A 72,089-nucleotide genomic window follows, 5' to 3' on the forward strand; every position below is an offset into this window, starting at 1 on the left:
TGCACCTAAACCAAATCAAACTGTAAATCACTACAGCTTACCATACAACCACCAACTGCCGTTCTTTTCCGCCAATAAATAGCCAACGATAAAACCAGCCAACAATTCAATGCCAAGGCACTCCGTGCCAGAAACCTTTACCAACAGGGCGGGAGGGCGGGAAGGCAATTTCACCAACAAGAGAGAGACAAGATGTCTGTCCTTCCCTATATATACTAACCCTCCCCTTTTTCCAAAGGGCTGTACTTTCCTTCCAGCTAGGTCCACCCCTCACAAGATGTTTAACTCATTCCTTTCCTATGCTGTCAATTCTCTCTCCAAATGTGCAGTGTGAAAGGGGGTTAGGAACTGTAACCCGGGTTTTTCCCGGTTTCACAAAACCGGGAAAAAAACGGGATTTTGAGATTTTTCTGTCTGAAAGTGCAAATGTGAATTTGCATTCAGGTATAGTACAGAGAGTTTTGTTGCAACCTTCCAATGGTATTTGACCACATATTACATCAGAGAGTCGTGCCTATATATATTAAATTATGTGATTTCTTCAACTGACTCTTATAGTACACAAACTGAAAAGGTGGCTCACCTCCCATAAATTGGTGGAATTTAGATAAAGTTGTCTGCTGATAGATTAACGTTTTTGTAGCTATGCAGGAACTGGAAGTTGCCATCTAAAGTTTTTTTGGATTTGCACAGTGATAACAATTATAGCATGAACACAGGTTAAACTTTAAACCACAATGAAAAAAACAGTCAGTGGAGAGATTGGGGAAGGTAGATGGTTGGAAAGAGAGAGACTCACTATGGCTTTTAATTTATACACAACAGTAGCGGGGGATGGGGAGTGTGTTTGGATGACTGTCTTTACTCACCAGAGCCTGGTAGCAGTAAAATGTCTGACAGGCAACCCAGCAGCGAATCAGACTACCTGTCATTACAGTGTGCTCTCAGCTGCGAGGTGGCTCCCCCTCCTCTGGTTTAGACATCAGCAGGCCCCCCAAAACACTCCATGCCCCACATGTACCCCCCGGCATCCGTTGATGGCAGCCCTACTTGCCATAGAGTTGCAAGTTATTAGCATAATATACACACATATTACATATACACGGAAAACAAACCCTGAACATTTGAAGCAGTGAGGAAAAAGCAAGCAGGGGAGTTTTTTTTATTCTGAATCACCACAATTCTGTTAGTTGGATAGAGGGAGATGTTTGAAGTTTAAGGGCAATATATTGTTCTGTATTGCCAGCCATACAGTATAAATGGCCCTATTCTGTAAGAGTTGCAGTCCCTGCTAAAAAGCAGAATCTGTAACTGCTTGTATAGTTTGCTGGGGCCGCCCAGCACAGAGCAAGGCCCCCCAGCATCCTAATTGGTGGACAGCAATCGTTGAGTTCAGAATTAATGATGACCCCTGGCATACGCAGCTAGGTCCGCCGCCATTTTCTTCATTGGAGTGGCTGCATGTGACGTCACGCAGCCACCCCGAAATTGGTCCTGCCACTCCTGTGTCAGCTGCTGCTGTCAATCAGATGTGATCACACTGTGAATGAGCACGCATGCGCAGTTTGCAGAAAATCACCTGTTTGCGATTTTTTGTCAAACAGCGATCCAAGCTGTATGAGGGCCTAAGCTCTGAGACCCTCACCATATCAGCATGCCTTTACTAGCAGGAGAAGAAATAATCTCAAACACTGAGATATTATTTTTGGATTAGTTCCTCATACTTTTGCACATATATGATAATTAATTTATGCATTCTCGTGCCTGTTTATGAATGGTGGTGCACTTGTGTTTTTCTAGACTTTTTTCTTGTACATATATTTATGTTTTTCCATTTTTCTCTTGTATTTGGACCATGCAGTATCTGCATGACTATAAATTATTATTGCTGTGAGGTCTCTTCTTGCCTGCTTAAGTTAGTAATACTGTATGTATGCATTATATCTCCTTAAGCACCTGATTACTGATAAATTGGTACAAGTTGACAGTATTTTCCACACAAATTAGCTTAGAGGGATTATCCCCTGCTTAGTATTACTTTGCCACAACCCTCACATCGAAATAGTTGGGTGGATTGTATGCACGACTTTGTTCGGAACTGCGTCAGTTCTGCAGAATAAACTAAGACTCCTGATTTGCCACGTAAGCAGAGTATGTTAAGGACAACCAATGGAATAAAAATATTGCTATATCTGGCTAAATGTATCACAAAACATTTCTGCTAGTACACTGCAGCCCCTTAATTAGTTTTTTTCTCTTATGGATCTGTCCCTAAGACTAGGTGGGAGTTTGACTGGATTGGTTCACCTGTCAAAACATAATGCAGGTGTCATCAGGTGAGCTCAGAGAGGACAGAAGCCTCCCATGGAGCAGAAGGGATAGATCCAAAAGTCCTAAAATCTATTTATGCTACATATTGTTATTCTGGCTTTTCACATTGCTTGACTGGACTATTATTTGCTTAGCGTCAATATTTTCAGACAGGCATCAAAATGAATCAGTCTTTTGTCTCTTCCCATGGTGCAACTATCGGCATACATTTCATTGTAGTAGATGAGACTCAGCTGGTGTTATTAGAATTGAATACAGCACCAAAAGTGGATTTTCATTTTGGCCACTTTAATTTAACATGCCCCTTTTGCATCCTGTTTTCCCTTTCACCATCTGAAGGCATAATACATCAATACCTTATCAACAGAGCCCTATTGTACATAGGGGGTAATTCCGAGTTGATCGCAGCAGGAAATTATTAGCAGTTGGGCAAAAATAAGAATTTACTTACCGATAATTCTATTTCTCATAGTCCGTAGTGGATGCTGGGACTCCGTCAGGACCATGGGGAATAGCGGGCTCCGCAGGAGACAGGGCACATCTAAAAAAGCTTTTAGGTCACATGGTGCGTACTGGCTCCTCCCCCTATGACCCTCCTCCAAGCCTCAGTTAGGTACTGTGCCCGGACGAGCGTACACAATAAGGAAGGATCTTGAATCCCGGGTAAGACTCATACCAGCCACACCAATCACACCGTACAACTTGTGATCTGAACCCAGTTAACAGTATGATAACACAAACGAAGTAGCCTCTGAACAGATGGCTCACAACAACAGTAATAACCCGATTTTTGTAACAATAACTATGTACAAGCATTGCAGACAATCCGCACTTGGGATGGGCGCCCAGCATCCACTACGGACTATGAGAAATAGAATTATCGGTAAGTAAATTCTTATTTTCTCTAACGTCCTAGTGGATGCTGGGACTCCGTCAGGACCATGGGGATTATACCAAAGCTCCCAAACGGGCGGGAGAGTGCGGATGACTCTGCAGCACCGAATGAGAGAACTCCAGGTCCTCTTTAGCCAGAGTATCAAATTTGTAAAATTTTACAAACGTGTTCTCCCCTGACCACGTAGCTGCTCGGCAAAGTTGTAATGCCGAGACTCCTCGGGCAGCCGCCCAGGATGAGCCCACTTTCCTTGTGGAATGGGCCTTTACAGATTTAGGCTGTGGCAGGCCTGCCACAGAATGTGCAAGTTGGATTGTACTACATATCCAACGTGCAATCGTCTGTTTAGACGCAGGAGCACCCAACTTGTTGGGTGCATACAATGTAAACAACGAGTCAGATTTTCTGACTCCAGCTGTCCTTGAAATATATATTTTTAATGCTCTGACAACGTCCAGTAACTTGGAGTCCTCCAAGTCGCTAGTAGCCGCAGGCACCACAATAGGCTGGTTCAAGTGAAATGCCGAAACCACCTGTCAAAGTCAGAAAAATGTCTCAATGCACGTTGCCATATTTGCACCGCACACTGGTCCGCGCTGCGCGTGCATGCGCTCTCCCGTGGATTCGCATACCCGCAATAACGTGCACTCACAGGCGCGGTATGCGTGTTTACGGTAGAGTTTATGTAGTCGTAGCGTGCGACTCATTCGTTACAAATGTTCACAATTAATGTAGTTCATAGATCATGGTCCCTTTGATAGATTCTGAAAGTTTGGTTAAAATACAATGTCCCAGAGCTGAGGAATCCCTCTTTATATCGTACGAAGGGTCTAACAGGAATCATACAGCAGTGTTTGGTACCCATCGGAAGAGTATTTAATTAGCAATATTCCGGTGTTGGTTTGGAGCGTATTAATCGCTCGTGCGAATAGTTATGGACATAAGAAGTTTATGTCCATTTCTATTAATTACACATACTCAGGTATGCGGCGGGAAACCCAGTTTCCCACCCACCTGAGCTGTTGGAAATCGTCACAGCCCACCTGTATGAATCACCCTATGACCTTTTGTTATGATGCAGGGCCGAATTCCTTCGGCCAATGGACAATGGGATTGTAGGACCAGGAGATTGCATTGTGTGTGGGGCATAAATAGGCAGGCCGACCACATCCAGCTCTCACTCTCTCATCAACGGTTATCTGCTGATAGCCGGGAGCTGGATATCGAGGCGCAGGCGATCATACCCTTTGTGCGTAAGTTTCCGTTATCATTGTCTTTCTGTGAGCCAATTTCTCTCATCTCATCTCTCTCTCTCTCTCTCTCTCTATCTCTCTCTGTTCTGTTCTCTCATATCTCCCCTAGACTAGGCTAGTATTGTATTGTATTAGATAGTATTGTATTGTATTGCATTTAGGTCAGTGTAGTATTGTCTTTTTGTATTTATTGTTTAGTTCTGTGGTTAGGAAGTCTCTGTTATATTGTAGTGTATCATTTGTACTGTTATCCCCTTTTACAAGTATATTAGATATAATACAGTTAATAGGCCTTGGAACCTAAACCAGCATCTGTGTATTTTCTATAGTGATAAGTGTTCACTTGAGCGTCGGTGACGCTCAAGCAGCTTTGTAGATAGTCAGGTTACACAAGGTTGCACTTACACCCTGTACTCACATTAAGGTATTCTGTGTATTTCATTGGTATAAGGTTTTATCATAAAGGTATAGTGTTGTGAGCGTCTGCATCGCTGGTGACCTCCTCGTGGTCTCGAGCGTAAGCTACGCCATAGCGAATCATTACCCTAGACATAACCAATAACGTGTCCTGTGATCACTGGGCCGTGAGCGAACGTGACGCTTGAGCGTCTCGCCTACGGCTGAGCGATCGTTACGCAACTAGCGTACCATTACGGTACTTCTTAAGTAAACAGCGTACAGTGTTCTTAGCTTCATAAAGGGTTGTTATAAGGCAAAGGAATTTAGCATTGTCAATTGCGGGCTCGTCCTATACTTCTCACATCTGCACTAGGTAGATCAGCAGACATTATCCCTCCAGCAAAGGGTGGGAGGTTGTCTCACAAGTGCTGACGGGATAAGCGTCTGCTTCGCTTAGATAAAGAGTGCTGAAGGAATCCGGGAACCGGAAGTAAGAACAAAACGCTTGTGTCTTTTTAAAACTGTTTATTTTTCTTTTGTCTTGCGTACGCATACATACCTGCATTTCTTTTCACTTGTGTATTTCATTTTTCGTATATCACTATTCCTGTTTGCCAAATTTTATAGTTGATAGAAAGTGCTAAAAAGAGATTTGCTGTTATTTAATAGTAGAGGTGATAGTTAAAGTATAGAACAAACACACGGTTTGTCTGAGATACAAGGCAGTCAGTGTGGATTGCGGTAGATGATCAGGGATCATTTACATTGATAAAAATATATTGTGTTACGGTGGATCCTTTGCATTGCGTACACGTGTCGCTAACAAAGACTAGCGTACGCAATCCAAAAGGCAGACGCACGCAGCGTTCATTACGCAACGTAGCGTCCGGTTACGCCCACGTAGCTCAAGTTGTGATAAAGTGAAGTAACGCAAAGGCGATAATTAACGCACAGCGGTAGATAACGCGAAGCGGTAAATAACGCAAATCTATTTTTGGAAAATCTGAAATTTAGTTTAACAGATCCTGCTCCTAATTGGTAACACTTTTGGCCTAAAGACAATTTCTGCGCAGAAATAGATATAGAAACAAAAGTGTACATGTGTTGAGTGAGTGTGTTTTGTATACAAAAGTTTATATAACTTTAAGGTGGAACCAAAAGGAAAGCCGGGTACTCGTCAAGGGACATACGTGTAAGTGACATATACGGTGGCTAGGGAGGCATCCCTGGTTAAATAATATTTGAGCATTAGAGTATAGCGGATCATAAGGTAACAAGACCAGGAGGTCATAAGGTAACAAGACCAGGAGGTCATAAGGAAAAGGTAACAGACCAGGAGGTCATAAGGTAACAAAGAGGTCCGCTATAAAAGTCCAGTGGCACAACGCCTGGGGTGTTGGTGCAGAACCCATATAGGCCATACAAGCTCTGGCTGAAGGAATCGCAGCCGGAAACATAGATTCCATTGATCTTTCAGTACATGACAAGTAGTGCTCGTATACTGAACGATTGGACCGCACGTTATTGTGTGCAGTAGTTAGTAATCTGACCTAATACCATTAGAGTAAAGTGGTCACAAACGCTATCTGTACATTCTGACGTGATTTGTGTAATTTTTTATTTTTGGAAGGGAAGTTCGCTGGTCACTCAGGAACTATCTAACAACCCCAACTTTACTGGAAAGAGTAAGTGTCCTGCGGGTAACCCTCATATGTTCCAGTAAACTAAAGGTTCACAGGGGCCCTAGGTTGGGTACAGCAGCTCTGGCTACAGTGATTGCAGCACAGGCCAACGTGGGCGAGAAGTAAGTGGGGTACTTGATAAACCACCACCGCCGGCCTGCCCAAGGACATCTTGGTTTGTTTGTAAGGGTTCGCTGAAAGCCTTGATATTCAAGGAGGAATAAGCAACGCCTGCAGATTATGGGGGCCATTTGTTCAGGTAGGGGGCGATCAACCCTGGTTCAGGTTGATTCTGTGAACCGACCAGTTGGGTCGGCACGATATGTAATGTGTGAAAAATATGGAATTCACACCGAATCTTTATGTGATGAATGGGAGAGAATGACTGTACAAGACAGGGACAAGTTCCCAAGAATAGGTAGCTTTAGTCCAGAAGTGTTACAAAATTTAAGGAGGAGGATATGTCTCGTAAAATCAACAAAGAGACGAATTCAACATCATGATTGTTTACAGTTATGGCACCAGGAAGGTGAGATACAGAGAGGTTTGGCTCTGGCGGCAGGATCTGGGGCAGTCAGGAAGTTGATTGCCACAGCTCCTCCTCCACCATACATTGCAGGAGAGAGGTTGATTGCGGAGAGAAACGCACTGGGTTGTAAAACACAAACTCTTAGTAACCCTGTAAATGTTAATGATGTTAACCAAATAACTCATGCAAGTATTAACCCGTGCAAGATGTACCCTGTTTTGAACCTTCCTCAGGAGTGTGATCAAGAAGACGATTCAGCAACAATTTCAGCTCTCTCTCTTGCAGCCACCATAGCAGAGACCACAGTAGGCACAGCGACACCCACGAGATTAGTGAAAGCCCCTAGCGGAGGGATAGGTGAGGTCGTGTCAACGGGTAAGTACGGCACCATGCACTACACTGAAACAATTGTACCACAACAAGCAGTAGAATCTACACAGGAAGAGGCTGTTAGAATTGCTCCTGTAAGGGTAATAGCAGTTCCCAATGGAAAAACAGATGTGTCTGGAGCCACTCCCATAAGGAACATTGCCATGTACACTCCATTTTCCAGAATGGAATTAAGAACAATAGTGTCCGAATTTCCTGACCCCAGGAAGGATTTAGTTGCTAGCCAAAAATACATCAGGGATCTAGGTAACACTGTAGAACCCAACAACAAGGATTGGCAGATACTGCTAAGAGCTTGTTTACCTTCCAATGTTGATGCAACTCAGTTTTTAGCTGATTGTGCATTGGATAAAGATGTACCGCTTACAGACGTGTACAACAAGGATAATGTAAAGAGGATAAATTTACAGCTAAAAGAGTATTTCCCAGCCGTTGTTAAATAAAATAAAATATTTTCCATTAAGCAAAAGGAGTCCGAAACGGCAACAGAATATTTTCACCGGGCACTATTAGAAATGGCAAAGTACACTGGTATAGAAGACATTAAGACCAACCCAAACCATCGGGAAGTAGCAGTATCTGTACTGATGGATGGTTTAAAGGAAACATTAAAGACTAGGGTTCAGACCACGCAACCATGCTGGCGAGGTCTGTCAGTGTCCGGCTTGAGAGAGGCTGCTATTGATCACGACAGAAACATCACTAGGCACAGGGAATCGCAAAGTGATAAGTTGATGTCCGTAAGTATACAGGCGCTGACCACAAGGCAGCCTGCGTATGTACCACCGAATCCTGTGGGTAAGGCAAGTGTAATAACATGTTTTTCTTGTAACAGACCGGGACACTTTGCACGAGAATGTAGAACAAAGAATGTACAAAGATCTTTTCAACCCCCTAGACAACAACACAACACACGACATTGGGAGCAGGGTCCACAGAGGCGGAGTTTTGAGCCACATACAGGGGAAACAAAAAGATATCCCCCAAACAGAGATTGGCATGCCTCTGGTAGTTCCCAGCTAACTCCCTCACAAGTAGTTGCTGCCAGCGGGATTCTGGGAGGTCAGCATACCCAATAGGGGTGTGGCCATACCTGTAATCTGCAGCCAGTTAAGTTGATTGCCAGTCTTGGAAGCGAACCAGAGATTGCAATCAATGTGGCTGGTAAAACTTTAAACTTTCTTGTAGACACAGGGGCGGCCAAGTCAGTGATAAATTCGACAGTGGGCATGAGAACCACTGGTAGGACAATTCCAGCCATGGGAGTAACAGGAGTAGTCCAGCACTACCCTGTTAGCAAACCAGCCGAGATTACAATAGGGCCTTTGCATACCAAGCATTCCTTTTTGCTGGCTGCATCGGCACCAACCAATCTCCTGGGAAGAGACTTACTATGTAAAATGGGTTGCGTCATTTATTGTACCCCTGAAGGTGTATTCTTGGACATTCCTGAGAATCACGCTCAGGAAGTACGAGACATGTTAGACTCCCCATCAAAATTAATGTCACATTCCATTATGACAAATAGGAATCCATCCCAAGTAGAAGAGATGATATCTCAGATACCAGAGTCACTTTGGACAAAAGATGGACAGGACACTGGATTAATGGCAAACGTAGCTCCAGTAGTTGTGCAAGTAAAAGATGGTAGGATAGCTCCAAAAATCCCACAGTATCCTCTGAAGCCAGAGGTGGAGCTAGGAGTTTTTCCCGTAATAGAGCGCTTGCTACAACAGGGCATTCTAGTAAGAACGTCCAGCACCGCAAATAGTCCCATCTTCCCTGTTAAAAAGAGTGGGGGGAGGGGTTACAGGCTAGTGCAGGATCTAAGGGGGATTAACAAAATAGTTGAGAGTCAGTTCCCCGTAGTGCCTAATCCAGCTGTCATCCTAATGCAAATTCCTCCCACTGCCAAATTTTTCACTGTTATTGACCTCTGCTCCGCTTTCTTTTCGGTACCTCTGCACCCTGACAGCCAATATTTGTTTGCATTCACATACAGAGGAGTCCAATACACGTGGACTCGGTTACCCCAAGGTTTCATAGATAGTCCAAGTATATTTTCTCAGGCTTTGCATGATTGTTTACAGTCTTTCCAACCAGACAGTGGATCAGTATTGATACAGTATGTGGACGATTTATTACTGTGTTCAGATTCACTGGAAGCATCTCTGAAGGATACGAAACAGCTCCTGTTTCATCTTTCAGACACAGGTCACAAGGTTTCCAAAGACAAGTTACAATTATGCCAAGCTAAGGTAAAATATTTGGGACACTGTCTAACACAAGGACTGAGACACCTGACCGCTGATAGAATCCAAGCCATTAGAGACATGACACTGCCACAAACCCAGCAACAGATCAGGACGTTTTTAGGAATGTGTGGGTATTGCCGTAATTGGATCCCAGGGTTTTCCATATTGGCGCTACCTTTGCAGGAAATGGTCTCTTCAAACAAACCTGATCGGATTTCGCATACAGACGAATCTGAAACAGCATTTGAGAGACTCAAACAGTGCCTAACGCAGGCACCAGCACTAGGTATGCCAGACTATGGGAAACCCTTTGAACTATACGGAACAGAAAGTGCTGGGTGCGCAGCAGGTGTACTAACACAAAAACACGGTGATGCCAGCAGGCCAATTGCATACTACAGCGCCCAGCTAGATACGGTAGCGCGATCCCTCCCCACATGCTTGCGTAGCGTTGCGGCGATAGCATTGCTAGTGACAAAAAGCGAAGATGTCGTGCTAGGCCACAACCTCACAATCCATACACCGCATGCGGTATCTGCCTTATTGAATTCTGCCCAAACCAGACACGTCTCATCAGCAAGGTTTACAAGATGGGAATTGGCATTAATGGCCCCCGTAAACATCACCATAAGGAGATGCAGCGCATTAAATCCTGCAACATTTCTCCCAGGTGTGCCTGGTCAGACACAAAGGGTGGAAGGTGAGAGTGATGGGGAAGGAGGATTTAATGCAAAGGAAGATACACATGATTGTATGGAATATTTGACCCAAAATTTTACCGCAAGGCCTGACATCAGTGACAATCCACTGGAAGATGCAGAACTCACGTTCTACACGGATGGTAGTTGTCACAGACAGTCAGACTCGGGAGACTTGTGTACTGGATACGCAGTCGTAGATGACCAAGACACCATAGAAGCGGAACCGCTAGGCCCACCTCACTCAGCCCAGGTTGCTGAACTGGTCGCCCTAACCAGAGCATGTGAATTGGCTAAGGGTAAGTCAGCCAATATCTACACCGATTCCAGATACGCGTTCGGGGTAGTCCATGATTTCGGAGCCCTATGGCGGCTCAGAAATTTCATGACGGCAGCTGGTACACCGATAGCGCATGCAGCTCACATAAAAAGGCTTCTAACAGCGATACAGGAACCCGACAGAGTGGCTGTTATCAAATGTAAAGCACATACATATAGCCAAGACCCAGTATCCCTTGGTAACAGCCGAGCAGACGAAGCCGCAAAGCTTGCAGCTGCTACCCCCACACGGACAGACACCACACAGTTGATGGTATTTAATACCATCAACACACAGAAGTTGTGTGAGATGCAGAATCTGTGTTCCACACAGGAAAGAGCAGTCTGGAAGGCAAAGGGATATGGCCAGGAGTCCTCAGGGCTCTGGACGGATGGACATGGTAAACCAGTGGCCCCCAGGGCATACCTTCCATGTCTGGCTGAAGCAGCTCACGGGCTGACTCATCTAGGCAAGGAGGGGATGTGCAAATTGGTAAGAGCATACTGGTGCGCCCCAGGATTCTCCTCTCATGCGAGTAAAAGAGCAATGTCATGCCTTACCTGTCTGAGAAAGAATATTGGAAAAGCAATACCTACAGAACCATCCCATATCCCACCTGCCGGCGGCCCTTTCCAGGTAATACAAATTGACTTCATTCAATTACCCCCATGTCGAAATTTGAAATATGTACTTGTCTGTATAGATGTTTTCTCGAATTGGGTCGAGGCTTTTCCAGCAGCTACAAATACCGCTATGTTTACAGCTAAGAAAATTGTGCAGGAATTTGTATGTAGATATGGTATCCCTAGAATCATTGAAAGTGATAGGGGTACCCATTTTACAGGTGATGTCTTTCAAGGAATGTGTAAGTTGATGGGAATTGATAGTAAGCTGCACACTCCGTACCGTCCACAGGCGAGTGCGAAGGTCGAAAGAGTGAACAGCACTATTAAAAATAAATTGAGTAAAGTAATGGCAGAGACAGGATTGACGTGGCCAGAAGCTTTACCCATTGTTTTGTATAACATCAGAACCACTCCCAGGTCCCCTCTTAATCTGTCTCCTTTTGAAATCTTGTTTGGTCGACAACCGCATGTCATGATTAACCCTCAGGATGATTTGAAATGTAACAATGAAGTAACTGTAAAGTACTTGATTAACATGAGTAAGCAGTTGAGGAATCAAAATGATAATCTGAAGTTGATGATTCCTGATTTACCAGATAGTAATTGTCATGACATTGAACCTGGGGATTATGTAATGATACGAAATTTTCTACGCTCAGGTTGTCTTATTGATAGATGGGAAGGACCATACCAGGTCTTATTGACTAGCACCACAGCATTGAAGGTTGCTGAGAGAGAGACTTGGGTCCATTCATCCCACTGCAAAAAGGTTGCTGATCCAGAGAAGTCCCGCGATAAGGAACAGACGGTAGAGGTTGTATCACTGGAGTGTCTGTTCCAGGAGGATTGAGGCGGCACCTGAGCCTTGAAAATCGAAAGCAGCTGTCGACTCCCCTCTCCCTTTTATTGTTTTTCTCCACTTCCCAGCCCCTCTCCCTTAAAATTTCTTTTTCCCCATTCTCATTCTTCTCTATTTCCTCCTCAAAGATGGACTCGCCCCAAGAGACTGTGATCCGGATTTTGATGTTAACCATGATGTTGACCAGAGCAGTCTGTTCCGGCGAGAGTACCATAGAGGTCGAAAGAGGTTCTGGAATGAGTTCCGATTATGATGATGGAGGCGTAGTTTTCCAAGATCAACCAAACCAACAAGCAAAGGCGAGTATCAGAAAACGATCCGATAGAAGAAATTGTGATGGATTGTTAGCTGAAGAAAATTGTATCTGTAGGCTCTGTGATAATCTGGTTGAAGATGGATGCATAAAGAAATGCCAATCTAGTTTTAATATCCATATAGACCGGCATCCATTGAGTGACTATCACTCCTTAGTGGGTAACGTATTAAACCAAACAGATTGTTGGGTATGCTCTCAAGTACCTCAGGGTCACAGCAAATCAGGGCTAGTACCATTTCCTTTAACGTTAGGGGAGGTACTTGAGCTAAGTGGTGGGAGACCGGTGGACCGGAGGTTTAATATCTCCAGCCCTCCTAGTTTGAAGCTCCACCAATACCATGTGGATAGGTCCCTCTTATGTTTTAACATCTCCAATCCCAGAAAACCGGGAAATTGGGAAGTGTCATGGAGCAACCTTACCATGACCTTTTCACACAGAGCAGATAGAATGCCTACAGATACAGAGCTCGTACGCCACATAGCCAGTAGAGGAAAATCTTTTCGGTATCGATATACCTTAGGAAATAGGATTACTAGAGTTGGAGAGGTATCACCAGGATACTGTGCACATGTCATACAAACTGATACGTGCATTAAGCAGTTGGAAGAATTAGGGTCAGGAGATTTCACCTGGAAGGTTTGTAACATGGTCATGTCCTTCTCCGTCCCTTATGTTCTCCCCGATGATGCATATTTCATATGCGGGAGAAAGGCGTACAAGTGGCTTGCCCCAAACTCTGAAGGATTGTGTTACATTGGAAAAGTATTGCCTGAAGTGATGACTGTTACACATGACAAAATGAAGGACATACACCGTGGTGCCCAAGCTCCTTATACTCACACTCACTACGAGCACCGGGTTAAAAGACAACTGTCAGAAAGGTTAGAGCATCCGGCCTCTGATCTTATCCATGAATCCACCGGGATTCAGGTTCTGGTAGCGTTAGATTTCACTCGTACCGCTCGGGGAGTGATGAATTATAAATACATTTCCGCACTCGCCAATTTGTTAGATAATATCACTGAAATGTATGATGACACGTTTAGATACACTGGAAGAGAACTTCAAGCTTACAAAACAGAACTAGTTCAGCATAGGATGGTTCTTAATTATCTTACAGCAGTAACAGGCGGATATTGTGTTACATTGGCAACACAGTACGGCATAAAGTGTTGCACGTATATCACAAATAGCACCGAGGATCCGGTAGAGGTCATAGACCAAAAGATGGATGATATTCTGCAATTAAAGTGGGAATTTCGTCGAAAACACAATCTCACCCTTGCTGCTGTAGGTAATGAGCTGACTGGTTGGGTGTCATGGTTGAACCCGCGAAATTGGTTCTCCGGTTTAGGAGAGTGGGCTCAAGGAGTCATAATGGATGTTGGAAAGTTTCTACTATGTATCTTGGGTGTCGTTATATCGATTGGATTGATATTTAGATGCGGGCAGGCTTTAATGAGGTGCAAACAAAGTACAAAAGTGATGAGCTTGAGGAGTGAGGAAACTGTAATTAACCTGGATTTGATTTATGACCCAATGATAGAAACCAGAATGTGATGAAAATGCGATTATACGGTCCGTTTCTTTCACCTGTTTTTCTGCTTTTCTCCAAGATACAAAGACCCCCTTGGACGAGGAAGCTGACGAGACGAGATGTATACAGACAACGGATTGACCAAAGAAGAAGATTTGACAACTTTAAATATGGACACTTGATGAACTTTGCCATGGATCCCCAGTTTCCCTAGTATTTTTAAACTCACGCTAGCCCAACATTTTTGTAAATCTGATGGCTCAGACAAAGCTTGTTGCTCATGCCTAAGGAGCAAAACAGCGCAAAGAAGACGACTCTCAACAGATACCGAAAACAACTTCGACGACAGATGTACATTTCCCTGACATAGAATATCATTGCATTTTTCGTAAGTGTTCTTTATCTTCATCTCTACAACCCTCAGGTAACGACACACATAGACGATAGGGAATACAGGCACAGATATCAGCAACCACATACCTCCCCCATTCATGTATCATCAACTAAAATGTGCATCCCCATTTTGTTACAACCACAGCCGAAATGAGCTCGGTAAAGTTTGACAGCCCATCCACAGACCTGTACCACAGGATAAGAAGGAATTCAAATGTATACTTCGCAATACCTCGAAGCTTGATTTACCACACGTACGGCACGATGATACATGACCCTCCAAACATGGACTCATACACACATGCTTCTGCTTTCTCACTAGGTCATACCCTCTTCACACCTTCTCCTCTCTCCTCCCCTACCCAACCATGGAAATCAATTAACCCCTGACTTACATTTTTCTCCTTAAATGTTTTGTGGCAGTTATTATTGACTGCCAAAGGGTGGACTGTCAAAGTCAGAAAAATGTCTCAATGCACGTTGCCATATTTGCACCGCACACTGGTCCGCGCTGCGCGTGCATGCGCTCTCCCGTGGATTCGCATACCCGCAATAACGTGCACTCGCAGGCGCGGTATGCGTGTTTACGGTAGAGTTTATGTAGTCGTAGCGTGCGACTCATTCGTTACAAATGTTCACAATTAATGTAGTTCATAGATCATGGTCCCTTTGATAGATTCTGAAAGTTTGGTTAAAATACAATGTCCCAGAGCTGAGGAATCCCTCTTTATATCGTACGAAGGGTCTAACAGGAATCATACAGCAGTGTTTGGTACCCATCGGAAGAGTATTTAATTAGCAATATTCCGGTGTTGGTTTGGAGCGTATTAATCGCTCGTGCGAATAGTTATGGACATAAGAAGTTTATGTCCATTTCTATTAATTACACATACTCAGGTATGCGGCGGGAAACCCAGTTTCCCACCCACCTGAGCTGTTGGAAATCGTCACAGCCCACCTGTATGAATCACCCTATGACCTTTTGTTATGATGCAGGGCCGAATTCCTTCGGCCAATGGACAATGGGATTGTAGGACCAGGAGATTGCATTGTGTGTGGGGCATAAATAGGCAGGCCGACCACATCCAGCTCTCACTCTCTCATCAACGGTTATCTGCTGATAGCCGGGAGCTGGATATCGAGGCGCAGGCGATCATACCCTTTGTGCGTAAGTTTCTCTCCGTTATCATTGTCTTTCTGTGAGCCAATTTCTCTCATCTCATCTCTCTCTCTCTCTCTCTCTCTCTCTCTATCTCTCTCTGTTCTGTTCTCTCATATCTCCCCTAGACTAGGCTAGTATTGTATTGTATTAGATAGTATTGTATTGTATTGCATTTAGGTCAGTGTAGTATTGTCTTTTTGTATTTATTGTTTAGTTCTGTGGTTAGGAAGTCTCTGTTATATTGTAGTGTATCATTTGTACTGTTATCCCCTTTTACAAGTATATTAGATATAATACAGTTAATAGGCCTTGGAACCTAAACCAGCATCTGTGTATTTTCTATAGTGATAAGTGTTCACTTGAGCGTCGGTGACGCTCAAGCAGCTTTGTAGATAGTCAGGTTACACAAGGTTGCACTTACACCCTGTACTCACATTAAGGTATTCTGTGTATTTCATTGGTATAAGGTTTTATCATAAAGGTATAGTGTTGTGAGCGTCTGCATCGCTGGTGACCTCCTCGTGGTCTCGAGCGTAAGCTACGCCATAGCGAATCATTACCCTAGACATAACCAATAACGTGTCCTGTGATCACTGGGCCGTGAGCGAACGTGACGCTTGAGCGTCTCGCCTACGGCTGAGCGATCGTTACGCAACTAGCGTACCATTACGGTACTTCTTAAGTAAACAGCGTACAGTGTTCTTAGCTTCATAAAGGGTTGTTATAAGGCAAAGGAATTTAGCATTGTCACACCTTAGGGAGAAATTGAGGACGTGTCCTCAATTCTGCCCTGTCCGAATGGAATATCAGATATGGGCTTTTGTATGACAAAGCTGCCAACTCCGAAACTCTCCTGGCTGAAGCCAGGGCCAACAGCATGGTTACCTTCCATGTAAGGTATTTTAAATCTACCGATTTTAAAGGCTCAAACCAATGAGATTTGAGAAAATTTAGAACCACGTTCAAATCCCACGGTGCCACTGGAGGCACTATTGGGGGTTGTATATGTAGTACACCTTTGACAAAAGTTTGTACTTCAGGCACTGACGCCAATTCCTTCTGGAAGAAAATTGATAAGGCCGAAATTTGAACTTTAATGGACCCCAATTTGAGGCCCATAGACAATCCTGCTTGCAGGAAATGTAAGAATCGACCCAATTGAAATTCTTCCGTTGGAGCCTTCTTGGCCTCACACCACGCAACATATTTTCTCCAAATGCGGTGATAATGTTGTGCGGTCACTTCTTTCCTGGCTTTAATTAAAGTAGGAATAACTTCCTCAGGAATGCCCTTCTCTTTTAGAATCCGGCGTTCAACCGCCATGCCGTCAAACGCAGCCGCGGTAAGTCTTGGAACATACAAGGTCCCTGCTGAAGCAGATCCCTTCTTAGAGGTAGAGGCCACGGATCCTCCGTGAGCATCTCTTGAAGTTCCGGATACCAAGTTCTTCTTGGCCAGTCCGGAGCTACCAGTATTGTTCTTACTCCTCTTTTCCGTATAATTCTCAGTACCTTTGGTATGAGAGGCAGAGGAGGGAACACATACACTGACTGGTACACCCACGGTGTTACCAGAGCGTCCACAGCTATTGCCTGAGGGTCTCTTGACCTGGCGCAATACCTGTCCAATTTTTTGTTGAGGCGAGACGCCATCATGTCCACCTTTGGTTTTTCCCAACGGTTCACAATCATGTGGAAAACTTCTGGATGAAGTCCCCACTCTCCCGGGTGAAGGTCGTGTCTGCTGAGGAAATCTGCTTCCCAGTTGTCCACTCCCGGGATGAACACTGCTGACAGTGCTACGACATGATTCTCCGCCCAGCGCAGAATCCTTGCAGCTTCTGCCATTGCACTCCTGCTTCTCGTGCCGCCTTGTCGGTTTACGTGGGCGACTGCCGTGATGTTGTCGGACTGGATCAACACCGGCTGACCCTGAAGCAGCGATTTTGCCAGGCTTAGAGCATTGTAGATCGCTCTTAGCTCCAGTATATTTATGTGAAGAGACGTCTCCAGGTTTGACCACACGCCCTGGAAGTTTCTTCCCTTTGTGACTGCTCCCCAACCTCGTAGGCTGGCATCCGTAGTCACCAGGACCCAGTCCTGTATGCCGAATCTGCGGCCCACTAACAGATGGGCAGTCTGCAACCACCACAGGAGAGACAACCTTGTTCTCGGTGACAGTGTTATCCGCTGATGCATGTGCAGATGCGATCCGGACCATTTGTCCAGCAGATCCCACTGAAATGTTCGTGCATGGAATCTGCCGAATGGAATCGCTTCGTACGAAGCCACCATCTTTCCCAGGACTCTTGTGCATTGATGTACTGACACAGTTCCTGGTTTTAGGAGGTTCTTGACAAGTTCGGATAACTCCCTTGCTTTCTCTTCCGGGAGAAATACCTTTTTCTGAACCGTGTCCAGAATCATGCCCAGGAACAGCAGATGTGTTGTCGGGGTCAATTGAGATTTTGGAAGATTTAGAATCCACCCGTGTTGCTGAAGCACTACTTGTGTTAGCGCTACACCGACTTCCAGCTGTTCTCTGGACTTTGCCCTTATCAGGAGATCGTCCAAGTAAGGGATAATTAATATACGCCTTTTCTTCGTAGAAGAACCATCATTTCGGTCATTACCTTGGTAAAGACCCGAGGGGCCGTGGACAACCCAAACGGCAGCGTTTGAAACTGATAATGACAGTCTTGTATCACGAACCTGAGATACCCTTGGTGTGAGGGGTAAATCGGGACATGTAGATAAGCATCTTTTATGTCCAAGGACACCATGAAGTCTCCTTCTTCCAGATTCGCTATCACTGCTCTGAGTGACTCCATCTTGAACTTGAATTTCTTTATGTACAGGTTCAAGGATTTCAGATTTAGAATAGGCCTTACCGAACCGTCCGGTTTCGGTACCACAAATAGTGTGGAATAATACCCCTTTCCCTGTTGTAGGAGGGGTACCTTGACTATCACCTGCTGAGAATACAGCTTGTGAATGGCTTCCAAAACCGACGTCCTTTCTGAGGGAGACGTTGGTAAAGCAGACTTTAGGAACCGGCGAGGGGGAGACCTTTCGAACTCCAGCATGTAACCCTGAGATACTATCTGCAGGACCCACGGGTCCACTTGTGAGTGAACCCATTGATTGCTGAAAATCTTGAGTCGACCCCCCACCGTTCCTGAGTCCGCTTGTAAAGCCCCAGCGTCATGCTGATGGCTTTGTAGAAGCCGGGGCGGGCTTCTGTTCCTGGGCAGGGGCTGCTTGCTGCCCTTTCTTACCCTTTCCTCTGCCTCGCGGCAGATAAGACTGTCCTTTTGGTCGCTTTTTATAGGAGCGAAAGGACTGCGGCTGAAAAGACGGTGTCTTTTTCTGTTGGGAGGGGGTCTGAGGTAAAAAAGTGGATTTGCCGGCAGTTGCCGTGGCCACCAGGTCCGAAAGACCGACCCCAAACAATTCCTCTCCTTTATATGGCAATACTTCCATATGCCTCTTGGAATCCGCATCACCTGACCACTGTCGCGTCCATAAACTTCTTCTGGCAGATATGGACATCGCGCTTACTCTTGATGCTAGAGTACAAACATCCCTCTGAGCATCTCGCATATAAAGGAAAGCATCCTTTAATTGCTCTAGAGTCAATAAAATACTGTCCCTATCCAGGGTATCAATATTTTCAGTCAGAGAATCCAACCACACTATCCCAGCACTGCACATCCAGGCTGAGGCTATTGCCGGTCGCAGTATAACACCAGTATGTGTGTATATACTCTTCAGTGTAGTTTCCAGCCTCCTATCTGCTGGATCCTTGAGGGCGGCCGTATCAGGAGATGGCAACGCCACTTGCTTTGATAAACGTGTGAGCGCCTTATCCACCCTAGGGGGTGTTTCCCAGCGCGCCCTAACCTCTGGTGGGAAAGGGTATAATGCCAATAACTTCTTGGAAATTAGCAGTTTTCTATCGGGGTTAACCCACGCTTCATCACACACGTCATTCAATTCCTCTGATTCTGGAAAAAATACAGGTAGTTTTTTCACCCCCCACATAATACCCCTTTTTGAGGTACCAGCAGTATCAGAGATCTGCAAAGCCTCCTTCATTGCCGTGATCATATAACGTGTGGCCCTATTGGAAAATACGTTTGTTTCTTCACCGTCGACACTAGATTCATCTGTGTCGGTACCCGTGTCGACTGACTGAGGTAAAGGACGTTTTACAGCCCCTGACGGTGTCTGAGACGCCTGAACCGGTACTAACTGGTTTGCCGGGCGTCTTATTTCGTCAACTGACTTTTGTAATGTGCTGACATTATCACGTAATTCCATAACTAAAGCCATCCATTCCGGTGTCGACTCCCTAGGGGGTGACATTACCATCATCGGCAATTGCTCTGCCTCCACACCAACATCTTCCTCATACATGTCGACACACACGTACCGACACACAGCAGCCACACAGGGAATGCTCTAATCGAAGACAGGACCCCCTAGCCCTTTGGGGAGACAGAGGGAGAGTTTGCCAGCACACACCAAAAGTGCTATAAATGTATATAAACAACCCTAGAAGGTGTTGTTTACTATATATGCGCTCTTAATATATAAATATCGCCAATTTATGCCCCCCTTCTCTTTGTTACCCTGTTTCTGTAGTGCAGTGCAGGGGAGAGACCTGGGAGCCTTCCTCACCAGCGGAGCTGAGCAGGAAAATGGCGCTGAGTGCTGAGGAGAATAAGCTCCGCCCCTTTTTCGGCGGGCTTTTCCCCGGTTTTTAAGAAACTGGCCTGGGTTAAAATACATACATATAGCCTTAATGGCTATATGTGATGTATTTATTTTGCCACTAAAGGTAATTATATTGCTGCCCAGGGCGCCCCCAGCAGCGCCCTGCACCCTCCGTGACTGAGTCAGTGAGCCGTGTGACAACAATGGCGCACAGCTGCCGTGCTGTGCGCTACCTTCAAGAAGACTGAGGAGTCTTCTGCCGCCTGCTTTCCGGACCTCCGTTCTGCCGTCTCTTCAGCGTCTGTAAGGGGGATCGGCGGCGCGGCTCCGGGACGAACCCCAGGCTGACCTGTGTTCCGACTCCCTCTGGAGCTAAGTGTCCAGTAGCCTAAGACTCCAATCCATCCTGCACGCAGGTGAGTTGGAAATCTCTCCCCTAAGTCCCTCGATGCAGTGATCCTGTTGCCAGCAGGAATCACTGAGATTGAAACCTAAAAAAAAACTTTTCTAAACAGCTCTTTAGGAGAGCCACCTAGATTGCACCCTCTCGGACGGGCACAAAAACCTAACTGAGGCTTGGAGGAGGGTCATAGGGGGAGGAGCCAGTACGCACCATGTGACCTAAAAGCTTTTTTAGATGTGCCCTGTCTCCTGCGGAGCCCGCTATTCCCCATGGTCCTGACGGAGTCCCAGCATCCACTAGGACGTTAGAGAAACCATGTGCACTGCAGGAGAGGCAGATATAACATGTGCAGAGAGAGTTAGATTTGGGTGTGGTGAGTTCAATCTGCAATCTAAATTGCAGTGTAAAAATAAAGCAGCCAGTATTTACCCTGCACAGAAACAAAACAACCCACCCAAATCTAACTCTCTCTGCACATGTTATATCTGCCTCCCCTGCAGTGCACATGGTTTTGCCCAACTGCTAAAAAAAATTTCCTGCTGCGATCAACTTGGAATTACCCCCATAGCTCAGTATTCCAGTGGTAATATGCAGCTTACCTGTAGCCACATATGTGATGGTGAAGATTGCTAGTGTTCATGCCACAGGTAGTGTGCCCAATCTCCCTCCATCTTTTGCTAAACAAAGGATGCAGACAGATCAAAGTAAAGTGGGATTTTCCAAAATTGGGAACCACTTATGTTAGAAATTAATAAAAGTACAAATCTAACTATAGGTTGTTTCTGACATCTTAGCTCAGGGTTTCCCAACTTCTGTTCTCATGGAACACTAACTGCATGTTTTCTAGATTTCCTTGCTGGAGCACAGGTGTATTTAATCAGTTACTGACACATTTTAAAGATCCACAGGTGACACTATTTCAGTGGTGATTCTGTACATACACAGTATGGCTGCCCTGGAACAGAATGTGAGCATTATATGACGGACTCACATCTACCCCGGGATGATCTCTTTGGCTAGGTATGCCTTGCTGTTTATGAGTCCCAAGGCTGCATTGCAATAAACGTCACTACCAGTGGTGTAATATTTAGTTATTACACAGAACACAGCTCTGCTCAAAAAAAAGGAGCAAATGTGAATGAAACAGGATATTTCTCTAAGTAAAACAACCAATTGAATCAAACCCATAAAGAGCACTAAAGGGGACATAACATTTAATGCCTGGTGCCCTGGTCTTAACAGAATCAGTGGCACATACAACTTCTACTGCTTGCCATCTGTCAGACTCAGAGACACCTGTGACAACATGCCAGGCCTGGGACTTGTCCTTTGGCCCTGACTAACATAACAGTACTTTGACACTTCTTGGTTATAAGGTGCTAGCTACACATTCAGAGAGGGTATACACAAGACACTTCTAAACACTAGTTAGGGGCCTATTTATCAAACATTTAATTTTTTTCATAGCACAATGTAGAAACAGTTTAAGAATTGCTGTGCAAACTGCCCAATACAGGAGATGTCACAGAAATCTCACGTACAAGGATAATTTGTTCTGCAGACCACAGTCCCCACTGTTATCAGTGGGGACTATGGTATGACCCCTATGTACCTTTTACTTTTTGGAGTTTGGCCCTGTTGGCTTACGCCATCCTCAGATGGCATACACAGCTTTATGCCTATGGAGGCATATTTGCAGGAGAGGGATCTTAAAATCTCTCACTTTTGGGAGGGATGTAATGAAGTCCGAGTTTAAGGGGCAATTATGTACAAAGCATGGTTTAGCCTTGTGCGTGATTGCCCCTTTAAAAAATGTTTTTAGTTCTGCTGGCATTGTGCAGGCTGCTGAACTTGGACTTCAGTACATCTTAGCCCATATATGAACTTGGAAATGTCAGGTTTATTCATAGTAAAATGAAGACTTTTGCGCAGTCCAGTTAGTCTGATTGGATCTTTGTGGCTTTGTCTGTATGCATGGTGGTAGAATTTGTTTGCATTCACGTTTAATTACTGCTGTCAATGACCATTCTAAAAGCTGTGCGGGCCCTTTTTTTATTTACAGGGTCACAACAGATATCGGTCACACATTCTGTAATGGTACTATCATTGACGGCATTTACATTAAAAAGAAAAGTAATGCTTGGTAAAATCCCACCTCACACGCTGCCTGTTGACAGTACACCACAGGACAGTGACCACAGCCCATGCCTGTTAACAAATGAAAACAGCTGCACGCCACAGTATTTAATGCTAGTCTGCTGTTTATGAGACAATTCTTTCATGTGCTTAAGGACACTGCACAGATATTAGGGGTCCATCTTTACAACTTTTGCAGCCTAATCAAAACTTTTCCCTTATGTCTACAGAAACGTATTCCGTGCAGCCCTGCATTACGTCCATGGTGTTTTGGTGTCACATGCATGGTTTCTATATCTTGTTACATTGAAAATATTGCCCAGGTGCAGAGATTACAAAAGGCCGATTTGGTAATCCTCATAAGCATTAATGTATAATGGCTGCACTATTAGTCAGACATCACGTCTGTACCTCTTCCTCTTGCCCTGCTCTCTGTAGGGCCTCTCTAATGAGAAGCACCCTGCTGGTTAGTACCTCTCCTCAGCTTAAAACAGCAATGCTCCTCCTGACAGCAGGAAGACAGATGGATAGGCCCTGTGTATTCAGGTGCAGCCATTACAGAGCACATGGACACCATCTGAACCAGTCACATCATGGGTATTTTTGGAGGTGAGGAGAGCAGGGTTTGTAAAAAGGGGCTAGATGTGTAACATCCTTCTGTTAAGAATGAAGTAAGAACATGGTAACGCATTGTACCACTCTTTGTTTATCAAACATGTCATCTGCTGAGGGCCACTGATGTTTCGTGATTTATGCATCATTAGCTCATCATTTCTTTATTGTAAGCTTCTTTACACACTTGCATTCACATTCTGTGTAGACTAGAGGCAATGATGGGTAGGTCCCAAGAGGAAGAGTCCTGCCCATGATGGAGACCAATTATTAAGTAAAAAATGATATAAGATACACACTAATTCAGTTTTATGGTTTAGGTGCAAAAATATCTGTTGAATTTCTAAATTGTATTTAATTTTTTCAGATTTTTAACATTTTATTTTCCATGCAGATGTGTCCTCACAACAAGGGCAGATCCAGGGCGTCCAAATCCTCCCTGTTAGCAACATCGCAGGGACACTGGGACGTATGCACTGTGCGAAAATCATTGCCGACTGTGTAGATATAGGCGTATCGTACAGCTCTGAATCAGGCCCAATATATCATATAATGTCTACAGACTCTGGGTGGGCCTCCTCTCCACAGCGTCATAGGCTCAAGCATTGTGTGCATGTGCAGGGCTCCAGAAACATTGTGCCATCCATGGTCTGGAGACTAATTAGCTACTGCCATTTTGGGAGTGATTTTTGCTGCGGCTGCTGCGTCTGCAGTACCCGTCGTGGGACTCCGGAAAGGTAAGTCTTAAAACAAAATGGGTGTGTAGTGTGGGCCGACCTGGACCCAGTGGCCTGTGTGCACTGCATACATTGGACCCATGCTAGAAACGCCAATGAATGTGTACCAGCTTTAGAATGAAACAGTTTTTCTCCCTACTTCTCATGAAAAAGCTGCATCATTCATCCATCTTGTCTGGCAAATTCATGTTCTTTCCGCTATATGCAGTGCGATCTTGCAACAATAGGCCTGTACCATCACAAAATGCCAGTCCTGCTCCCCCCCCCCCCACACATTTTCAGAAAAAGTGAACACAGTATAAAATTATCTTATTTGAAACAAAGAATTATATGAACTAGCCACATGACAAAAGCAGGTCTGACTTTTAGAGGCGAGAGGTGCTCTCAGATATGAGGTGGCTCACTGTGGAGTCGATTCAGAGTTTCACGCAAGTTGGTCGCAGTTGCATTTGCCCGGCATTCATGGAATTAAATGAGTGTATTCGCCCATATGCAGTTTTATCTATGCAACCTCACCGCCCCTGCTCATCAGCTTGTTCAGTAGCCATCATCACTGCCAGTGTGCACTTGCACTATCCCTATACATATCTGGTACAAGAGACTGAATTCAGATGCCCTCACACATCTTATCCTAGGAGCAAATGCCTTGTTACTGCCAGTACAGGCTGCAGGTAGCTTTGTCACTATGTTACTGTATGTATGATTGGGCTAGGCTATGGAACATGCACATTGCTAAGACTCACAGTAATTAAATAACAAAAATGGAGTGCAGGTAACAAAGAGCACCACAATTCTCAAAACATAATACAGCTTAGATGTAAGTAGCAAGGGAGTAATCATTGTACTACTTGGGGCTGCCGGCCATGGATAGAGAGGAGCCTTTACCAGTAGGAGAAAAAGCAGGTAAAGATGGTCGCTGAGTGAAATGTGTCGAGAAGAGGGCTTAGACAACAATAGGAAAGAGGGCCCTGCTCTGAAGAGCTAACAATCTAGTGGGGAGGGGTGACAGATAGATGACATGAGGTGCAAGCAAGAAGGAGGAGGAAGCCTGATGGCAGTATGCAAGCAAAGCAGAGATGTTCAAGGCGTGGGGCAGGGGGATGGAGGAGCAGCCTAAGGACTAGGTTATGCATTGGAGGGGTACGCTTTGATAAATAGGTGGGTTTTCAGTGCCTGTTTGAAGCTTTGCAAGGACGGGGAGAGTCCAATGGAGCGGGGGAGCGTGTTCCACTGAAGGGGTGCAACACGGGCAAAATCCTGAACTCGTGCATGTGAAGCAGTGACCAAGGCAGAGGAGAGGCAACGGTCATCAGCCGACCATAGTGTCCGGGAGGGAGTATGAAGGGAGAGGAGGTTGGAGATGTAGGGAGCAGTTGAATTAGAGATGGCCTTGTATGTGAGGGTGAGGAGTTTGAAGAGGATTCTGTAGGGGAATGGGAGCCAGTGTAGATTTTGTCGAAGGAGAGTGGCAGAAGTGGAGCGGCGGGAGAGGAAGATGAGCCTAGCTGCGGAGTTGAGGACAGATTGGAGGGGTGCGAGGTGGGAGCAAGTGAGGCCAGTGAGGAGAACATTGCAGTAGTCGAGTCGTGAGATGACCAGTGAGTGGATGATAAGTTTAGTTGCACTCTGGGAGAGAAATGGCCTGATGCGAGCAATGTTGCATAGCTGGAACCAACAAGATTGCGCCAGAGCTTGGATGTAGGGTGCAAAGGAGAGGGAGGAGTCAAGAGTGACGCCCAGGCAGCGGAGATGATAGTGTTGTCAACAGTGACAGAGATATTTGTAGGGGGTGTTGCTCTGGTTGGGGGAAAGATAATGAGTTCAGTATTGTCCATGTTGAGTTTCAGAGAGCGCTCAGACATCCAGGAGGAGATGGCAGAGAGGCAGCTGGAGACCTGAGAGAGGACAGAGGGGGACAGATCAGGAGAGGAGAGGTAGAGTTGTGTGTCATCAGCATAGAGGTGAAATTGAAGGCCAGAGGAGTTAATGAGCGCACCCAGGGAGGAGGTGTACAGGGAGAACAGAAGGGAGCCTAGGACAGAACCCTGAGGGACACCAACAGGAAGGATGGAAGGGTGTTAGGTGGTTCTGGAGGCAGACACAGAGAAGGAGCGGTTAGTGAGGTATGAGGTAAACCAGTCAAGGACGGTGCTAGAGAGGATAACATTTTGGAGTGTGCAAAGGAGGAGAGGGTGATCCATGGTGTCAAAGGCAGCAGAGAGGTCCAGATGGATGAGCAAAGAGAAGTGGCCCTTGGATTTGGCCGAAAGCAGGTCATTGGTGACTTTCACCAGGACAGTCTCGGTGGAGTGGAGTGGGCGAAAGCCAGATACAATTAATTTATTAGATCCAGAAATAATCAAGATTGTGGAAGTTAAATAATTACATGGTGGGATAATTTTGGCCCAGACAAACTAGGCAGAATAGGTAAAATGTATTGTTCAACTCAATATTTCGTTCACCACGAGGATGGGCTGACGAGTTAGCATATTTGACTGTGGCAGCAGGTGAGTTACAGCAGCAGATTAAGGGGTTAATAATTTTTTCAGATCAGGAAGTAGGGACAATCATATAGAATGTATAGGTGGGTACCAGATGAAATAACAAACAAAAAAAACCCACACAACTTATTTGAACATCTGGGTTAAATTGGCATGATTCCCATCTAAAAACGCTGTATAGCACCATGAGCTGGTATTGACACTTGACAGATTCCAGATCATGACATCACTGTGGGGGGTAGGGGTCTTCTTTTTTTCTTTTTGTTTCAGAGATGTACCATTCACCAGCTCCGAGTCTGTTAGTAAATTTTAGCATAGGTGTATATTTGTGTGTTTTTCTGATGTTGTGTGCAGACGAACATGTAGCTTTCATTGTATTAAGGATACTGTATCCAGCCTCCAAAGGCAATGTATTTGGGCAGCGTGCCCACCATCAGAGGACCTGCACTGCTCTTTTATCAGTGTCAGGCATTTCTGGATGACATCCAACCTCTTCTATCAGGAAATTGATTCTTTATGCGTTAAACGTCCTAAAGTTTCCTTCTAGCCTGATGCATCTCAATTGAAGGGAAACACATTTCTTATATTCCTGTTGTCTTAGGCTCAGGGTCACTAGGAAGGCACTGTGAAATTTTACAACTTATTTTCTGACATATGCCTGCTCACTTCAAATGGATTCTTCTCCTTGAACTCCTAAAATGAAATCTGAATTTGTCACCTGTTGCAAATGAAGACAGTTATCCAGTGGAATGTAAAACTGAGCATGGGAAATTAATGTGACCAAGTGTGACTGTGGATTAAGATCAGAGGGCCTGCCTATGACCTTTAACCTGGCCAGTGCTTCTGTGTCTGTCACTGCAACTATTGCTGCCATACTCCCTGTAGGCTACAATCAGTCACCTTCTTTGATGTTACTGTGTAGTTACAAAATAAAAGGAGCCAAAAAAACACATTTTAATTTTATTTTATTCTAAACAATTCCCACACATACTAGATATTACGTCTTCCAGCAGCAAAAACACGTATGATATTATTGCTTGTAATTGCAGCATTTGGGGTGTCAGAGTGGATTGTCACTCCTTGGCCCCCTGTGGTGTTTCCCAGAATTGAAGGGTGATGGTTTTGAACAGTTGTCACTTAGCTAAACAGTTAGAGCTCTTTCTCCTGCACGCACCTTCTGTGTGAACCTTAACGTTTACATGTAAATGGATTACTACTTTGTTGTACATTGGAGTCATGAGGCAAAGAGAAGTCAGGATAGATACAGTATTGCTAGTGTAATCAGAACAGACCTTTCTGCACAGGTATATACAGCACCGTTTAAGTTGCTAAATGGATAGTAAAGCTTTTTGTACATACATTTGAAAGTCTACATATGGTTTCATTGCCCTCTGATAATGCTACTCTTCACCTGCTAGTCACATGACTATGGGCCTAATTCAGACCTGATCGCTCCTCTGCGAATTTGCAGAGGTTTGTGATCGGATAGTCGCCGCCCAGACAGAGTTACATTCAGTTCCGTGCAAGTCTGCGTACAACGTGCAGCAACCTTTGCAACACACCATCAAATGTTTATTCCAGTGTGTGCAGTCTAAGCGTAACCCAGGACTTATTCCTACAGTGCGAAAGAAACAGGCTGATAGGGCCGGTGCTGACGTCACACACCCTCCCTAAAAAAGCTTGGAAACGCCTGCATTTTCCCTGACACTCCCAGAAAACGGCCAGTTACCACCCCCAAACGTCTGATTTCTGTCAATCAACCTGCGTTCGCCTAGTGATCAAAAAAGACGCTGATTTCTTTCTCACTTTGGTCTTGCGTGTGTGCATTACAATCTGTACACATGCACAGGTATTCGATAATTTCCCGCTTTGCGAATTCACACAATAGCGATCAGGTCTGTATTAGGCCCTATGGCAGCTCTCTAAATTTGTTGTATACAATTATATCCCTATATTTTCCCCCCTAATACAAAGAATATATCCTGTCACCCATACACTAGTAAATAAATATATATATATATATATATATATATATATATATATATATATATATAGAGTAATGATTGTTACCCGGCACTCCAATGAGGGATTATTGGAAATACTTGCTGTGGTGCCCTACGTGGGTTAGTAGCACAAACCCCAATTTAAGATTTTCATCTCATTAAAACAAATTAATAAACATTTTCACAAAGTGTTGTTATTCATTGTACACATAGTATTGAATTACAACTTTTCCAAACAATAAAACATGTAAAGTACATGTTTTATTGTTTGGAAAAGTTGTAATTCAATACTATGTGTACAATGAATAACAACACATTGTGAAAATGTTTATTAATTTGTTTTAATGAGATGAAAATCTTAAATTATTTTTAGAAATAAAAAATAAGTGTTTTGTGAAGAAAAAAGGTGTGTTTGTAAAGTTATCCTCTCTTCATCAGCAACCGAATATATAATTTTATTAAATTGAATCTTTAGATAGTTTAATATTAAGACATATTACAATAGGTGCGCTCCACAGAGATACATTCTGTTTCTATTTATTATTGGTCTCTTTCGACGGGGGATCATCTCTGTGTGGAAGCTTGCCCATCAATTAAGGTCTAGGTTTGGAGAAATCAATATACGAATTTGTAGCTTCTTCCATTTTTAGAGCGCGTTAAGGGATTTTTTAGTATTTATATATATATATATATATATATATACATATATTGTAAGCTTGCGAGCAGGGCCTTCCTGCCTCTATGTCTGTCTGTTTTTGCCCAGTTTTGTTCTATTACTGTTGTTCTAATTGTAAAGCGCAACAGAATATGCTGCGCTATATAATAAACTGTTAATAATAATACTAATAATAATAATAATAAAAAAAATATATATATATATATATATATAAAGTGGGGGTATGCAAAAGTCAAGGACGTAATTATGCGCGCGCCAAGGGGGACATGGTCACACAAAAAGGGGGCGTGGTCACACACAAGGGGGCGTGCCCAGTGTAGTAGAACCCCTTATACTCAGTAGCGGATCTTGCCACGGGCAAGCAGTACTTTTGCCCGGGGCGCCGCCTTCCGGAGGGCGCAGGGCGCCTTCCGGAGGGCGCCGCACCAGGGCAAGATCCGCTTCTGCAGTGTGTGCCCCCCGGCCCCCGCTGTCGCCCTGCTGCCGCTGGCCGCTGGGAAGGGAAACTAGACGCGTACGCGTCTAGTTTCCCTTCGTGGAGAGGTCCTTTACTGTGCGGTGCGCGATGACGTCATTGCGCACCGCACGGCCAACGTCCTCTCCACGAAGGGAACTAGACGCTACGCGTCTAGTTTCTCTTCGTTGAAAGGACCTTTGATGTGCGGTGCGCGATGACGTCATCGCGCACCGCGCATCATTCCAGCTGTACAGGGGGCGTAAATGACCACACCCCCTGTATGAAGCCACGCCCCCCAATGCCGCCCGGGGCGCCAGAAGCCCTGGAACCGGCCCTGCTTATACTATCTAGTACTGGTGCCCCTTTCACCTTATAGCACACGGTACAAGCTGAAATTCACATTATAGCACACGGTACCAGCCGAAACTCACATTGTAGCACACTGAATGAGCCGAAACTCACATTGTAGCACACTGAATGAGCCGAAATTCACATTGTAGCACACTGAATGAGCCGAAATTCACATTGTAGCACACTGAATGAGCCGAAATTCACATTATAGCACACGGTACAAGCCGAAATTCACATTATAGCACAAGAATGAGCCGAAATTCACATTGTAGCACACTGAATGAGCCGAAATTCACATTGTAGCACACAGTATGAGCCGAAATTCACATTATAGAACACTGCGGGGGTAAGGGGGTAATTCTGAGTTGATCGCAGCAGCAAGTTTGTTAGCAATTGGGCAAAACCATGTGCACTGCAGGGGGGGGGGGCAGATATAACATTTGCAGAGAGAGTTAGATTTGGGTGGGTTATTTCGTTTCTGTGCAGGGTAAATACTGGCTGCTTTATTTTTACACTGCAATTTAGATTTCAGTTTGAATACATCCCGCCCAAATCTAACTCTGTCTGCACGTTATATCTGTCCCCTCTGCAGTGCACATGGTTTTGCCCAACTGCTAACAAATTTGCTGCTGCGATCAACTCAGAATTAGGCCCTGAATGAGCTGAAATTGTGACAGCAGGGACAGCCAGAGTGACGACAGGGAGAGAGAGAGTGACGACAGGAAGAGAGAGAGTGACGACAGGGAGAGAAGAGAGTGATGACAGGGAGAGAGTGACGACAGTGACGCCAGGGAGAGAGAGTGACGACGGGGAGAGAGAGTGACGACAGGGAGGGAGTGACAACAGTGACAACAGGGAGAGAGAGTGACGACAGGGAGAGAGAGTGACGACAGGGAGAGAGAGTGACGACAGGGAGAGAGAGTGACGACAGCGAGAGAGTGACGACAGGGAGAGAGAATGACGACAGTGACGATAGGGAGACAGAGTGAGAACAGGGAGAGAGAGTGATGACAGTGATGACAGGGAGAGAGAGTGACGACAGGGAGAGAGTGACGATGGGGAGAGAGAGTGACGACAGTGACGACAGGGAGAGAGAGTGGCGACAGGGAGAGAGAGTGATGACAGTGATGACAGGGAGAGAGAGTGATGACAGGGAGAGAGAGTGACGACAGGGAGAGAGAGTAACGACAGTGACAGCAGGGAGAGAGAGAGTGACAGTAGGGACAAGGACGGTAACGACAGGGAGAGAGGTGACAGCAGGGGAACATTACCTCATTTGTTGTTGAGTGATGACAGGGAGAGAGAGTGACGACAGGGAGAGAGAGTGACGACAGTGACGACAGGGAGAGAGAGTGACGACAGGGAGAGAGAGTGATGACAGTGACGACAGGGAGGGAGAATGACAACAGGGAGAGAGAGTGACGACAGGGAGAGAGAGTGACGACAGTGACAATAGGGAGACAGAGTGACAACAGGGAGAGAGAGTGATGACAGTGATGACAGGGAGAGAGAGTGACGACAGGGAGAGAGTGACGACGGGGAGAGAGAGTGACAACAGTGACGACAGGGAGAGAGAGTGACGACAGGGAGAGAGAGTGATGACAGTGACGACAGGGAGAGAGAGTGATGACAGGGAGAGAGTGACGACAGGGAGAGAGAGTAACGACAGTGACAGCAGGGAGAAAGAGAGTGACAGTAGGGACAGGGACGGTAATGACAGGGAGAGAGGTGACAGCAGGGGATCATTACCTCATTTGTTGCTGGTGGCTGGCAGCGGTGAGCGATAGGCTGCTGGCGGCGGCGGGCGGCTGGGCGGCTGTGAGCTAATACAGCGCTCTACACAGCCGCCGGCCGCCGCGCAGGGATGGGGAGCACCATGTGCAGCAGGATGGCCACTTCCCTCGCCTCCTGCTGCACTTTCAGTTCCACATTTCCGGGTCAGTGGAAGAAGTGGCGGCATACCATATCGACGTAAAACCGCCCCACTTCGACCACTGTATTAGATAGATAGATAGAACATTGCATGTACTAGCAAGAACGTGTGCAATGGGATTGGGTACAATATCTCGACAGTCATAATCTCGACCTTAGGGAATTCAGTGCACAATGGGGCTAATTCAGGTTGGGTCGCAAATTGCGACTGGTGGGCATCATCGAGGTGGCTGCGTGCCATCACACGCAGCCGCTCTGACCAAAAAGATGGCGGCGTGCCTCCTGCCGTCGCAGCCACCTGCCGGGCGACGGTGTAAAGTCAAATTGCTTTCTAACCAATATTTAAAATGCCAGCTCTAATATATACTGTGGACGCCTGCGCATCTTATTACCATGTGCTATGAATGTGCGCTATACATCGCAAAACTCTGCATCCCATAAGAGAAAACAATACACCCACACATTATCTGAGTTCCAAAGCTCATTTATGTATATATTTGTTATTAAAAGGATATGTATTCAATATATCACAATGTACAGTATATATATATATATATATATATATATATATATATATAGTTACATGGTTACAATTTACGCAGTAAGCAGATATTTCAAGCTAATTCAAATACAGACACGGCCAGCAATACAATTACCACATTTTGCTCAAATGCTCACTACACTCCGCCTCCATGCTCACAGCAAAGTATCAGCAGAAACCCATCTCGTTCAGCATCTGGGACAAACAGGGCCATCTGTGTGTGTTCAGCAATACACTGAGAGTTGGGGGCGTGCACAGGTCTCTTGTTATTAGTCTAGGGGAGGGAACTTTCTCATTCATGATGATTCATTGGTCAGTTCATATGCAAGCCTTGAAGACATCAAAAGGGCTGGCCTGAGTTTCCTTTCCACATGCTTTAAATGGAGTCTTCTCTTCAGAATTGTGGCTTTATATTCATACATTCGAGCATATCTACTAATGGCAATGTGCTACAACTTAATAACAGGCATCAAATTGATACACACATTAATCTGGTTACTTTGACACCAAGCATGACATGTCCATCTTGCTCCGCTCCAATAATACACATACATGACGTTACTCCATTATATAATTTAAAACATTATGATGTCAGGCGCTTGATATGTTCAATTTATGTGCTGTATGAAATATGTGTCGAATCTATCTTTGTGGCATGTCTGTGTAAATGCGTATGTTACCATTGTCAGGAATCGACTTACTGCAGCTGCATCTGTCCGCCGGTGCGGTCTCCGTCTGGGGCCCCCATGTCTCGCTGCCACTGGTCACCTTGTCGCCAAATGCCATCCTGGGCCTAAGGACACTCCTGTTGTCAGCGGGTGTGCATGCACGCCGCGTTCCCGCCGGGCCGCGGCATGGGCGCCGCCATGACAGTTCCCATCAGCTCCTTCGCATCGGCCAATCCGGAGCTTGGCCGCACCTCCCCGTTCACTCCCAGCCAATACCTGCAGACCGGGGGGTATATCAGGAGCAGCAGGTTGAGTCAGTCCTTGCCTTGGACTTCGTGTCATTCCTCTGACCTGTGTCGCTGGCTCCGTTCTCCAGTTCCTCTGAGTTCCTACTCTGCCTTCCAGTCTGATCCTGCATTGCCGTGGAACCACAAGCACCAGCAACCTGGGTGCTTGTGATTAAGCCTCTTCAAGTTCCTCTGTGAATCTACTCCACATTCCAGTCTGGTCCTGCACTGCTGTGGAACTACAAGCACCAGCAACCCGGGTACCTGTGATCAAGCTTCATACCTTTACCAGCTACAGTGTGCTCCAGCTCTCTGCAGTAGAGACTTTCCTCCAGGTGCATCTCGCTATCTACACCTGTTCATCAGCCTGCAAGCTGCCAGTGTTATTCAACCTGCACTGAGGATTTTAACACTTGTCTCCTGCAACTGTTACCTGGCTTGCTATTCTCACCATCATCCCTGCTGTGTTCCATGATCCAGGAACCATCGGTTTCCACACCGATACATTGATCCCCTGATCGATTGTTACATACCATACAGACTTTGCCATAAGACTTTCAACTTCTTTACTACTTATTCATTATTGCATATCCTCTGTTACCATCAAGTATTCCTGCTGCCTTACTATCTGTTAAAACTGTTTAATAAACAACTTAGCGCACATGTGCAGGAATCCTATCCGGCCTCCTTGTTTTCTCCATCCTATCTTCACTGACCCACTAGCGCCCCCTCCGGGAACACAAACTAGACAGAACCTGACAGTAAGTCCAAGGCCGATGAACTCGGATAGCGGTCAGAACGTGGGGTCAGGGGCCTTACAAAATCTGGTCTCCCGCTTGGATGGTCAAGAGGCTGCGCAGCAGCAGATGTTCCAATTCCTGCAAGGAATGTCCTCCCGTCTCGATACACTACAACAATCTTTGCCCAGTGCTCTCGTTCCTTCAGTTCCAGTCACCCCTGCACCTGCAAGTTCAGCGGGTTCTCCTTCACCGGCTGCATTAACTCCAGTGCCACGCTTGCACCTGCCCGTGCCCAGCAAATATGATGGCAGTCCCAAGTTATGTCGCGGGTTTCTTAATCAATGTGAAATTCAGTTTGAGTTGTTATCACACAATTTCCCCACGCCAAGATCCAAGGTTGCTTACATTATATCACTGCTCTCTGGACCAGCCTTGAGTTGGGTGTCTCCTCTGTGGGAGCGTGCTGACCCTCTTATGAATAACTATACCAAATTTGTGTCAACCTTCAGACGCATCTTTGATGAACCAGGTTGCGCAACATCAGCCTCTGCAGATCTTATCCAACTCCGTCAAGGTACCCGTAGCATGGGTCAATACGTCATCCAGTTCCAGACGTTGGCCGCAGAGATTCAATGGAATAACCAAGCGCTGGTAGCAGCCTTCTGGCATGGACTCTCTGATCAAATTAAAGATGAATTAGCCACTCGTGACATTCCTGAGCAAGTATCAGATTTAATTTCTTTATGTATCAAGTTGGACTCTCGCATTCGCGAACGCAACAGTGAGCGTTCTCGTAGTGAGCTCCTCAAGCCGAGAATGGTACCTCCGACACAATTTCAGCCTCCATCTTCTGATGAGCCTATGCAAATAAATAGGTCCCGCTTAACCCCTGAGGAGCGGTCAAGAAGACTTCAAGAGAGACTGTGCCTATATTGTGCGGCTACAGGTCACCAAATTAGTTCTTGTACAGCGCGTTCGGGAAACGCCACATCCTGACTTGTAAAGGAGTCAAGTTGGGATCTTCTAGACAAGCTCCTTCAATCCAAGATCTTATCCTTCATGTGACTTTAGAGACTAGGGCTGGACTCCAGTCTGTATCTGCATTAGTGGACTGTGGAGCTACCGGAAACTTCATTACTCAAGCTGCAGTTGACAAGTTCCATCTGCCTATCTGTGAACTCAGATACCCAGTCTATATCACTGCAGTGGATGGTAGTCGAATTTCCAAGGGTTCCATCTCTCATCAAACCAAGCCAGTGGTTTTGGGAGTCGGGTTCCTGCATTCCGAACTAATTGAGTTCTTAGTCATTCCTAAGGCAACCCAGGAGGTCGTTTTGGGTATGCCCTGGCTCCAGCTACATAATCCGCAGATCGACTGGTCCACGTTACAACTGACTTCTTGGGGTTCACACTGCCATCAGTCCTGCCTAGCCCAAGTCCGTCCTGTAAGGTCTTCAGAAGTTAAAATTCAGTCAAGTCTTCCTGTGGCCTATCAAGATTTCTCTGATGTCTTCAGCGAAAAGGCCGCCGATGTTCTGCCGCCCCATAGAGAGTGGGATTGTCCCATCGATCTCATTCCCGGCAAGAAGCCACCTAGGGGGCGTACTTACCCGTTATCTGTACCTGAAACCGAGGCAATGAGTGAGTACATCAGGGAGAATCTACAGAAAGGATTCATCCGCCCTTCGTCTTCGCCCGCCGGAGCGAGTTTTTTCTTTGTTAAAAAGAAAGATGGAGGATTACGTCCGTGCATCGATTACCGGGGGCTCAACGATATTACCATCAAAAACAGCTATCCACTACCTCTCATCACTGAATTATTTGACAGAGTCAAGGGAGCCCGCATTTTCACTAAGTTAGATCTCCGCGGTGCCTACAATGTCATCAGGATTCGAAGTGGTGATGAATGGAAAACTGCCTTTAATACTCGGGATGGTCATTACGAGTACCTAGTAATGCCGTTCGGGTTGAGTAATGCCCCAGCAGTGTTCCAGCACTTTGTTAACAAAATTTTCCGTGATGTCTTGTATAAATATCTTGTAGTCTACTTGGATGATATCCTTATCTTCTCTCAAGATCTCTCCTCGCATTGCCAACAAGTTCGTAAGGTCCTCCGACGTCTTCGTGAGAACCGTCTCTACGGCAAGTTGTCAAAATGTACCTTCGAAGTTCCTTCCATACCCTTCCTGGGGTATGTCATTTCCGGATCGGATCTCCAGATGGACCCGACAAAATTAGAAGCTATTGCTAATTGGTCCATTCCGAGTACTCTCAAGTCCATTCAGCGGTTCTTGGGGTTCGCTAATTATTATAGGAAGTTCATCAGAGGATTCTCAACTCTCATTGCTCCTATTACCAGCTTAACTCGAAAAGGGGCAGATCATTCCAACTGGTCAGAAGATGCCTTGGCTGCGTTTCAGAGAATTAAGCAGGCTTTCATGTCCGCCCCAGTTCTGTCACAACCAGATATTAACAAGCCATTCGAGTTGGAGGTAGATGCTTCTACAGTGGGAGTTGGAGCTGTTCTCTCCCAAGTAGGGGTTGATGGGAAGATTCATCCTTGTGGGTTCTTCTCTCGCAAATTCCTTCCTGCGGAAGCTAATTACTCCATCGGTGACCAAGAATTACTGGCGATCAAGCTGGCCCTTGAGGAGTGGAGGTATCTCCTGGAAGGGGCAAAGTATCCATTTAACATCTACACGGATCACAAGAACCTGCTCTACTTAAAGGCAGCCCAGTGTCTTAATCCCTTCCCAGGCCCGGTGGGCAATGTTCTTCTCTCGTTTCAACTTTAAGCTTCATTTCTGTCCAGGTTCTCAGAATACCAAAGCTGATGCTCTGTCCCGTTCTATGGGATCCGAAGAGGAGATTCCCGATCCAGTTCCTCATTCCGTTTTGAATCCAGTTGTGTTTGCCTCATCTCAAGTTACTCCTGTTCCGCCTCCTGGCAAGATTTTTGTTTCACCTGAGCTTCGTTCTAAGTTGTTGTCTTGGGCTCATCAGTCTAAGTTCACAGGGCATCCTGGTGTCCTAAAGACTTTTAAGTTCCTGTCTGAAACCTACTGGTGGCCTAAAATGAAGGTCGACATCAAGGACTTCGTGGCATCCTGCCCCAAATGTGCCCAGCATAAGACAGTCTCCGGCAGGTCAGTTACAACCGTTATCAATACCCAGCCGTCCCTGGTCTCACCTGTCCATGGACTTCATCTCCGATCTACCCTCCTCTCAAGGATTCAATACCATCTGGGTAGTTGTCGACAGGTTTACCAAAATGGCCCACTTTGTTCCACTCCAGGGCCTTCCCTCGGCTCCAAAACTTGCTCAAGTCTTCCTATGGGAGATCTTTCATTTACATGGACTGCCTACTGAAATTATATCTGACCGTGGAGTTCAGTTCGTAGCAAGGTTTTGGAGAGCCCTCTGTTCTGCCCTACAAGTTAAACTTAAGTTTTCGTCAGCCTACCACCCTCAGACGAATGGACAGACAGAAAGGGTGAATCAAGAATTAGAGACCTTCTTGAGACTTTATATTTCCTCTTCCCAAGATGACTGGGTAGACCTGCTTCCCTGGGCTGAATTTGCTCACAACTTTCGCTATCATACTGCCACGGAGACCACCCCGTTCTTTGCTGTATATGGGCAACATCCCCGTGTTCCAGATTTCCAAGATCTACCAAACATCGATGTTCCTGCAGCCACTTCTGTTCTAAACCAGTTTTCGTCTACTTGGAGGAAAATTCATGTTTCCCTTAAAAAGGCCTCAAGCCGTTACAAGTTCTTTGCTGACCGCAAAAGACGTGCAGTTCCCAGCCTAAAACCTAATGATAAGGTTTGGCTTTCCACCCGGAACCTTCGTCTCAGAGTGCCATCAATGAAGTTTGCACCACGCTTTATTGGTCCTTTTTCCATTGACAAAGTCATCAGTCCTGTAGTGTACAAGCTCAGATTGCCTCCTAATTTGCGTATACCTAATGCCTTTCATGTCTCTCTCCTTAGACCCTTGATCCTAAATCGTTTCCAAAAAGCTCTTCCCGTTGGCCCCAAAGTACGAACTCAAAGGGGCATTGAGTTTGAAATAGAGAAGATTCTGGATTCTCGTTGCGGTACGGTCATCTGCAATACCTTATCGACTGGTCCGGCTATGGTCCTGAGGAGAGGAGTTGGGTAAATGCTACAGATGTCCATGCTCCAAGGTTGATCCATGTTTTCCACAGAATTCATCCTTCCAAGCCACGTGAGTGTTCGGTGCCCACCCGTAACGGGGGGGGGGGGGGGTACTGTCAGGAATCGACTTACTGCAGCTGCATCTGTCCGCCGGTGCGGTCTCCGTCTGGGGCTCCCATGTCTCGCTGCCACTGGTCACCTTGTCGCCAAATGCCATCCTGGGCCTAAGGACACTCCTGTTGTCAGCAGGTGTGCATGCATGCCGCGTCCCCGCCGGGCCGCGGCATGGGCGCCGCCATGACAGTTCCCATCAGCTCCTTCGCATCGGCCAATCCGGAGCTTGGCCGCACCTCCCCGTTCACTCCCATCCAATACCTGCAGACCGGGGGGTATATCAGGAGCAGCAGGTTGAGTCAGTCCTTGCCTTGGACTTCGTGTCATTCCTCTGACCTGTGTCGCTGGCTCTGTTCTCCAGTTCCTCTGAGTTCCTACTCTGCCTTCCAGTCTGATCCTGCATTGCCGTGGAACCACAAGCACCAGCAACCTGGGTGCTTGTGATTAATCTCCTACAAGTTCCTCTGTGAATCTACTCCACATTCCAGTCTGGTCCTGTACTGCTGTGGAACTACAAGCACCAGCAACCCGGGTACCTGTGATCAAGCTTCATACCGTTACCAGCTACAGTGTGCTCCAGCCCTCTGCAGTAGAGACTTTCCTCCAGGTGCATCTCGCTATCTACACCTGTTCATCAGCCTGCAAGCTGCCAGTGTTATTCAACCTGCACTGAGGATTTCAACACTTGTCTCCTGCAATTGTTACCTGGCTTGCTATTCTCACCATCATCCCTGCTGTGTTCCATGATCCAGGAACCATCGGTTTCCACACCGATACATCGATCCCCTGATCGATTGTTACATACCATACAGACTTTGCCATAAGACTTTCAACTTCTTTACTACTTATTCATTATTGCATATCCTCTGTTACCATCAAGTATTCCTGCTGCCTTACTACCTGTTAAAACTGTTTAATAAACAACTTAGCGCACATGCGCAGGAATCCTATCCGGCCTCCTCGTTTTCTCCATCCTATCTCCACTGACCCACTAGCGCCCCCTCCGGGAACACAAACTAGACAGAACCTGACAACCATATATTGCTGTGCTTGCTGCGCGTATTTGCAAGCATAGCGACTCATATGTGTGGAGTCTGTATTTTCTCTCTATGTAATATTTTTGACTTCGACAACGGTTAGTATGCTTGGCGGTGTTATGCACACCAGTGCCTGCAGGAAAGTACTGGTGTCAGGACTGTTATGCACTCCAGTGCCTGCAGGAATGTACTGGTGTTTGAACTGTTATGCAAAACAAATGGACTCACAGACAGACTAGGGAATATGACATAACGTACACAGAAGGTGGTAGGGTAACAAAATACACACAACGTGAACAGAGAAGCCCAGAGGCTAAGGAACTGGGTATCTCCCTTGTATTAGAACTGCTCAGATGTGAAAAGCAAGATGTTGTGTTTTAATACATAGAAAACCCGAAATGCTGTTGCTAAGGGCAACAGCAAAACCCTAAAGGGTTACCAACGGGTGTGGCAGTAAACTCCTTGGTCAGAGATGGAATGATAGACACAAGGAGATTCTCCACAATCCTAATTCTCACTTGCAGTGCACAGGTTCGGTTTACTGCCACTAAACTGACCCCTGACACCTAGCACAGTGAGACAGGATTAGACAGGCAAGTCTTAGAATACAGCCGCAAACTTGCTAAGTTCACAGAGTAGTAACAGAACCCCAGCAAGCTAAACGACTGACTCCAGTCTTACTGCTAGGTCTGGATTGGCAGAGTGTAGTACCAAATCCCCAGGCCTATTTGCAGTAAGCAACAAACAAATACAAAGCTACACAGTACTGGCTAACTTTCAGAAACTGACTAACCAACAAAGATTCAGCAGCATCTGCTTACCCTGAAAAGAGGCCTTATAAAGCAGGTGCTGTCCACGCCCCACTCAGACCTCACAGACTGTGAGCACAAAAACCAGCACCGGATCCCCTGCCATGCACAGAGCCTATAACCACTGCACAACAAAAGACCCGAACCGGAGTATCAGCTGCGCTCAGGTTACTCCGCTAGCACTTGTCTCCCGGTTGCCATGACGACGTGGCAGCACAGGGCAGGAGACCCTAACAGTACCCCCCCTCTGACGAGGGGTCAAAGAACCCCTACCACCGGGTTTATCGGGGAACTGCGAGAAGAAAGAGCGTATCAGTCTGGGGGCATGAAGATCACAACTGCGCACCCACGACCGCTCCTCCGGGCCATACCCCTTCCAGTGCACCAAAAATGACAGCCGACCCCGAACCACCTTGGAGTCAAGAATCCTTTCAACAACAAACTCCCTCTGGCCACGTATCAGAAGAGGGGAAGGTCTTCCACTGGAAGAAGGATTACTAATCGCCCGTTTTAAAAGGGAACAATGAAATGTTTTATTGATACCCAAAGAACGGGGCAGATCTAACTGAAATGCCACCGGATTGATAACCCTGGTGATCTTATAAGGGCCGATGAACCGGGGGCCTAACTTATGAGATGGCTGTCTCAACTTCAAATTCTTGATAGACAACCAGACGAAGTCTCCTAATTTGAAGCTGCAGGGTCTTTTCCGCTTATCAAAAACCCTTTTGGTCACTAATGACACAGACACAAGGGCTTTCTTCACTTTCCGCCAAATACCTCTAAGGACCGAAACCACAGAGGAACCACCAGGCGTGGAGTCCAGGGGGTCAAAAGAATTGGCCTTAGGATGATGCCCATACACACAAAGGAAGGGAGAGATCCCTGTAGCAGAGTGAGCCGCGTTGTTATAGGCAAACTCCGCCATGGACAGATGAGCAACCCAGTCAGTCTGACACTTGGAGACATAACACCTGAGGAACTGCTCCAAGGACTGGTTCACCCTTTCAGTCTGCCCATTAGACGGCGGATGGTAGCCCGATGACAAGCTGACAGAAATCTGGAGATCGGAACAAAATGCCCTCCAGAATTTGGCCACAAACTGGGATCCGCGGTCAGAGACCACATCAAGTGGCAACCCGTGGAGACGCACAACATGCAGCATAAATAATTCAGACAGGCGTCTGGCCGATGGCAGCCCAACCAGTGGAACGAAGTGCGCCATCTTCGAAAACCTGTCAACGACAACCCAGATGGCTGTCATCCCCGAGGATTTGGGCAAGTCCACCACAAAATCCATTGAAATGTGGGTCCATGGCTTAGATGGGATAGAGAGTGGATGTAGTGGGCCAACAGGAACCCCTCTAGGAGTCTTATTTCGGGCACAGATGTCACATGCCCGAACCCACTGATCCACATCCTTAGCCACCGAGGGCCACCACACCGCCCTAGATAGCAACTCCCGAGTTCTGGCAATACCCGGGTGACCTGCAGACTTCTTGGCATGGAATTCCAGGAACACTCGCTGTCTTAACCTAGGAGGCACAAACAAAAGACCTACCGGAAGGTCTGGAGGAGCCTGCTCCTGTGCTCTAAGGACTAATGATAAGAGGTCCTGGGTAATGCCCACTTTAATACATGATGGGGAAACAATGGGCAACGGCTCCTCGGTGGTCTCCTGGATTGGAGCAAAACTCAGCGAGAGCGCATCAGCCTTGATGTTTTTTGACCCAGGGCGATATGTTATCAAAAAATTAAAGCGAGCAAAAAACAAAGCCCATCGTGCCTGCCTGGCATTGAGACGCTTCGCTGACTCTAAATATGCCAGATTCTTATGGTCAGTGAGAATTGAGACCACAAACTTAGCCCCCTCAAGCCAGTGTCTCCACTCCTCGAGTGCATCCTTAATAGCCAACAATTCCCGGTTACCCACGTCATAATTCATCTCGGCAGGCGAAAATTTACGGGAAAAGTAAGCACAGGGATGAAGGCGATTATCTGACACTCCCATCTGAGAAAGCACTGCCCCAATACCCATCTCAGAGGCATCCACCTCCACCACAAAAGGACGCTCTGGATCTGGGTGTCGCAGCACCTTGGCCGAAACAAATGCCCTTTTGAGACGGGCAAAAGCCACTTTAGCCTCACAAGACCAGTGAGCAACATCCGCCCCTTTCTTAGTGAGTGCCACCAAGGGCGCCACTATAGACGAAAATCCAGCGATAAATCGTCTATAAAAATTCGCAAAGCCCAGGAAACGCTGAAGCGCCTTCAAACTAGTGGGCTGCACCCAATCCAGGACTGCCTGTACCTTGGAACCCTCCATTTGGAAACCTTCTGGGGAGATAATATATCCTAGAAATGCGATTTGCTGAACTTCAAATTCGCACTTCTCCAGCTTCGCCCCAAGCCGGTGGTCTCTGAGTTTCTGGAGGACTAAGCGTACATGCTTCCGATGTTCCTCCAGGGAATGGGAGAAGATTAGGATGTCATCTAAGTATACAACTAAGAATCTATCCAAATATTCCCTGAGCACATCATTCATGAAATCCTGGAAGACTGCCGGGGCATTACAGAGCCCAAAAGGCATCACCAAATATTCATAATGCCCCGAGTGGGTATTAAAGGCAGTCTTCCATTCATCCCCCTCTCTTATTCGGATTAGATTGTACGCACCGCGTAGGTCAATCTTAGAAAAAATGGTGGCAGTACGAAGCTGGTCAAACAAGACCGAAATGAGAGGCAGTGGGTATGAGTTTTTAATCGTGATACGGTTCAATTCCCTGAAGTCGATGCAGGGTCGCAACGAACCGTCCTTTTTACCCACGAAGAAGAACCCCGACCCAACTGGAGACTGTGAAGGTCTGATAAATCCCTTAGCCAAGTTCTCCTGAATGTACTCTGCCATAGCCTGAGTCTCAGGACGTGACAGGGAGTACAACCTGCTCTTGGGAAGCTTAGCATTTGGCAACAAATCAATGGCACAGTCATAGGAGCGATGGGGAGGTAGTACCTCTGCAACTTTTTTGGAGAACACGTCCGCAAAATCTGCATAACACCCTGGCAATCCTGGCAAACTTAGCTGCGAGAACCTGACTGGAAGGCTCAAGCAACTCCTGAAACAATCAGTACTCCAACTAAGAATCTCCCCAGAGACCCAGTCAAATTGAGGATTGTGGGCCCTTAACCAGGGTAACCCCAACACCAATGGGGCAAAAGTACAGACAGTCACATAAAAGGACAATTTTTCAGAGTGTGTGGCTCCAATAAACAAAGAAATCTGGCTAGTGCAAGAGGTAATTTTACCTTGGGATAATGGTTCCCCGTTTAACCCACAAATCTCAATTTCCGATGCCAAGGGTACTAAGGGAACAGAGTGTTTCAGGGCGAATTGGCGGTCCATAAAAACCCCGTCGGCCCCACTGTCCACAAAGGCCTCAGTCTTGACAGTTTGACCGAGGATCTTCAAGGTCACCGGAATGATAAAAGTCTTCTTGGGAAATTCTGACTTCTGGCCTGACAGGATATTTCCCATCACCCTCAGGCCCTGAAGTTTTCCGGCTTTTCTGGGCATGATACTACCACATGACCTTTATTCCCACAGTACAAACACAACCCCTGCTGTCTCCTCCGCATCTTCTCACGCGAGGAGAGGCGGGTAGCCCCAATCTGCATAGGCTCCTCGGAAAATTCCTCAGAGTCTGAGGTTCCCTTGGGAAGGAAGGAAATCTCAGTCTCCCTTTCAAGCCTACGCTCTCTCAGCCGTCTATCCACCCGGATGGATAACTGCATGAGCTGATCCAAGCTATCAGGCAAGGGATGTTGTACCAGTTGGTCCTTTATCTGGTTAGAAAGACCTCTTCGGTACTGGTGTCTCAGGGCTGGGTCATTCCACTGGGTATCATGGGCCAACCTCCGAAACTCCGTACAGTAAACCTCAACTGGCCTTCGCCCTTGCTTAAGGATCGAAATCTGAGCCTCGGCTGAGGCCGTCTTGTCAGGGTCATCATACAACATGCCCAGTGCCGTAAAAAAAGCATCAACACTTTTAAGCGACGGACAGTCAGGCTGCAACCCATATGCCCAGACCTGTGGGTCTCCTTGTAGCAAGGAAATCACTATGCCCACCCGCTGAATCTCCGACCCAGAAGACTGAGGCCTAAGCCGGAAGTATAGCTTGCAGCTCTCCTTGAAACAAAAGAACTGCGAGCGATCTCCAGAAAAACGATCTGGGAGATTTACTTTCGGCTCCTTAACCCCTGCAGGTGCTGCTGCTGCGGGAGCTCCGCCAGCAGCCTGGGAGGTGTGCATTTTAATGGACAAATCATTAAATTTTTGAGTCAGGACCTGCACCTGATCAACCACCTGTTGCAACGTATTTTGAGGGGTATGCTCCATATTCCCACAAAATTTCAACAGGAGTATTGGGCTGCTGAATATGTTATGCACACCAGTGCCTGCAGGAAAGTACTGGTGTCAGGACTGTTATGCACTCCAGTGCCTGCAGGAATGTACTGGTGTTTGAACTGTTATGCAAAACAAATGGACTCACAGACAGACTAGGGAATATGACATAACGTACACAGAAGGTGGTAGGGTAACAAAATACACACAACGTGAACAGAGAAGCCCAGAGGCTAAGGAACTGGGTATCTCCCTTGTATTAGAACTGCTCAGATGTGAAAAGCAAGATGTTGTGTTTTAATACATAGAAAACCCGAAATGCTGTTGCTAAGGGCAACAGCAAAACCCTAAAGGGTTACCAACGGGTGTGGCAGTAAACTCCTTGGTCAGAGATGGAATGATAGACACAAGGAGATTCTCCACAATCCTAATTCTCACTTGCAGTGCACAGGTTCGGTTTACTGCCACTAAACTGACCCCTGACACCTAGCACAGTGAGACAGGATTAGACAGGCAAGTCTTAGAATACAGCCGCAAACTTGCTAAGTTCACAGAGTAGTAACAGAACCCCAGCAAGCTAAACGACTGACTCCAGTCTTACTGCTAGGTCTGGATTGGCAGAGTGTAGTACCAAATCCCCAGGCCTATTTGCAGTAAGCAACAAACAAATACAAAGCTACACAGTACTGGCTAACTTTCAGAAACTGACTAACCAACAAAGATTCAGCAGCATCTGCTTAACCTGAAAAGAGGCCTTATAAAGCAGGTGCTGTCCACGCCCCACTCAGACCTCACAGACTGTGAGCACAAAAACCAGCACCGGATCCCCTGCCATGCACAGAGCCTATAACCACTGCACAACAAAAGACCCGAACCGGAGTATCAGCTGCGCTCAGGTTACTCCGCTAGCACTTGTCTCCCGGTTGCCATGACAACGTGGCAGCACAGGGCAGGAGACCCTAACAGGCGGCTACCGGCATACGAGGAACAGGATTGCAAACTCTGCTAAAATCCGCATGCAATCCTTACAGAATAGGGTCCAATGTGCAGTGTAACCAGTGTATGACCCTAGGGGATCCAGTGCACAATGTGCAGTGTAAACAGTGTATGACCCTAGGGGATCCAGTGCCCAATGTGCAGTGTAACCAGTGTATGACCCTAGGGGATCCAGTGCACAATGTGCAGTGTAACCAGTGTATGACCCTAGGGAATCCAGTGCACAATGGGGCTAATTCAAAATTTTGCACGGCTACAATCAGCCACACTGACATGCGGGGGGTTCTAGTTCGCCCCGCATGTCTGGCCCTCCCCCCTCTGCACAGGTACAAAAGCATTGCATGGCAGCGATGCTTTTGTACCTCAAGAGTAGCTCCCTATCAACGCAACTCCTGCGCGCTGGCAGGGAGCTACCTGTCGCTCTCCGGGTCGCATCGCTGCATGTGACACCATGCAGCCACCGTTGCCCGCCCCCTGCACGGTCCGGGCACGCCTGCGTTACCCGGACCGCGCCCCCAAAGCGGCAGCCCAACGCCGCCGGCCCGCCCAGCGAACGGCTCTGCCTGTCAATCAGGCAGAGGCGATCGCTGGGCAGAGATGCTGATCGCATCTCAGGCATGCGCCGGCGCACTGCGGTGCCTGCGCAAACCAGTGTATGACCCTAGGGAATCCAGTGCATAATGGGGTGGTCATTCCGAGTTGTTCGCTAGCTGCATTCATTCGCTGTGCAGCGATGAGGCAAAAAAGGCACTTCTGCGCATGCGCCGCAATGCGCACGCGCGTCGTACTATTGCAACGAACAATGTAGTTTCACACAGGGTCTAACGAAGCATTTCAGTCGCACTGTTGGCCGCAGAGTGATTGACAGGAAGAGGGCATTTCTGAGTGGCGACTGACCGTTTTCAGGGAGTGTTCGAAAAAATGCAAGCGTGCCAGGAAAAACACAGGCGTGCCAGGAAAAACGCAGGCGTGGCAGGAAAAACGCAGGCGTGGCTGGCCGAACGCAGGGTGTGTTTGTGACGTCAAAACAGTAACTGAATAGGCTGAAGTGATCGCAAGTGGCAGTACGGATGGTGTAGTGGTTAGCATTACTGCCTCACAGCACTAAGGTCATGGGTTCAATTCTCACCATGGCCCTAACTGTGTGGAGTTTGTATATTCTCCCCGTACTTGCGTGGGTTTCCTCTGGGCACTCCGGTTTCCTCCCACAATCCAAAAATATACTGGTAGGTTAATTGGCTCCCAACAAAAATTAACCCTAGTGTGAATGTGTGTGTGTGTACATGTGATAGGGAATATAGATTGTAAGCTCCACTGGGGCAGGGACTGATGTGAATGGGCAAATATTCTCTGTAAAGCGCTGCGGAATATGTGTGCGCTATATAAATAACTGGTAATAATAATAAGTAGGTTTTGAGCTACTCTAAAACTGCACAAAAAAATTTTGTAGCCGCTCTGCAATTCTTTCGTTCGCACTTCTGCTAAGCTAAAATATACTCCCAGTGGGAGGTGGCATAGCGTTTACACGGCTGCTAAAAACTGCTAGCGAGCGAACAACTTGGAATGACCACCAATATGCAGTATAACCAGTGTATGGCCCTAGGGAATCCAGTGCATAATGGGACTAATTCTTATTGCAGCAGCTAATGGGCAAAACCATGTGTACTGCAGGGGGGTCAGATATAACATGTGCAGAAAGAGTTAGATTTGGGCAAGGGCGTAGCTACCATAGGTGCAGGCAGTGCAGTTGCTATTGGGCCCAGAGCTGAGAGGGGGGTCCACCTTCCCTGCCAAAGTTACGTGTTATATACATTTTTGTGATTGGGTGGTACATAGGGGTCCTTTCAATCTTCTTCCTTGGGTCCTGCAATATATCTAGGTATGCCCCTGGACTTGCTCATTGTAGTGTGGTATAATATGAACTGGACGGCATTTTTGTAATTTTATAATATATGAACCGGGGCACTTACGGGGAGCACTATATATCATAATGTGAGTTGGGGGTACTGTGTGGCATAATGTGTACTGGCAGCTCTGAAATATGACATAGGGTGAACTTAAGCACTACTACGATTCATAAAAGAAACTAGGGCACTACTATGGGGCATAACATTAAATAAGGCTCTACCATGGTTCAGAAAATTAACTAGGACACTATTATAGGGCATAAAATTAACAACTGCTACAGAGAAGTGTCTCTCTAGAAGCATTGGGACGAGGGCAATTTCAAAATGTTGCTATGGGGCCCACAAAGTTCTGGCTACGCCTCTGGATTTGGGTGTGGTGTGTTCAAAATGAAATCTAAGTTGCAGGGTAAAAATAAAGCAGCCAGTATTTACCCTGCACAGAAACAAAATAACCCACCCAAATCTAACTCTCTCTGCAGTCTGCACATGTTATATCTGCCCCCCCCACCCCCCCCCCCCCCCCCCTATTCATTTACACTGCACGGTAAGCCCATGGCTAATGCGGGTTTAACCATAGATTCAAGATTAATTGTACAGAGCTATGGGTTAACACGCTCGCAGTGGCTGTGGTGATGGCATAAAGCAACAGGAGGGGGCGAACAGAAATCTGCAGTGAGTGCAGCCTGCAGGCTTCTATGTGCTGCAATTGAATAGCCCTGGGCACTGCTGGCCTACAGCAAGTACCATTGCTAATTAAATCTGGCCATATAGTGTGTATGTATGTGATTGTGTGTGTGTGTGTGTGTGTGTGTGTGTGTGTATGTGTGTGTGTATATATATATATATATATATATATATATATACACATATATACACTTTATCTGTGTAGGATGCGGCGAGTGCTGATATATATATATATATATATACACACACACACACACACACACACACACATATGAACATATATACATAGCACACACACATATGAACATACTTGGAGCTGAGAGCAGACTGACTGGGCATGGGCAGAAGCCTTCCCCGGACATTTTGTATGAAGAGAGATCTGTATATCAGAAACCCTCCATGCGTGCACCACTGTTGTCCATGGTTCCTGTTCCTCAGCAGCATAAAATTACCCAAACTAGTCTGAATCAAGAATAAATACATAGACTGTACAGTTTGGGAGATGACGTAATGATTTATTTATTAAGGCTCTGGGAGATTTTATTTTTTGATCAAAATCTTCTATTGATAGCCCACCCCCACCCCCTCTACAATCTGTAAGACTTTATGATGTGAAATACTGTAAATCGTCAACGTTATTTTTTAAAAGTAGTGACAGATTGTCATAAACCTGACATAACTCAACCGTGTTAAACAGAAGCTAACTTAGTGTGTGGAGTTTGTACATTCTTTCTTTGTTCTCCAGTGAAGCATGAGCTCCGGGCACCAGAAAAGTTAGAGGGCGCGCTGCCGCCCGCAACCCCCCTCCCGCTGGCCACTGTAATATCAGCTGTAGAGCAGGAGGAAGAGAAGCAGAGGGGGTGCACACTGACTCAGACTTGGAGACTAGGTAGGAAACAGAGCAGGCCAGAGGCAAAAGAGGCTACTCTCAAGGCTGCTGCAGTACCTCTCTCTGCCCCTCAGGCTACGGCGGCATAGCTCAGGCACTTCTGGGATATTATTTTCATTAAAGCATAGTGGGATTATCAGGTCTGGGATGGCAGTTCTAAGTATTCTTTCCACTGAGGCATTGGAAGATTATCAAATTGGGCAGGGCGGTGGGGGTGGGGTGGGAGGTGGACAATTTTGGCGCATTATTTTCATTGAGAGTTTGGGGGGTTTCAGGTCTGTGAGGATGGTCACATTTGGAGCATTGTTTTCATTGATACATTGGGAGATTATCAGATGGGGGGGGGGCAGTTTTGGTACATGATTTTCATTCAGAGATTGGGGGATTATCAGGTCTGTGGGGGGGGGGATCACATTTGGGGCTTTATTTTCAATAAAGAATTGGTGGGTTGCGAGGTCAGGTCAGTTGGGGCATATATAGTGTCTGTAATTTATTTGAATTAAACAAGTAAATAGTTAAATACAGCTACTTCCATAGCGGCTCTTCCATGGTGTAATGTATATAACGGGCTCTACTGTGTGGCATAACGTGTATAAGGGGCTCTACTGAATGCCATAATGTGCATACTGTCTGGTGTAATGTGAACTGCTTTTATTCTGTGGCCACGCACATTCTCAATTAAGCCATTATTTATTTATTACCAGTTATTTATAGAGCGCACATATATTCTTGTATTGTGGGAGGAAACCGGAGTACCCGTAGGAAACCCACACAAGCACGGGGAAAATATACAAACTCCACACAATTAGGGTCATGGTGGGAATGAAACCCATGACCTCAGTGCTGTCAGGCAATAATGCTAACCATTTCACCATCCATACTGCCATGCCCCTATAGTGTTGTTGCAACCCGTCGGCATGCACTGATCTTATTTAAACATGGGGGGCACCCAAAGGAAAATTTTCCCCTATGTCCCACAAGGTCTAGAACCGGCCCTGTCACCAATTTATGATTTTTAAATATTGTTTCTTTTCAAATTTAACATGCCACCACATGTTGGCTAGGCCCCCAATTCAGTACAGGGGAGGGGGGCGCCAAAATATACCCTTGCTCCGGGCACCATGGCACCTAGCTACACCTCTGGCTCTGGTATCTTCAACAATATAAAGACATACTGCTGTGGTTAATTGGCTTCTGACAAGGTTAACCATAATGTATGTGTCTATACACTGGTAGGGAATATAGATTATAAGCTCCACTGAGACAGGGACTGATGTGAACGACTGAATATTCTTTGTAAAGGGCTGTGCTATATAAATAAATGATTAGCACTGGTTAAGGGTCATTTATACAAATATGCCTTATTTTTAATGTGATCCAATTTTATTTTTCTAATATACTTCTTCTTTACTAATTCTAAAAAAAAAACAAAAAAAAACAATTTGTACGATTTTGTGTCAAGTTACTTGATGATTTTGCTGCAAGTTCTTCGCCCAGGGAACCACAGTAAGCTCTCTGAGAGCTACAGTATCTGCAATGCAGCCAGCAGTGCTGCAGTACGGAGATGGATGAAATCACAGGGACTAGACTGTATAGATTTTACACTGTGTCATGTGTTCCGTCATCTCTTCCAGCAACATATTAGTCAATTTGGGATTTGTCTTAATAGATGTATATTAATAACCCTTTAGAATTACATTTGTTATCCTTTTATGCGATGACGTGACAGTTAATTACATACTGCAAACAGAGTTTAGTGCATACTGTACAATACCAGTTTCAGTCACGCAGCAAGAAGAGGCGACAAATAAATGAGAATCCAGACATCTTCGGTCTTTAAAGAATATTTCGTTTTATATGCCATTGCTGAAAATATGTAACAATAGACTTTACCCTAACCCTAGGGCAGTAGCGGTTTAAGGTGCGGGGTACAGGACGGGCACCCGAGGGGGATGCGGCAGTCAGACGGTGCGGACGCAGTCACTCTGCCAGTGCCATCTGAATTGCCTGCGCCCGCCAACTGCCCACACTGCGGTGATCGCCTCCCGCTGCACACCCCCCTCCCCTGCTGTCCACCTCCCGCTCCCTGCACCCCGCTGACCGCTTCCTGCTACTCACTCAATTGTCGTCTTTCTATATCTGTTACATTGTTATCTTGTTTCCAAGTAGTGTGACAATATCCATAATGCTTTCTCTGTTACATATACAGTTTCTATGGTGATGGTACACTGTTGGTTGTACATGCCCCCATTGGAAGTTGGACGAGACGCCGGTGCTGGGCACCCACTGTGACGTCATTGCGTCTTGCCATCGGGCTCAGCAGAAGGCGTGTGGAGCACTGGGATCAGCGAATGGCGTGTGGAGCACTGGGCTCAGCGAATGGCGTGTGGAGCACTGTTTCGTAGACACCCATAGAGGGGGAATCACCTACCTCGCCAGTACACTGGTGGTGGTATGGTAAACCAGTCGGGATCCTGGCGTCGGTATTGTGACAGCTGGGATCCCGATGAGTGGTATGCTAACTGTATACCCTGTACCATGTGCCATCTTAAGTGGAATATAACGTAAATTGGCTATCATCAAATGAGGGCTTATAACCAATCAATAAAAATAATAAAATTAGGTAGGTGAGGGAGGCCATTACTTTTGTGCCTAGGGGCACCCTCACTCTTAAATCTACCACTGCGGAAGGAGTAAGTACTTTTACCATCCCCTACCCTTACCCTCCAGGGGTGGCAGCAGCTATGGCTAACCCTCAGGGGGTGGCGGTTATAGCTAACCACCCCCATAGTGCCTAAAACTAGCCTGTACCCCGATACTTACCTTCGGTGTTCCAGCAAATTTTGATGTTACCCCATCTGAGGGTGACACCCGGGTGCAGGCCGCACCCCTCGCACCTCTCTCCTGACGCCACTGTATGTGTGTACTTTGGTAAATGGAAAACCAACGATGAAAATAATGTGCATAGAGTTACATAAATAAAGGAAGTTAATAAGAAAAAGAACTACTATAAGAAGTATACATCTTTTCCTTATTGCAGTTTTAGTTACAGATTACTACCACATTGGATGGGGATATAAGGAAAATGTGAAAGTGTCGTGAATTTGATCCCTTTATTGGAATCTGATCCCTTTATTGGCTGAGCAGGATTAATGAACCACAAGCTCTTAGTATGTCTGAGGAAAGGGACTAAGTGGTACTGAGAGCTGTCTCTTTAATTAGACTCAGCAACCTTCTTTTTCTGTTATGACAGAGACCACCATATGTCTGTTTAATAGGACCTCTAAGCCCCTAACCTGCTGTTTGCTTTATATGAACCCCATCCATCTCTCATGGTGTAAGTGACTGAAACTGGTTATTTTCTACTGAAAATATGAATACATTTCTTTAGGTGCATGTACAGTGTACATTGTAACCACTTGTTTAGGCACAGCAGATGGATTTAGGACAGCTCTTAATAGTGGCAATAAAGGATATTTTAAAAAAAAAATGTATACCATTATTTTTTTAAATCTTATGGTTCAAAGTAACCATTAGAACTTACCATGTGCTATTCTTCATATATTTGCTGCTTTCACTTTACAATAGAAAGTATAGGAAATGCACGGTAATAATTAATTTTGCATGTTCTAATGATTTATTAATAATATTCTAAAAAACATGAAACTTCTTTATTTGCATGCAGCATCTCCTTGTAACCTGCAGGTTGTGCTGTCCTGACTGTTGGTAGCCTAAACAAGTGTTTCCAAACTCCAGTCTAAAGGACCCCTAACAGTGAATGTTTTACAGATCTCCTCAGTATCACAAGTGAAATAATTAGATCCACCTGTGCATTTTGAAAAATGTGACAGCTAGTAATGAATACCAGAGGCGTCACTAGGGTTGGTGTCACCCGGTATGGTAACTCATGGTGTCACCCCCATGAACCTCCTTCCGTATCACACCACACGGAACCCTTAGTAATGTTTTTGTACTAGTTTTAGAGCATTTGTGTACGATATTATGAGTCCAGTACTGCCTGGGAGCTTCTGGGGCGTTCAAGGGAAATCGCAAGCAATGATCACATGCGATTCATCTTTCTGATGTATGGCCACCTTCAGGTATGCACATTCATGCGGAAGTCTGTTTCATTACAAAAAAAATGCATTTGCAGACTCGCACTTACAGATGTGTTCACTAACACTCCCGCAGCTAACAAAGGGCCTAATTCAGACCTGATCGCAACAGCAAATTTTTTCTCTAATGGGCAAAACCATGTGTAGTGCAGGTGGGGCAGATATAACATGTGCAGAGAGAGTTAGAGTTGGGTGAGCTGTGTTCAAACTAAAATCTAAATTGCAGTGTAAAAATAAAGCAGCCAGTATTTATCCTGCACAGAAACAAAATAACCCACCCAAATCTAACTCTCTCTGCATATGCATACCTCCCAACTTTGTCCTCGTTGGAAGAGGGACACCCGCTCCCGAAAAGGGGGCGTGGTCTATGAAAAGGGGGCATGGCTTCACAGGAGGACCCGCGATCATGAGCCATGCCCCCGTTTTCATCACTGAGGGGGCATGCCCAGCGCTCCGTGAGCCGCTGGCATGCCCCCTCTCCCTCTGACTCCAGTGAATTGCCGCTGTGCGAATGCGCACAGCATCTATTCACCGCTGCTCTGCTAAGCAGGGCAGCGAGAGACAGAGCCTCCCAACTGCCCCCCCCCCCACCCACACCGCAGAACACTGTGGCCCGCGGGTGGGACAGCGGGACAGTCCCCAAAAAACGGGACTGTCCTGCAAATATCCGGACAGTTGGGAGGTATGCATATGTTATATCTGCCCCCCTGCAGTGCACATGGTTTTGCCCATTAAAGAAAAATGTTCCTTTCTGCAGCGGGGTACACTGGTATTCCACATGGAATAACATCGGGGTGTAGAGTTTGATCTTGATCCGAGGCACCAACAGGCTAAAGCTTTGACTGTTCCCAGGGTGCACTGCTCCTCTATAGCCCCGCCTCCAGGCACTGGAGCTCAGTTTGTAAGTTGGTGCCTGCAGTGCAGGTCACTAACAGGGGGGCTGCGCTAGGCAGCCCTGAAATGAGCTTTTCTAGAAGACTTCAAGGGCCGCAGCACAAGCACTAGTTGCAGTGTATTTCATGTTGACATTTTGTGCTGCGGCTCCATCACCTCCCTCAGCGGCGCTGTATACTACCGTGGCCTGGTTCCCAGGTACTTAGAGCGGAGGCACTCCGATCATCAGGCACACATCACTGCTGCTGCTCTCATGAATCGCGTGGCCACACTTCAGGGAGGAGCTAAGAGGGTCCCCCAGGTGGGACCCGCCGGTAAATCGCGGTCCGGTCGCGGCCCCAGGAAACGGACAGCGCTGCTGCCCTGGACACTGTGGACATCCAGGGATCCCACTATATCCACCAGGGCAGGGACCACAGGTCGGATTTACAAAAATCCATTTGTTATAGGCTCCATAGTACCCGGTGGTGAAGTCCAGCAGAGAGGATAAGGCGCTGACCTGTAGCCCTCCCCCAGCTCCAGGCACCATCTACAGCAGGTGTTCCCTCCCTGGAGCTGCATTTCTCTCCCTCAGTCCCTGTCAGGGTTTGGGCGCCATTTCACATAGCTGCAATGATCCTGGGACTGCTGGACACTATCTGCTCTATAAAGCCACCTGCCTCATCAGCGCTGTGCATTTACAGGACACTTAGACATCCAGTGTTTACTGTGCATTGTTATATCTGTATACATACATTTCTATATGTAGTATTACTAGTCCAGTGCAGTTTTATTGGTTATATGTAATGATGAGCGGGTTCGGTTCCTCGGAATCCGAACCCGCCCGAACTTCACCTTTTTTTTTACACGGGTCCGAGCGACTCGGATCCTCCCGCCTTGCTCGGTTAACCCGAGCGCGCCCGAACGTCATCATCCCGCTGTCGGATTCTCGCGAGACTCGGATTCTATATAAGGGAGCCGCGCGTCGCCGCCATTTTCACACGTGCATTGAGATTGATAGGGAGAGGACGTGGCTGGCGTCCTCTCCGTTATAGTAGAACACAGAGTGACTTAGTTAGTTATAATTGGGGGGACGGGGAGCAGCTGTTAGGGAGTACAGTGCAGGGTTTTGATTAGTTTAATCCTTTGTTTCTCTGCCTGAAAAAAAGTCTCCACCATATCTGTGCTCACTCAGTGTGCTGCACTGCTGCATGATATATCTGTGCTGAGTGCACTGCTCACACTGCCTAATTGTGGGGACTGGGGAGCAGTTATAGCAGGAGTACAGTGCACAGTTTTGCTGACAGTGACCACCAGTCCAGTATACGTTTGTCTGCCTGAAAAACACTGTGGTGTTTTTTTTTTCTTTCTTCATGCTAGTTTGTTTAGCAGTCTGCTGACAGTGTCCACCAGGTCCGTTATACAGTATATTATATATATAAGCACTAAGCAGCAGTACGGTAGGCCACGGCTGTACCTACCTCTGTGTCGTCAGTGCACTCGTCGTCCATAAGTATAAGTAATACTAATACTATCCATCCATCTACATTGTATACCTGTGGTGTTTTTTTTTCTTTCTTCATACTAGTTTGTTTAACAGTCTGCTGACAGTGTCCACCAGGTCCGTTATACAGTATATTATATATATAAGCACTAAGCAGCAGTACGGTAGGCCACGGCTGTACCTACCTCTGTGTCGTCAGTGCACTCGTCGTCCATAAGTATAAGTAATACTATACTATCCATCCATCTACATTGTATACCTGTGGTGGCTGGAGAACAAAAATGTGGAGGTTAAAAAAATAGGGAAAGGTCAAGATCCACTTCCACCTCGTGCTGAAGCTGCTGCCACTAGTCATGGCCGAGACGATGAAATGCCATCAACGTCGTCTGCCAAGGCCGATGCCCAATGTCATAGTACAGAGCATGTAAAATCCAAAACACAAAAGATCAGTAAAAAAATGACCCAAAAATCAAAATTAAAAGCGTCTGAGGAGAAGCGTAAACTTGCCAATATGCCATTTACGACACGGAGTGGCAAGGAACGGCTGAGGCCCTGGCCTATGTTCATAGCTAGTGGTTCAGCTTCACATGAGGATGGAAGCACTCATCCTCTCGCTAGAAAAAAGAAAAGACTTGCGGCAAAAGCACAGCAAAGAACTGTGCGTTTTCGAAATCCCAAATCCCAAAGGAGAGTCCAATTGTGTCGGTTGCGATGCCTGACCTTCCCAACACTGGACGGGAAGAGCTTGCGCCTTCCACCATTTGCACGCCCCCTGCAAGTGTTGAAAGGAGCACCCGCAGTCCAGTTCCTGATAGTGAAATTGAAGATGTCAGTGTTGAAGTACACCAGGATGAGGATATGGGTGTTGCTGGCGCTGGGGAGGAAATTGACAAGGAGGATTCTGATGGTGAGGTGGTTTGTTTAAGTCAGGCACCCGGGGAGACACCTGTTGTCCGTGGGAGGAATATGGTCATTGACATGCCTAGTCAAATTACAAAAAAAAATCACCTCTTCGGTGTGGAATTATTTTAACACAAATGCGGACAACAGGTGTCAAGCCGTGTGTTGCCTTTGTCAAGCTGTAATAAGTAGGGGTAAGGACGTTAACCACCTCGGAACATCCTCCCTTATACGTCACCTGCAGCGCATTCATAATAAGTCAGTGACAAGTTCAAAAACTTTGGGCGACAGCGGAAGCAGTCCACTGACCAGTAAATACCTTCCTCTTGTAACCAAGCTCGCGCAAACCACACCACCAACTCCCTCAGTGTCAATTTCCTCCTTACCCAGGAAAGCCAATAGTCCTGCAGGCCATGTCACTGGCAAGTCTGACGATTCCTCTCCTGCCTGGGATTCCTCCGATGCATCCTTGAGTTTAACCCCTACTGCTGCTGGCGCTGCTGTTGTTGCTGCTGGGAGTCGATCGTCATCCCAGAGGGGAAGTCGGAAGACCACTTGTACTACTTCCAGTAAGCAATTGACTGTCCAACAGTCCTTTGCGAGGAAGATGAAATATCACAGCAGTCATCCTGTTGCAAAGCGGATAACTGAGGTCTTGACAACTATGTTGGTGTTAGACGTGCGTCCGGTATCCGCCGTTAGTTCACAGGGAACTAGACAATTTCTTGAGGTAGTGTGCCCCCATTATTAAATACCATCTAGGTTCCACTTCTCTAGGCAGGCGATACCGAGAATGTACACGGACGTCAGAAAAAGACTCACCAGTGTCCTAAAAAATGCAGTTGTACCCAATGTCCACTTAACCACGGACATGTGGACAAGTGGAGCAGGGCAGACTCAGGACTACATGACTGTGACAGCCCACTGGGTAGATGTATTGCCTCCCGCTGCAAGAACAGCAGCGGCGGCACCAGTAGCAGCATCTCGCAAACGCCAACTCGTTCCTAGGCAGGCTACGCTTTGTATCACCGGTTTCCAGAATACGCACACAGCTGAAAACCTCTTACGGCAACTGAGGAAGATCATCGCAGAATGGCTTACCCCAATTGGACTCTCCTGGGGATTTGTGGCATCGGACAACGCCAGCAATATTTTGCGTGCATTACATCTGGGCAAATTCCAGCACGTCCCATGTTTTGCACATACCTTGAATTTGGTGGTGCAGAATTATTTAAAAAACGACAGGGGCGTGCAAGAGATGCTGTCGGTGGCCAGACGAATTGCGGGCCACTTTCGGCGTACAGGCCCCGCGTACAGAAGACTGGAGCACCACCAAAAAAACCTGAACCTGCCCTGCTATCATCTGAAGCAAGAGGTGGTAACGAGGTGGAATTCAACCCTCTATATGCTTCAGAGGATGGAGGAGCAGCAAAAGGCCATTCAAGCCTATACATCTGGCCATGATATAGGCAAAGGAGGTGGAATGCACCTGTCTCAAGCGCAGTGGAGAATGATTTCAACGTTGTGCAAGGTTCTGCTGCCCTTTGAACTTGCCACACGTGAAGTCAGTCCAGACACTGCCAGCCTGAGTGAGGTCATTCCCCTCATCAGGCTTTTGCAGAAGAAGCTGGAGGCATTGAAGGAGGAGCTAAAACAGAGCGATTCCGTTAGGCATGTGGGACTTGTGGATGGAGCCCTTCATTCGCTTAACCAGGGTTCACATGTGGTCAATCTGTTGAAATCAGAGCACTACATTTTGGCCACCGTGCTCGATCCTAGATTTAAAACCTACGTTGTATCTCTCTTTCCGGCAGACACATGTCTGCAGGGGTTCAAAGAACTGCTGGTGAGAAAATTGTCAAGTCAAGTGGAACGCGACCTGTCAACATCTCCTCCTTCACATTCTCCCGTAACTGGGGGTGCGAGGAAAAGGCTACGAATTCCGAGCCCACCCGCTGGCGGTGATGCAGGGCAGTCTGGAGCGACTGCTGATGCTGACATCTGGTCCGGACTGAAGGACCTGCCAACGATTACTGACATGTCGTCTACTGTCACTGCATATGATTCTCTCACCATTGAAAGAATGGTGGAGGATTATATGAGTGACCGCATCCAAGTAGGCACGTCAGACAGTCCGTACGTATACTGGCAGGGAAAAGAGGCAATTTGGAGGCCCTTGCACAAACTGGCTTTATTCTACCTAAGTTGCCCTCCCTCCAGTGTGTACTCCGAAAGAGTGTTTAGTGCCGCCGCTCACCTTGTCAGCAATCGACGTACGAGGTTACTTCCAGAAAATGTGGAGAAGATGATGTTCATTAAAATTAATTATAATCAATTCCTCCATGGAGACATTCACCAGCAGCAATTGCCTCCAGAAAGTACACAGGGACCTGAGATGGTGGATTCCAGTGGGGACGAATTAATAATCTGTGAGGAGGGGGATGTACACAGTGAAAGGGGTGATGAATCGGACGATGATGATGAGGTGGACATCTTGCCTCTGTAGAGCCAGTTTGTGCAAGGAGAGATTGATTGCTTCTTTTTTGGTGGGGGCCCAAACCAACCAGTCATTTCAGTCACAGTCGTGTGGCAGACCCTGTCGCTGAAATGATGGGTTGGTTAAAGTGTGCATGTCCTGTTTATACAACATAAGGGTGGGTGGGAGGGCCCAAGGACAATTCCATCTTGCACCTCTTTTTTCTTTCATTTTTCTTTGCGTCATGTGCTGTTTGGGGAGTATTTTTTGGAAGGGCCATCCTGCGTGACACTGCAGTGCCACTCCTAGATGGGCCAGGTGTTTGTGTCGGCCACTAGGGTCGCTTAGCTTACTCACACAGCTACCTCATTGCGCCTCTTTTTTTTCTTCTTTGCGTCATGTGCTGTTTGGGGAGTATTTTTTGGAAGGGCCATCTTGCGTGACACTGCAGTGCCACTCCTAGATGGGCCAGGTGTTTGTGTCGGCCACTAGGGTCGCTTAGCTTACTCACACAGCTACCTCATTGCGCCTCTTTTTTTTCTTCTTTGCGTCATGTGCTGTTTGGGGAGTATTTTTTGGAAGGGCCATCCTGCCTGACACTGCAGTGCCACTCCTAGATGGGCCAGGTGTTTGTGTCGGCCACTTTGGTCGCTTAGCTTAGCCATCCAGCGACCTCGGTGCAAATTTTAGGACTAAAAATAATATTGTGAGGTGTGAGGTGTTCAGAATAGACTGAAAATGAGTGGAAATTATGGTTATTGAGGTTAATAATACTATGGGATCAAAATGACCCCCAAATTCAATGATTTAAGCTGTTTTTTAGGGTTTTTTGAAAAAAAACACCCGAATCCAAAACACACCCGAATCCGACAAAAAAAATTCGGTGAGGTTTTGCCAAAACGCGTTCGAACCCAAAACACGGCCGCGGAACCGAACCCAAAGCCAAAACACAAAACCCGAAAAATTGCCGGTGCACATCACTAGTTATATGTAATAATTTCTGCATTGTACCTGTGACTGTGTGTGCCTATAGCTGCTGTGTGGTTTATATTGCTATCACTATATTCTGTACCCTGGGGAGCTAAGTGCATCAGGGTCTCATATACCATATAGTGTTCCACAGAATATACTGTTTTGTATTTTTCACTGTGTGTTTCAGTCACCTCATACCGCTTACATCCTCTGTGCTCGGTATTTACTGTCACATAACACAGGGGGTTATTTGCAGGTGTTATATTTGTCTGGCTATATTGTACTGTCATGCTCTAAGGCTACATTCCTTATAATGTCTGCTACCCAGGGCAGGAAATCCGCGGACGCTCCTGCATCATGCAGTGCTTGCAAAACGGATTTACCTGAGGGGTACGTTTTAGATGATGATTCAGGCACTCGGTGTCATACATCTACCAGCCAGCCCGCTGCACCTGTGGCCGTTCAGGAAACCACCCTGGGAAGCATTTTCAAATATGCTATCTACACTAGTGACACGTCTCATGCCCCCTGTGGGCCCTCCTGTGCCATTACAGCCACATATTGTCCCTGTGGTGCACCCCACCATGGGCGGATTCACTATCTACTCAGGTGCAAAAATGATATCAATCTTTGATTGCTCAACCTACCCCTCACCCCTTGAAAGGGGCTAAGGGGTCCTCTAAGTGGGCCATTTCTTCCTCCCAATCCACTAATATTTCGGACAATTCTTCTGATGAAGATGGGGAATATACTGATCCGTCAGACACTGATACAGTTGCTTCTGATGAGGATTCTATAAGACGGGTTGACGTTCCTGACCTAGTGGAGGCTTTTAAGCTGATTCTCCAAATGGAGGATGATGCTGAACCCGCTTCTACGTCTAAGAAACCTGATAAATTCAAACGTCAGAAGGTCGCTAAGGTAGTCTTACCACACTCTGACCATTTAATTGACATTCGTTAGGAATCCTGAGCATCTCCAGGAAATAAGTTTTCCCTGTCCAAGAAGATGCTAGCTCGTTACCCTATCCCTGCGGAGTTGAGTAACAAATGGGAGACTCCACTGCCGGTGGACTCTCATGTAGCCCGTCTTGTGGTGTCCTCGACTCTGCCTGTCACCACCGTCACCTCGCTGAAGGAACCAACGGATAAGCATGTGGAGGGTTGCCTAAAGTCTATTTACACTCCTACCAGTGCTGTACATAGACACACAATGGCAGCCTCTTGGGCTGCAAAAGGAATTGAAGCTAGGGTTCAGGCAATTGAAGATGAGCTGCCTCAGGATTTTTCTGTCACTGCCAGACAATATCTGTCTTATATTACCATAGCCTCCCATTATATTCAGGAGGTGGCCTCCGGTGCAGGAGTAATGGCGACCAAGGCTTCTACTACGTCTATCCTGGCTCGTCGAATTTATGTGGTTGAGGTCCTGGAAGGTGGACCTAGACTCCAAAAAGACATTGGAGGTGCTCCCTTTTAAGGGAGACATCCTATTTGGGGAGGATCTGAACAAGATCGTGACTGACTTGGCTATGGCCAAGACTGCGTGTCTCCCAAATACTAATCCTTCTGCTCCGAAGGCAAAAATTACCACCTTTCGTTCCTTTCGACCTCCAAGGAAAGCAAAGGGTCAGGCGTATCCACGACAGGCTCGTGCTTCCAAAACCACTAAGCCTAAATCTGAACAATCCTGGGTCGCCCATCAGCCTGCTGTCAAACAAGACAGGCCTGCTGCATGACAGTGCGGGCCTCCCCCTGGGGGACCCCAGGGTGGGAGGCTGACTTCTGCAGTTCGCCCAGGACTGGTTAGAGACCACTTCAGATGCCTGGGTGCGGGAAGTTGTCTCTCACGGGTACGCGATCTCTTTCAAGAGCCATCCCTCTCGCCAGTTCTGTTCAACAGTTATTCCTTTGGATCCGTTAAAAGCGCAAGCTCTACACCTGGTTGTACAATCCCTCCTGGAAACAGGAGTGGTAGTGCCGGTACCCCTGTCTCAGAGAGGCAGGGGTTACTATTCGACCATGTTTTTAGTCCCGAAACCAAATGGGTCTTTCCGGCCTATCCTCAACCTCAAATCATTGAACAAGTTTGTCAGAGTGTCCAAATTCCTTATGGAAACACTGCACTCTATTGTACTGGCAATGGATCCCATGGACTACATGGTATCCCTGGACATACCGGATGCTTATCTGCATATTCCTATTGCCATGTCGCATCAGCAATATCTGCGGTTTGCTATTGGCAACCTAAATTATCAATTCCAGGCCCTGCCATTTGGATTGACCACGGCCCCTCGGATCTTCACCAAGGTAATGGCTGTGATGACGGCCCATCTCCATTGTCAGGGAATCAGGATCCTGACATATCTGGACGACTTGCTCGTCCTGGCGAACTCCCAAGATGTTCTCCTCAGTCATCTGGAACTGACGGTCCAATTCCTACAAGCCCACGGGTGGCTCATCAACTAGAAAAAGTCCTCGCTGGTCCCTGCTCTGAGCATGGTGCACCTGGGTGCGCTGCTGGACACACACAGCCAAAGACTGTTTCTGTCTCCAGAGAAGGTCCTGAATCTTTAGGACAGGATTGGATACTTCCTCTCTTGCCCGAGAGTGACAATACACTCGTCGATGCAAGTACTAGGCCTCATGGTGTCGGCTTTTGAAATGGTAGGGTACGCTCAATTTCATTCCCGCCCTCTGCAGAGGTTAATCCTTTCCAAGTGGGGCGGCCTGTCTCATCGGATCAGGTCTCACATGATCTCCTTGTCTCCGGAGGTTCGTCTGTCACTGAGCTGGTGGCTACAGGACCGACAGTTGAACAGGGCGGTCCCTTCTGGATCTCCAACTGGGTACTCCTGACAACGGACTCCAGTCTGCGAGGTTGGGGCGCAGAGTTGGAGCAACACTCTCTCTAGGGTCGGTGGACCAGTAAGGAATCTCTCCTCCCGATAAACATTCTGGAATTGCGGGCAGTGTTCAATGCGTTGACACTGGCCCTACCACTGATACATAATAGGCCTGTTCAAGTACAATCAGACAACGCCACCACGGTGGCGATCATAAATCATCAAGGCGGCACTCGAAGCCGCATAGCAATGATGGAAGTGTCAAAAATACTCCAATGGGCGGAACGCCATCTGCCAGCCACATCGGCAGTGTTCATCCTGGGAGTCCTGAACTGGGAAGCGGACTTCCTCGGTCGTCAGGACGTGCATGCCGGAGAGTGGAGTCTTCATCCAGAAGTCTTTGAACTCCTAGTGGACAAGTGGGGTCTACCAGATGTAGACTTGATACCGTCTCGACACAATCACAAGGTTCCGGTCTTCGGAGCAAGGACAAGGGATACTCAAGCAGCGTTCATGGATGCGCTGGTAATTCCATGGAACTTTCGTCTGCCATACGTGTTCCCTCCAGTGTCACTCCTGCCCAGGGTAATATGGAAGTTCAAGTAAGAAGGAGGAATACTACTTCTAGTCGCTCCAGCGTAGCCCAGGCGGCACTGGTTCTCAGACCTGCAGGGTCTCTCAATAGCGCGTCCTCTTCTACTTCCTCAACGCCCAGACCTCCTCGTTCAGGGCCCTTGTGTCTACCCGGGCCTGGCATGGCTCTTGAAACCTCACTCCTGAGACAAAAGGATTCTCTGAGGTGGTCATTCAAACTATGTTGAAGGCCCGTAAACCCGCTTCGGCTCGTATTTATTATAGGGTCTAGATTTCTTACTTCACCTGGTGTGCTGCTAAGAATTATGATGCATATACTTTCAGAACTTCCAAGCTTCTGGCTTTACTACAACAAGGTCTAGACTTGGGCCTTCGTCTGGCCTCCTTCAAGGTCCATATATCTGCCTTGTCGGTGTGGTTTCAAAGAAAAATTGCATCTCTTCCTGACGTTCACACTTTCACTCAGGGTGTTCTATGGATTCAACCTCCCTATGTCTCTCCTGTGGCACCATGGGATCTGTCTGTTGTTCTGAATGCCTCTCTTGTTCTCTTTCTACGAGGTACACTGGATTCCACAGGGCACCCACCCTGACGCACTTAGCTTCTTTGGGTTTGTATGGCATTAGCCGCTGGTCCCTTCTCCTGTCGTGAGAATGTGGGTCTATGTGGCTAACATCTACCGTCTCTCTAACCTGCTACTGCATTGGACTTGTTAACGGAACTGAGCTCCAGTGCCTGGAGGCGGGGCTATAGAGGAGGCGGTGCAGTGCACCCTGGGAACAGTCAAAGCTTTAGAATGTAGGTGCCTCGGATCAAGATCCAACTCTACACCCCGATGTTATTCCCTGTGGAATCCAGTGTACCTCGCAGAAAGAGATTTAACAATGGTAAGTTTATCATAAATCTCCTTTTTGCGATCAGGTCTGAATTAGGCCCAAAGTCCATTGATATGCTAATAGTCACAGGTGTGTGTATATGCACGCACTCGCTAGCGGCCTGAACATTACTGCAATAACTACGGGTATCAGGAGCATTGCTAACCCCCAGTGGTGCAAGTAGACAAAATGTATCCTCCGTGGTCAGTGTCTTTAGTCGGTATTCATGTAGGAAATCACATGGTCCGTAAGATGCCTGTTTGTGTAGGAATATAACCAAAGTCATAGTCATACAACAGAGGTTCATGCCAGATGTGTCACCTTCTACACCCTGTGTCTCTCAGCAACACCATTATCTTCCCCCCTGCATTTCCCAGCTACACCATTATCTCCCCCCTGCATATCTCAGCCACACTGTCATCTCCTTCAGTGTCTCTCAGCCTGCGTTCCCCTCTCCTTCATTCTGTGTCTCTCCGCCTGCGTTCCCCATCCTTCATTCTGTGTCTCTGAGCCTGCATTCCCCCATCCTTCATTCTGTGTCTCTCAGCCTGTCCCCCCCCCTTCTCCTTCATTCTGTGTCTCTCAGCCTGCATTCCCACCCCCCTCCTTCATTCTGTGTCGCTCAGCCTGTGTCCCCCCCTTCATTCTGTATCTCTCAACCTGTGTCCCCCCCCTCCTTCATTCTGTTTCTCTCAGCCTGCATTCCCCCCCTCCTTCATTCTGTCTCTGAGCCTGTGTTCCCCCCTCCTTCATTCTGTGTCTCTCAGCCTGCGTTCCCCCCTCCTTCATTCTGTTTCTCTCAGCCTTCGTTCCCCCCTCCTTCATTCTGTGTCTCTCAGCCTGCATTCCCACCCCCCTCCTTCATTCTGTGTCTCTCAACCTGTGCCCCCCCCTCCTTAATTCTGTGTCTCTCAACCTGCATCCCCCCCCTCCTTCATTCTGTGTCTCTCAGCCTGTGTCCCCTCTCCCTCATTCTGTGTCTCTCAGCCTGTGTCCCCCCTCCTTCATTCTGTGTCTCTCAGCCTGCATTCCCCCCCTCCTTCATTCTGTGTCTCTCAGCCTGTCCCCCCCCCTCCTTCATTCTGTGTCTCTCAGCCTGTGTCCCCCCTTCATTCTGTGTCTCTCAGCCTGTGTCCCCCCTCCTTCATTCTGTTTCTCTCAGCCTGCATTCCCCCCCCTCCTTCATTCTGTGTCTCTCAGCCTGTGTCCCCCCACTCCTTCATTCTGTGTCTCTCAGCCTGTGTCCCCCTCCTTCATTCTGTGTCTCTGTCGCTTGCGTTCCCCCCTTCCTTCATTCTGTATCTCTGCGCCTTCATTCCTCCACTCCTTCATTCTGTGTCTCTCAGCCTTCGTTCTCCCCATCATTCATTCTGTGTCTCTGTCGCTTGCATTCCCCCCTCCTTCATTCTGTACCTCTGAGCCTTCATTCCTCCACTCCTTCATTCTGTGTCTCTCAGCCTGCATTTCCCCCCTCTTTCATTTTGTGTTTCTGAGCCTGCGTTCCCCCCCCCCTCCTTCAGTCTCTGAGCCTGCATTCCCCCCTCCTTCATTCTGTGTCTCTCAGCCTGCGTCCCCCCCCTCCTTCATTCTGTGTCTCTCAGCCTATGTTCCCCCCATCCTTCATTCTGTGTCTCTCAGCCTGCGTTCCCCCCCTCCTTCATTCTGTGTCTCTCAGCCTATGTTCCCCCCATCCTTCATTCTGTGTCTCTCAGCCTGCGTATCTCCCCTCCTTCATTCTGTGTCTCTCAGCCTGCATTCCCCCCCCCCCTTCATTCTGTCTCTCAGCCTGCATTCCCCCCACCTTCATTCTGTGTCTCTCAGCCTGCGTTCCCCCCCACCTTCATTCTGTCTCTCTCTACCTGCGTTCCCCCCCCCACCTCCTTCATTCTGTGTCTCTCAGCCTGCGTTCCACCCTCCTTCATTCTGTGTCTCTCAGCCTGCATTCCCTCCTCCTTCATTCTGTGTCTCTCATCCTGCGTTCCCCCTCCTTCATTCTGTGTCTCTCAGCCTGCATTCTCCCCCCCTTCGTTCTGTCTCTCAGCCTGCATTCCCCCTCCTTCCTTCTGTGTCTCTCAGCCTGTGTTCCCCCCTCCTTCATTCTGTCTCTCAGCCTGCATTCCCCCCCCTTCATTCTGTCTCTCAGCCTGCATTCCCCCTCCTTCATTCTGTGTCTCTCAGCCTGCATCCCCCCCCCTTCATTCTGTCTCTCAGCCTGCATTCCCCCTCCTTCATTCTGTGTCTCTCAGCCTGCATCCCCCCCTTCATTCTGTCTCTCAGCCTGCATTCCCCCTCCTTAATTCTGTGTCTCTCAGCCTACATTCCCACCTCCTTCATTCTTTGTCTCTCAGCCTGCATCTCTCCTTTCCCCCTTCATTCTGTCTCTCAGCCTGCATTCCCCCTCCTTCATTCTGTCTCTCAGCCTGCATTCCCCCCTCCTTCATTCTGTCTCTCAGACTGCATTCCTCTCTTCTTCATTCTGTCTCTCAGCCTGCATTCCCCCTCCTTCATTCTTTGTCTCTCAGCCTGCATCTCTCCTTTCCCCCTTCATTCTGTCTCTCAGCCTGCATTCCCCCTCCTTCATTCTTTGTCTCTCAGCCTGCGTTCCCCCCCACCTTCATTCTGTGTCTCTCTACCTGCGTTCCCCCCCCCACCTCCTTCATTCTGTGTCTCTCAGCCTGCGTTCCACCCTCCTTCATTCTGTGTCTCTCAGCCTGCATTCCCTCCTCCTTCATTCTGTGTCTCTCATCCTGCGTTCCCCCTCTTTCATTCTGTGTCTCTCAGCCTGCATTCTCCCCCCCTTCGTTCTGTCTCTCAGCCTGCATTCCCCTTCCTTCCTTCTGTGTCTCTCAGCCTGTGTTCCCCCCTCCTTCATTCTGTCTCTCAGCCTGCATTCCCCCCCCCCTTCATTCTGTCTCTCAGCCTGCATTCCCCCTCCTTCATTCTGTGTCTCTCAGCCTGCATCCCCCCCCTTCATTCTGTCTCTCAGCCTGCATTCCCCCTCCTTCATTCTGTGTCTCTCAGCCTACATTCCCACCTCCTTCATTCTTTGTCTCTCAGCCTGCATCTCTCCTTTCCCCCTTCATTCTGTCTCTCAGCCTGCATTCCCCCTCCTTCATTCTGTCTCTCAGCCTGCATCCCTCTCTTCTTCATTCTGTCTCTCAGCCTGCATTCCCCCTCCTTCATTCTTTGTCTCTCAGCCTGCATCTCTCCTTTCCCCCTTCATTCTGTCTCTCAGCCTGCATTCCCCCTCCTTCATTCTTTGTCTCTCAGCCTGCATCTCTCCTTTCCCCCTTCATTCTGTCTCTCAGCCTGCATTCCCCCTCCTTCATTCTGTCTCTCAGCCTGCATTCCCCCCTCCTTCATTCTGTCTCTCAGCCTGCATTCCCCCTCCATCATTCTGTGTCTCTTAGCCTGCGTTCCCCCCTCCTTCATTCTGTCTCTCAGCCTGCATTCCTCTCTTCTTCATTCTGTCTCTCAGCCTGCATTCCCCCTCCTTCATTCTTTGTCTCTCAGCCTGCATCTCTCCTTTCCCCCTTCATTCTGTATCTCAGCCTGCATTCCCCCTCCTTCATTCTGTCTCTCAGCCTGCATTCCCCCTCCTTCATTCTGTCTCTCAGCCTGCATTCCCCCCTCCTTCATTCTGTCTCTCAGCCTGCATTCCTCTCTTCTTCATTCTGTCTCTCAGCCTGCATTCCCCCTCCTTCATTCTTTGTCTCTCAGCCTGCATCTCTCCTTTCCCCCTTCATTCTGTCTCTCAGCCTGCATTCCCCCTCCTTCATTCTTTGTCTCTCAGCCTGCATCTCTCCTTTCCCCCTTCATTCTGTCTCTCAGCCTGCATTCCCCCTCCTTCATTCTGTCTCTCAGCCTGCATTCCCCCCTCCTTCATTCTGTCTCTCAGCCTGCATTCCTCTCTTCTTCATTCTGTCTCTCAGCCTGCATTCCCCCTCCTTCATTCTGTGTCTCTCAGCCTGCATTCCCCCCTCCTTCATTCTGTGTCTCTCAGCCTGCATTCCCCCTCCATCATTCTGTGTCTCTTAGCCTGCGTTCCCCCCTCCTTCATTCTGTCTCTCAGCCTGCATTCCCCCCCCCTTCATTCTGTCTCTCAGCCTGCATTCCCCCTCCTTCATTCTGTCTCTCAGCCTGCATTCCCCCCTCCTTCATTCTGTCTCTCAGCCTGCATTCCTCTCTTCTTCATTCTGTCTCTCAGCCTGCATTCCCCCTCCTTCATTCTTTGTCTCTCAGCCTGCATCTCTCCTTTCCCCCTTCATTCTGTCTCTCAGCCTGCATTCCCCCTCCTTCATTCTTTGTCTCTCAGCCTGCATCTCTCCTTTCCCCCTTCATTCTGTCTCTCAGCCTGCATTCCCCCTCCTTCATTCTGTCTCTCAGCCTGCATTCCCCCCTCCTTCATTCTGTCTCTCAGCCTGCATTCCCCCTCCTTCATTCTGTGTCTCTCAGCCTGCATTCCCCCCTCCTTCATTCTGTGTCTCTCAGCCTGCATTCCCCCTCCATCATTCTGTGTCTCTTAGCCTGCGTTCCCCCCTCCTTCATTCTGTCTCTCAGCCTGCATTCCCCCCCCTTCATTCTGTCTCTCAGCCTGCGTTCCCCCCTCCTTCATTCTGTCTCTCAGCCTGCATTCCCCTCCCCTTCATTCTGTCTCTCAGCCTGCATTCCCCCCCTTCATTCTGTCTCTCAGTCTGCATTCCCTTCCTTCATTCTGTCTCTCAGCCTGCATTCCCCCCCCCCCTCCTTCATTTTGTCTCTCAGCCTGCATTCCCCCCCCCTTCATTCTGTCTCTCAGCCTGCGTTCCCCCCTCCTTCATTCTGTCCCTCAGCCTGCGTTCCCCCCAATCCTAACTCTGTGTCTCTCACCCTCAAGGCCTCCACTCCAGGCGCTGGCTGACGGAAAGCAAGGCAGGGCCAGGCATGAATGCAGCAGGAGGAAGCAGCGGCTCTTCCTTCCTGCTATGACGCTGCGCTCCCAGCACGCAGCACTGAAGCAGGTAGAGCCACTGCTTTTGGCTGTGTACCCATCGGATGGACCCAGCCGCAGTGGTGTTGTGCAGGCGGGGGTACAGTCGACGGGGGTATGGGCGTGATTGCGGCGACACTGCGGACGTGTCCCAGGTCAGTGGATGGGATGGGGGTGCGGGTGTGAGTGCGCTGCGCGGTTCTGTTTGGTGTCACCCCATGGAGGGTAACACCCGGGGCGGGCCACACCCCCCGCACCTCCCTCACGATGCCACTGATGAATACACCTGTGCACCAACTAGGAGATCTGTAAAACATTCATTGTTAGGGGTCCCTGAGGACTGGAGTTGGGGGAAACACTGAGCCCAATTCAGATCTAATCGTAGATGTTCTAAATTTAGCACTTCTACGATCATTTACTCTGACATGCTGGGGGACGCCCAGCACAGAGCTAGTCCGCTCCTCATGTCAGGCCCCCCCCCCTCGCACAGGTACAGCAGCATTGCACGGCGACATTGCTTTTGTACCTGACGAGTAGCTCCTGCCAGCGCAGCTCCTGCATGCTGGCAAGCCGCTACCCGTCCCCCAATGGTCCGGACAAGCTCCGGCGCGCTGGCAGGCCGCTACCTGCCGCATCCTGGGTCACAGCGGCTGCGTGTGATGTCAAGCAGCCGCCGCAGCCCCCCCCCCCCCCAACGGTCCAGACATGCCTCGGTTGTATGGACTGCACCCTACCAACAGCGTTCTAACGCCACTGGCACGCCCCCTCCCGCGAGGACAGTGAGTGTTATCAATTCCATAAAAGTGGTAAATACACCTTTGTTTGCATATATAATTCTCCTAACCTCTATATCACTCAAAAGTACAAATTGCTGTGAACTATTGCCAATCACTTAACTGTGGAAGACAAATTGCTATCTATATTGTTCATTATTGCTATACACCAAACGCAATATTAATTCGGGACTGAATACACACCTGTTGGTGATTTCATTCTGATGATTGAGTAGCATATTGTTATCTATACTGCTGAATAATTTTTTAGCTTTTTAATTGTGTTATAAGTATTAAATCGTAGAGAATGCCGGCCGGCTGATGCTCTTCTCTATATATTTTATTGTATAAACTTTGTAGACAATATATCTTTCTGAAAAAAATAAGATAATGTTACCATATACCAGCACTTTTCTTCCTTGTATATATATTTCTTGTTTGTTTTGGGTTGAGTATACCCATAGAAAAGCAGCAGGTATCTGGGGATACTAATAGGCGCCTGATCATTCTTGGTGCTGTATACGCAGCTGCAGAGCATGACCACAGGGTGCGCACACTGACTCGGACTCAGAGAATACAGTAGGTAGGAACAGGGCAGGCAAGAGGAAACACAGCAGGAGGCACTGACAGCCGGCGTATTGTGAATAAGGGGCTCTACTATGTAGCATAACATGTATAAGGGGTACTACTGTGTGGTGTAATGTGAATAACGGACACTACTGTGCTGTGTAATGTGAATTGGTACTATTCTGAGGCCACACCACTTCCCCATGAAGCCACACCCCTATATTTTTTGATGCACCCTGAGTTCCACAAGGTCTAGAACCAGCCATGTCACCAATTTAGGATTTTTAAATATTTTTTCTTTTCAAATGTAACATGCCACCACATGTTGGCTAGGCCCTCGATTCAGTACAGGGGAGGGGGGCGCTAAAACATACCCTTGCTTCGGGCACCATGGCACCTAGCTACACCTCTGGTCCCAGGGTACTACTAACATATACAAAAATATGGTGGAGAACATCTGTAAGCTGGCAATATACTTCCATCCCTGCTTCTTTAGCTCACTTATAAAGTGCTCAAGATCATACTTAACTAATTTTTGGCTGCCTCATGCAGGAGGGGGCATCCAGGTCAGAGCAGGGAGGGGCAAGGCTTCTTCATGGGTGGGTGCGCACATGTCATGGTGGCCCCGCACCTGCTATTCAATGCCCAGATTAGTTGCATTGAAAAGTCGGGCCGTTGGTATGATGACACATTTTAGCGCGGATAGCGTCATCGGCCTCCCCAGTCCTTGCCTATCTTTCCAAGGGGCCGGGAGTGCCATTTGATTTTCGGGATCCTCCTGGCCAATCCGGGACGGTAGGCAAGTATACTCCACATTATCTAATCCCTGATCAGCCAGTGACCCTACATGGATGATTGGCCAGACAAATTTTGTGTTCTGCACATTTACATTTTATTTGAATTCATTTTAAGAACCACACACAATGCAATATCCTGCCGAAATGGCTTGCTTCTTTTGTTAGAAGTGGAAAAATAAATGAGATTTATGACACCTATTTAATAGACTTTACTTAAATTTGATCTTAATCTACATTTTTTCCCCCAACTTTTTCATACTTTACCATCCATGTGAACTACTGTTGCCTGAAGCTCGCTCACCATGCTAGGGCTCGCTTACATTATGGGGGGTTTCATGTGCTGGAAGCTAAAATTTTACAAAAAAACATAGAAAACTGATAGAAAATGGAGTCTGAGCACCGATAAGTGCCAGGGTAT

Source organism: Pseudophryne corroboree, chromosome 3, assembly GCF_028390025.1.
Source record: "Pseudophryne corroboree isolate aPseCor3 chromosome 3, aPseCor3.hap2, whole genome shotgun sequence".
Lineage (NCBI taxonomy): Eukaryota > Metazoa > Chordata > Amphibia > Anura > Myobatrachidae > Pseudophryne > Pseudophryne corroboree.